The sequence below is a fragment of the Nicotiana attenuata genome, unplaced genomic scaffold (genome assembly GCF_001879085.1).
Source record: "Nicotiana attenuata strain UT unplaced genomic scaffold, NIATTr2, whole genome shotgun sequence".
Classification (NCBI taxonomy): Eukaryota; Viridiplantae; Streptophyta; class Magnoliopsida; order Solanales; family Solanaceae; genus Nicotiana; species Nicotiana attenuata.
Genome location: NW_017671717.1, coordinates 106020 through 170988, shown reverse-complemented (window position 1 = coordinate 170988; position 64969 = coordinate 106020). Strand labels below are relative to the sequence as shown.

General features: G+C 38.5%; 3 protein-coding genes and 1 pseudogene across 3 annotated transcripts; 1 reads left to right on the top strand and 3 right to left on the bottom strand.

Moving 5' to 3' along the window:
- Positions 1 to 14271: 14271 nt before the first annotated feature.
- Positions 14272 to 20487, top strand: LOC109209836 (annotated as a pseudogene).
- Positions 20488 to 20961: 474 nt separating this feature from the next.
- Positions 20962 to 23798, bottom strand: LOC109209835 (peroxidase 4-like). Its single transcript, XM_019373181.1, is given in 6 exon segments — positions 20962 to 21042; positions 21044 to 21351; positions 21666 to 21831; positions 22838 to 23020; positions 23100 to 23386; positions 23561 to 23798. Coding segments are annotated over 6 exon segments (1263 nt in total).
- Positions 23799 to 34317: 10519 nt separating this feature from the next.
- Positions 34318 to 36415, bottom strand: LOC109209838 (lignin-forming anionic peroxidase). The gene is made up of 4 exons (XM_019373183.1): positions 36103 to 36415; positions 35808 to 35999; positions 35179 to 35344; positions 34318 to 34866 (listed from the first exon to the last, which is right to left on the bottom strand). Exons 1-4 carry the CDS (start codon positions 36322 to 36324, stop codon positions 34478 to 34480), a joined length of 969 nt encoding a protein of 322 aa, XP_019228728.1. The 5' UTR covers positions 36325 to 36415; the 3' UTR covers positions 34318 to 34477.
- Positions 36416 to 57354: 20939 nt separating this feature from the next.
- LOC109209837 (lignin-forming anionic peroxidase-like) lies at positions 57355 to 58810 on the bottom strand. The gene is made up of 4 exons (XM_019373182.1): positions 58555 to 58810; positions 58264 to 58455; positions 57910 to 58075; positions 57355 to 57801 (listed from the first exon to the last, which is right to left on the bottom strand). The coding sequence occupies exons 1-4, from the start codon at positions 58780 to 58782 to the stop codon at positions 57413 to 57415; spliced, it is 975 nt and encodes a 324-aa protein (XP_019228727.1). The 5' UTR covers positions 58783 to 58810; the 3' UTR covers positions 57355 to 57412.
- Positions 58811 to 64969: the final 6159 nt, after the last annotated feature.

Genomic DNA, 64969 nt, shown 5'->3' with positions numbered 1-64969 from the left:
ATAAGGAGTAATCATTGAGACTGGAAATGTAGCCTTTGGAGAGCAAAGCCTCAGACAATTTCGAAAACCATTGTCTGGAAGCTTGCCTAAGGCCATATAGGGACTTCTTGAGTTTGCAAACCAAAGGAGAAGAAGAAGAAGAACCAGAGACATCAAAACCAGGAGGTACTTTCATGTAGACCTCCTCGTGAAGGTCACCATGTAGAAAAGCATTATTAACATCAAGCTGAAAAACAGTCCACTTATTCTTGGCAGCTATAGTTAATAAGCATTTGGTAGTGGTAAGCTTAACAACAGGTGAAAAAATCTCTGTAAAGTCAATACCCTCTTGTTGAGAGTCACCCCTTATAACTAGTCTTGCTTTATACCTTTCAATAGACCCTTCAGCTCTTTGCTTTATTTTATACACCCATTTACAGGGAATAGCCTTTTTGTGAGGAGGAAGAGGGACTATCTCCCATGTCTGATTGGCCTCAAGTGCGTGAAATTCCTTTAGCATAGCCTCTTGCCAAGCAGGATTGGAAACAACCTGCTGGTAAAACTGAGGTTCATGCATATGTGAATCAACAGAAAAGACCTTGGAAGGTGATGTAGAGGCAGGTGAAACTACAGTAGAACAGACATAGTCCTTGAGATAGACAGGCTGTAAAACCTATCTAGAAGATCTCCTTAAAGGGAGTACTGGAGGAGTAGTTGAAGGAGCAGAGGAGGAGGAAGAAGAAGGGGAAGAACCTGGAGAATCATGAAGGGAAGAGGAAATGGGAGAAGAGTGGTTAGGAGCTGAATTGAAAAAAGGGTTGGTAGGAGGGGAATAACCACTCCCAGGAGAGTGATAAAGAGGAATATCTGCAGGATCAGAATGTGACAAGGGAAACAGAACAAGAGATGAGTTAGAGTTGTAGGGAAACACATGTTCATGAAAAACAACATCTCTGGAGAAAAAAATGGAATGATTAGAAATGGTAAGAAGCTTATATCCCTTTTTCCCACAAGGATAACCCAAAAAAATAGAAGGTATAGCCCTAGACTGAAACTTATCTCTCCCTTGTTTGGGAGAGGTGGCAAAACATAAGCACCCAAATTACTTGAGATGTTCATAGGATGGATGAATGCCGTGTAATTTCTCATAAGGTGAAAGATTCTGAATGACAGTAGAAGGTTCTGTTAATGAGGTAAGTTGCAGTTAGAACACAATCACCCCAATATTTGAAAGGAAGGTTGGATTGGAAAAGAAGTGCTCTAGACACCTCAAGTAAGTGTTTATGTTTTCTTTCTACAACTCCATTCTGTTGAGGAGTGTGTGGAATGGTAGTTTGATGTAAAACCCCTTCACTATTAAAGAATTGAATTCCTTCAGAACTACCCCCAAGTTCAAGAGCATTGCCTGACCTAAAGGTTTGGATAGAAGATTTGAAGTGTACCTTGACCATGGCTGTAAAAGCCTTGATGATGGAAAGAGCATTAGCTTTATTAGAGAGGAGATGAGTCCAGGTGACCCTTGTGTAATCATCTACCATAGTTAAAAAATATTTGAAACCATTTTAAGTTTTAGTGTTATAAGGGCCCCAAATATCAATATGGACTAATTGAAATGGGACAGTAGAATGTATAACACTATCAGGGAAGGATAATCTTTGTTGTCTAGCCATTGGACAAATAGAACCCAAGAAAGATTGTTTAGGTGATATTTTGTCAGACAAGTATATAATAGATCTCATTTTGTGAAAAGTCATGTGCCCTAATCTTTGATGCCAAAACAAATCTACTTTATTAGAGGTAGATGTGTGATTACAAGATACAGCATCAACAACATGACTTACCACATTACTGATGTTAACATAAGGAACTGAAACAGGTAAACTAACAAATTAATGAGAAGCAGAAGTGGAAGTGCATGTAATAGGAAACAAATCAGCATCCGGATAAAGGTAATACAACCTCCCTGCAGCTTTACCAATTTCCAGTGGCCTCTTCAGAGAAGGGCCCTGTAAAAGACAAATTGCTTTGGTAAATGTGAGCACGTGATTTTTGCCCTAAGCAATAATTCCCAAAATTTCAAACAAAACAGTTTTTCTACTATTTATAATTTTTTGTGAATTTTGTGGCATCCTTTGGTAATTGTTGCATTTTTATTGCATTTTAATCCATATGAAAATACCAAAAATATGCATTGGCATTTAGGAATTTAATTTCACAATTTTAGTACTAATTAATTTTAGAATAAATGTAGAGAAAATTGCAAGAAATAGTTCTTTGCATTATTAATTATTGCATTTGTTTTAAATAGAGTTATAAGTAATTCTAGGAGTTAAATAGTGTAATTAGGTCTGTGCTTTGTTTTAGCATTTTATAAAATAAAAAAAAATAATAAATAAATACAAAAAAATACAAAAAAAGGAGAAAAAGAGAAAAATTCAAAATGGTCTTGAGTAAAGACCAAATTTGGGCCAAAATCAGGTAGCCCAAACAATTCCCACGCCCAGACCCAAACACCCTGCCCGGTCCAATTGCCTCACGTTCAAAACGACGTCGTTTAATCACGACCGTCTATTTCCCCAAATCCAATGGCCACGATTAACTCTCAAAATGGAATAAAACTGTCCGAATTATACACAAAAAATCAAAACATAACTCCTCTTCCTCGTACCAACCCGTCCCCTGTAACGCCGGTGCCGGCCACCCTCCTCCGCCCTAGCCCCACCATCCCTCCGTCGTCTGCCGCCGGCCGGAAATCGCCGCCGGCGGCGGCGAAGCTCCGATGACCACCAAAATTACACCCTGGAACTACTGTCTCCCCCTCTTTCCAAATCCCTAAATATCATCCTTCAATTCCTAGCCAAACCTCTCGAATATTGGATCGAATTTTCCGGCCATGACACAACCTTGTCCAAACCACCCCAAATTAACACTACTCAACCACCATCATCTCCTCTATCCAACCCCCATAGCCATTAGTCTCAAATCTGCCCGGAACGTTACGAATTTTAAATCTCAATCCCGGCAGAACCCTAGCTCAGAAAATCTTGGGGATTTTGGACCGTGATTTCCCTAATCATGTGTGTTCTTTTGAAAACACACGATTAGGGATGTTACGCGTCAAGAATCCCGGAGGATTCAAACAAATGACGGGTCAGAATTCACCCCATAGTCAGTCAAGTGCTCAAACTAAGTAAGTTTTCCTTGTTCTTCTTCGTTAGTCTTTACTGATATTTCCTCTTGATCCATCATTAGGGCTTGAGTTTATTTCTCCTCATTTTTTTCAGTTGAACCAGTGTTCAAATAGGTTAGCCTGTTTCTTATTTGTTATTCTTCATTGTCTTTTAATTAACAGTGAGAATTGGGTCGTTTGTCAATTTAGTTGTGACTGAGTTCTTTAGAATTAGGATTGATCATGTTTAGGATTTAGTTTAAGTTTTGAGTTGCTTAAATCCTCTCCAGGCTTCATGAATGTTTAAGTTTGTTCTATTAGTTGTGTGTGTCGAATCTGTTTGCTTACAGTTTTGATCAATACTATTTAAGCACTGTTTGACTTTGACTTGTTATTAGTAGTTGTTAATCCAAAAATCAGTAGTTATTTGACTTTAGGATTTGCAATTGGATTGGCGGCTGGTTAATTTGCAGAAATAGTTATTTGGACCAGGGTCAGTTAGAAAGTTTAGATAAATTAATATAGGCTAGTAATTTCAGGAGGTTCAAAGGGTAGTTTAGGCATGGGAAAAGGGTACTTTCATCAGATTTGGTAATTCTTAAAGGGGGGTAAGGATAGAATAGGGATTGTAACAAGTATAGAACCTTCTAGGATGGACTATAGTGTAGGTTCAAATAAACTTAAGGTAGTTGCTTGTGTAACAAGTCAGAAAATAAAGGGTAAACACTGAAATTAGAATAGGGACTAAGGGGTAAAGGGAAAAATTTGAAATTGGACCTAAGTTCACCTATAAATAGGCATTCATTTGCCTTGAGGAGGAAGTTTTTCCGGCCATCAAAAATCCCCCGGATTCTCCACAAGGTTCAGATCAGAAATCTGAAATCCAACCCTTCCTTGGATCTTAGTTCTCTCAAAATTTCCAGAAAAACAATAGAAAAAGTCAAAAAAAAGTTACTGATTCATTAATTTCTCCTTTGCTCACCTTCAGATTCCAGTCCTTAATTCAATTGTCTAGCTCATTAAGGATCGGAAATAACCTGAACTCATCTGATTCTGCTCAATGTTGATATTCACAAGCTGTTCGAGTCATGTGTGCATGAGGTCTGCTTAGTTCGAGTGTTGTTTGTGTACTGGTTGTGTCAGTCCTAGGTTCATCTCTGGTTATTTGATGCCATTTTGGTTTGATCTGTGAACTCTGTGGGCTTTCCAATTTATCCTGAACTGCTGAATCTATGCTGGTCTATTGTTGAGATTTTAAATTGGTTCTCTGAGTTGCTGCTGAAGCTGTTACTGCTGCTAATCTTTCCCTTTCCTATTTTCAATTCAAATCCCAGGTACACGTTTATGAACTCACCTTGATGTTAGCTGTGAAGTGAAGTGGAAATGGAAATACTGCCAAATCTAGGCTCATTTGAACGTTGTTTAGTTGGATAAATGTAATTGGTGTTAGTTAGTAGTTTTGAGTGTATGAATAATAGAATACATTTGGACTGTTAATCTGGACTGTTATGGACTTTGAGTTCTGAACTTGTTAAGGCATTTTAGAACAGTAGCATAGCAGGATTAGTTTAAATACAACTTTGAAATCAAATAACGCAAGCATGAAATCAGTAGCTCAGTATAATGCACGTTCAATTCTAGATGCTGATACGCCTTTAAAATCAGTACGCATAGCCCATAGATCAGTCGTTTCATTTAAAGAGTGTAGAGTAATTTCAATAATTTTGGTTTAGTTGAATCAGAATTCTTCTTTTTTTAATTTAAGTCCAGGCCCTATAGCCTATCCCCAGGACGTTTGGGCTTAGGCCTGGGCTGGCAGCTTGCAGGAGCCCAAATAACTGGCAGCTTGTTAGAAGAGCATGGGTACAATACTCCTTCGTTGGGCTTATCTCATAGCCCGATCGATGGCCTTGACACATAATTACCATTTAACTTACTTCAGTTCAATAACACACTTTAGGATTTTCTTGCGCTGTTGGAGACAAATAAAAAAATATAGTTGCTTTAAGACTGCCTTTCCCTGAATAAAATTACACGAGCCTCGCCAAAATATAAGTTGCGGGGTCTTCAATAATGCTTTGTATAAAATTTAGATTTCGGGATACGCCGCTTAGCAAATTTCACGGCCTTCCCCAAATATAATAAAGACGTAGCTGCTTTAGGCGCGTACTTTAATATTACTTCCCTAAATTCGGCTGCACATTTATTTGACCCAAATCCAAATCTCAACGAAGTCGAAATGTGTTAACGATCACGGGTGCACTGGTGCAACGTGGTTTCGAGACACATTTTCACGACGTTGCAATTCTTTAAAAATAATAATAATAAAAGCGTTTCAAGAGTTAAAAGGCACATAGATTAAAACATGTACTAAAATCAAACAAATGAGCCAAATATGACAGTTGAGCGACCGTGCTAGAACCACGGAACCCGGGAATGCCTAACACCTTCTCCCGGGTTAACAGAATTCCTTACTCGGAGTTCTGGTTCGCTGACTGTTAACAGAGTCATAATTTCCTCGGATCGGGATTCAACAGGTGACTTGGGACACCATTAATTTCCCAAGTGGCGACTCTGAATATTAATAATAAATCCCGTTCCGATTGTCACTTCAAGTTGGAAATAACTCCCTTTATTACATCCTTGCGGGTGTAGTAAGAAAAAAGGAGGTGTCACAAGCATGACGAGCTAACTCCGAGAACCTTATCTGATACTACGTCTAGTCATATCACCCTAACGCAACTGCTTGAACTGCCTGCGCAGCTCCTCCCTACGAGACTGTGGCACATACTTCTCCAAAAAGAGAGCGGAGAACTGCTGCCAGGTAAGGGGCGCTGCACCAATAGGCCTACGCCTCTCATAAGCCTCCCACCAAGTGAAGGCATCTCCAAAAAACTAAAAAGTAGTAAATTCTTCCCGTTGGTCTCCAGAATACCCGCAGTACGAAGAATCCTTTGACACTTGTCCAAGAAACCCTAGGCATCCTCGCCCTCTGCACCACTAAAAGTCGGAAGCTGAAGTCTACCAAATCTCTCCAATCGACGCTGCTCGTCCTCAGGCATAACTGGTACTACAAAACCCTGAGCTGGTGCAACCGGCAGGGCTGGTGGTTCCTCCGGTGTCTGCAATCCCTGAACAACCTGCTCGGGTGTGCGGGTGGCGGGGATCTGAGTGCCTCCCCCGGCCTGATAAGTGGCTGCTATAGTAGAAACTGCGACCACCTGAGCAAGACTAGTGCACACGGTCAAGATCTGAGCCAAGGTCTCCTGAAGACCCGGAATAACAATAGGCACAGCGGCTGCCTGAGCTGGTCCCGCTGGAGCATCCCCCACTGGAATCTGATCATGAACTGGGGCAGCTGGTGGATCTGCAGGTGCTGCCCCATCTGCTGTACGAGCTACACCCCCGCCCCTGCCACGGTCTCGACCTCGGCCTCTATTGGCCCCAACTGGTGCTCGTCCGTCCTGACTGGTAGCACGTGTTCTCACCATCTGTGAGAGAATAGAATAACAGAAGGTTCTGCAACAGATTCGAACGACAGGAATTTCAAGAATGCGAAGTCTTTCTAAAGGTTCTGCAGCCTCCCGAGGATAAGTACAGACGTCTCCATACCGATCCGCGAGACTCTGCTAAATCGGCTCATGACCCGTGAGACCTATGTAACCTAGGCTCTGATACCAACTTGTCATGACCCCAAACCACCCCGGTCGTAATGGCGCCAAACACAATACTAGGCAAGCCGATTCAACACAGATAACATAAAGGTCTTTTGTAAATTCATTTTCCAAATCAGTTATGAACACAAGTCTTTCATTTAATATAACAAAATATGCGGAAGAAAGAACAAAATACGCAAATACATCCACACTGCCCGATCCTGGTGTCACTAGTCGTGAGCCACTAAGATACTGTCCAGTACTGTCTACTCAATACAAGAAAAGACTGAAATAAATAACACTAAGGATAGGAAGGAGAAAGGCAGGGCTGCGAACGCCATGCAGCTACCTTGCTATCTCCGTAAATACTCAGAAGCTGCTGAAAGCTCTCACTCTGAAGCTCTGGCACCTGGATCTGCACACAAGGTGCAGGGAGTAACGTGAGTACGCCAACTTAGTAAGTAACCAAAGTAAATAAAGGCTGAGTGCAGTGACGAGCATTCAAATCATATACATAAACTAATATTGAATCTCAATAGAAATATCAAAGTCAAATCCCTATTTCAATTTCCAAACAGCTCGTAAAAACTCGAGTTTCAATGAAAGTTAATTAGACATTTGTTCAATATTTTTCAATAGAGGTTCAGCATAAAAGAAGAGTGAAAACAGTAAGTTCATAAACAAGCCCCTTTGGCAAAGTATCACTATATATATATATATATATATATATATATATATATATATATATATATATATATATATATATATATATATATAGCTTGTCGGGCAAGCCCCTTAGTCACTCGTGACTCAACTCTCGTCAATCGGCACTCCCGCTCAATAGATATCTCATAGTAATAACCGTTGCGTCGTGCAGCACGATCGGTAAATATACATAGTCGACTGCGCTCACTGGGGGTGTGCAGACTCCGGAAGGGCTCCTACAGCCCAAGCGCTATATCGCTGCGGCGTGCAGCCNGGCTCAACCCTAGTGTGGGTAATTGATGGGTCTTGTATTTTAGGGCTAATTTGACTATGGGTGTTTGTTATTTGGGCCAATTTCATGGTTAATTTCTAAATTAGTGGTTGCAAACACTAGTTTGTGTTGAGTTGACTTAAGCTCTTCTTGAGAAAGAGAGCCTAAGTCTCCGAAATTGGTCCAACAATGAATTGGGGCGTACTCAAGAGATTGATAGCCACAATTAAAAGGTTAAACCTCGAGAGAGTAATACCCGAATTGAACCCTAGTTGCTTGAGTAAAATTGCATACCCAATTGGTCTTGAGAAAGCCAATTTGGGCAAAATCACTTGAACCACCGAGAGGTGTAGAGTGGGCAAAGTCGTGCAACGGTTATAACATACTCCCCAAATATGTCAAATGAGCCTTAGATTCAAGTACCAGTCAATTGACCACCTAGGCGGTAGTCACCACCCTAGTGCCCTTTACACTATTTGAACAACCCATAGCATTTAACCCTTAGCTTAATTTACAATTTGTAGTTTGTTAAAAGTAGAATTATTAAGAAAACCCCAAAAATGAATAGAGGTGTAATTAAGAACACATACGCAATCTTAATCTAGATAGATACTCGATTCCAACTTCTAGCTCTTTGAGGATATCTATCTCGACCCAAAATCGGGTAAAAGCTATTGCGACCCTCTCTTGCTACTTTTTAGTAGTGCAGAGTTGGCAGCGATCAAGTACGCCAACTCAGTAAGTAACAATTATAAATAAAGGCTGAGTGCAGTGACGAGCAATTAAAATCATAAACATATCATAACATGGAAATTCCGGAGGAAATAACAATATCAAATTAATAGGTAAATTCAGAACATCCAGTAAAAACTCCAGTTTCAATGAAAGTTGTTAAAAACATTTGTTCAACATTTCCAATAGAGGCTCAGTATAAAAAAGAGTGAAAACAGTAATTTCATTAAAACAAGCCCCTCGGGCAAAATATAACTCAAATATATATCTAGCCCCTCGGGCAAGCCTCTCAGTCACTCATGACTTAATTACCACCAATCAACACTCACACCTAGCACTCACACTCATTAAGTATCTCATAATGACTGCTGCGACGTGCAGCCCGATCCATAAATATAGTCGACTGCGCTCACTGGGGGTGTACAGACTCCGAAAGGGCTCCTACAGCCCAAGCGCTATATCGCTGCGGCGTGCAGCCTGATCCAACATATCGCTGTGGCGTACGGCCCGATCCATAAACATATAAATATCGCTGCGGCATGCAACCCGATCCATAAATATATATATAATCCTCACCATCCGGCCCTCGGCCTCTCTCAGTCATCAACCTCATAGCCACTCGGGCATTTTAGTGAAAAATCAGGGAACTCAGTCCAAACAACTTTCAAATATTTCAAAACAGAGTAATCAAACTAGATCAAAAGTAAACAGGTAGAAATCATGACTGAGGATATGCTTTCAAATCAAAACAGTGTGAGGAAAGTAGTAGAATACCCCTGAGGGTTCAAACAATTCTGCACAAGGCCCCAAACATGGCATTCAGCCCAAATTAACAGACATTTCTAAAACACATAGATATCATATAGAGTTTATCAAAATAAGCAACTCTACAGTTACTACGGGATGAACTAACTCACAATCCCTACCGGTGCACGCCCACACACCCGTCACCTAGCATGTGCATCACCTCATTTATCAAAACAGTACGAAATTTCAGGGTTTCATACCCTCAGGTCTAGATTTACAATTGTTACTTACCTCAAACCGGATGAAATTCTACTCCGCGATGCCCTTGCCTCTCGACTCGGCCTTAACTCACCCCGAATCTATCCAAAATCAGAATTATAACATCAATATAGGTTAAAGGAACAAAGCCCACGCGAAAATAATCAAATTACATCAACAAATCCCGAAATTGGTCAAACCCGATCCCCGGGTCCAAGCCTCGAAATTTGATAAAAATCACATCACTAGAATCCTTATCCTCCCACGAGTCTATACATATCAAGAACATCAAAATCGGACCTCAAATGGCCCCTCAAATCCCCAATTTAAACTCTCCGATTTCAAGCCCTAGTTCTCTAATTTTAACCCTTAAATTCCACTAATTTCATGTCTAATTAGTAAGAAATCATCATAGAATCGAGTATTGAGTTCAAAAATCTTACCTCCAAGTGTTACCCCTCGAATCCCTCTTCAAAACATCTCAAAAACCTCCAAGCCCGTCTAAAAAATGGTGTAAATGGGCAAAATTTCGCGAAGGGAAGCTTATATACTTTCTGACCCAGGGATTCCGCACCCGCGGTCCTTTTCTCGCTTCTGCGGTCTACCCAACCGCATCTGCGATTTTCACTTATTTCCCTTAAACCGCACCTGCGCCTCCCTACCCGCACCTGCGGTCACGCAGGCGCATTCCAGCTTACGCACCTGCGGCTTCTGGCCTTCTCGCTCATGGCCACATCTGCCGCTACTACCTCACTCCTGCGAACGTCGCACCTGCGGTTCCCACTCCGCAGGTGCGGTTATGACAGGAACAGCAGCTGAAGCTGCTCAATAACAAAAACCAAACATTTCGACAACCTTCCGAAAATCATCCTGAGGCCTCCGGGGCCTCAACCAAAAATACGAATAAGTCACATATCACTATTCAAACTTATACCAACCTTCAGAACACTCAAAACAACATCGAAACATCAAAACACTCTCGGATTCAAGCCTAAGGATTCCAAAACTTCCGAATTCCGCAAACGATAAAAAAGCCTATCAAACCTCATCCGAATGACCTGAAATTTTGCACACACGTCACAAATGACACAGCGGGCCTACTCCAATTTTCGGAATTCCATTCCGACCCCGATATCAAGATTTCCACTACCAACCGGAAAACGCCAAAATCCCAATTTCGCCAATTCAAGCCTAAATCTACCACGGACCTCCAAATTACATTACGATCACGCTCCTAAGTCCCAAATCACCTAATGAACTATTCGAATCATGAAAACCAAATTCCGAGATTATTTACTCACAAGTCAACTTACGGTTGACTTTTCCAACTAAATGGCCAACTTAAGAGACTAAATGTCTCATATCACTCCAACACTACTCCAAACCCGAACCAACTAACACGATACGATAAAAATATAGATGAACAACTGATAAAGAAGCAGAAATGGGAAAAAAAGGGGTTGTAACTCATGAAATGACCGGCCGGGTCGTTACCATATAAGACTCTTTTGCTTCCAATTCTTGACTTCATGGGTTAGATTTGCAAATGTAGGTTCCATATATGCAAATGTGACCTTTGTGTATATTGATTCCACATATGCATCTATAGCTCTTTTGCTTCCATTCATGACTTCATGGGTTAGACTTGCAAATGTAGGTTTCATGTATGCAAATGTGACTTTGCGTATATAAATTCCACGTATACAAATATGCTCCTTTTCATCTCTAATTGTATCTTTCCATAAGCACATATGTATATTCCACATTTGTGAATATGAACAAGATGTGTGCAACTGTGGCTTTGCTTCATTCTCTTGTCTTTTAGCTTCTTTCCTTATTTTTCATAATTTCTTTTTCCTACAAGATTTGTTAGAAAATATGCAAGGATAGATATTATTATTCATAGTTTCTTTTAAAAACTTATTTTTTTACATACGAAATTACATGAATAATTTATATCCATCACTAGCCCACATATTTAAATTATAAAATTTGAGGCCCAAACCCAAATAAGGTCCCACATTCTAAAAATTAACCCTTTTTGTTTGTCAATGCATTTTTCATCTTTGTTTGCTTGCACGTTGCCGATGTTACTGTGATGTGATATAATGACATTCATCTTTGTTTGCTAGTGTCTCTTTCAGTTTTTATAAGAAAAAGTTATTACATTTTTGAAATAGAAGAAAACAGTACTCCTACTATATAATTTATTTTGCCTTATATTTGTTTATGTCTCATGGAAAGTGTGAGATTTAAAGTAGAAAACGTTTTATATTGTAGATACTAATGCTCTTCTAATTTGAACTTGCTTAGATTATATTTCAAGATGATTGTCTACGTCTCTACGAGATAATTATATTATAATCTCTGTCAAATAAATTTATATTTCCTACATCAACTTAATGATTTGGCTAATCATATTATTAGTATCGCATTTCGACTTTTAGTTGCACTAAAATATGAAATTAGTTATGTTTTTTAGTAGAAAAAGTCCAATTTAAAAGCTCAATACGGCAAGACCAAACCGACCGAATTTAACCAAAAATCGACCGAACTATATTAGCAACAACCGAAGAAACCGAACTAATTTTGGTTCGGTGCACCAGATAGAAAACCAAAAATCAAGCATATGGAACCGAATTTTCATGAAAACCGAACAGAACTGACTTACGCCCACCTCTATTCAGAAAGGAATCTTTACACAAATAGCCACTGTACAGGATTTGCCAATTTATCTAGTATTGATCTTTGACGGCATAAAGATGCAGCACATGGCAAATAATGGACAAATGAGTCTCGCTCAAATCTCGTAGAGTTAAGTTGGTTTGGGACTTGGGTGTTCACAATTATTATTGTTGTCAATTACTCTTTCTGTTCTATTTTCTTTGACACTATCTTATACTGTATAATATTCTTAAATTTTTTTTATAGCAACATAAATACTATGATATATTTAAAACTGTAATTTTCGTAAATTTTATAACTACATAAATAATACGGTATATTTAAGTTTTTAATTTTTTTAAAACTTTGTGTCAAGTCAAACTATGACCAAAATACAATAAAATAAAACGGGAGAGTATTAATTTGGAGATGCCAACTAGGTGGCGTTTACTTCAGAATTTTGAAAAAGAAAGTCAATTTTACGAGTGCAATATTGTAGTAGCTGGCTAGCTGCAGGGAAAGTTCTGGTATTAAACGAGTCAAAGAAAGATTACAATTTGTGGTTCTTCACATCTTTTTCCTCGCACGTTGAACATCAACTGTACTAATTTTAACTTTTATCAATCAAGATTACGGTGGAGTGATAAATGATCTCGGGCTTGAGCCTTGAGTATGGAATTGCTTTTATTAGAAAGTCCTTTAACTTATTTCACAATGTGCAATTTTTCTGTGCAAATCTCAATGCAAATATCAGATACCAAGTAGCAGGGGCAGATGTAGTGTTGTATGTACGTGTTCAATTGAATCCATAATTTTGGATGCGGTGCGTAAATTTGTATATAAAAATTCACTAAAATTGTAAAAAATAGTAGATATGAATCCATAATTTCAAAAATATAATACCTTCAATGTTAACAACTTTAAATGTTAAACCCATAAAATTTAAATTCTGTATCCGCCTTTGCCGAGCAGACTTTCAACTGTCTCCATACAATAAAAAGATTATAGATTTAAAATATTATATAATATTATTAAAATATTTTTTTTATAGCAACAGAAATACTTTGATATATTTAAGATTATAGATTTCGAAAATTCACAGCTACACAAACAATATGGTATATTTTTTTTAATTTTTTTTTTAAAACTTTGTGTCAAGTCAAACTATAACCAAAATAAAATAAAACAAAACGGGAGAGTATTAATTTGGAGGTGCCAACTAGGTGGCGTTTACTTAAAAATTTTGAAAAAGAAAGTCAATTTTACAAGTGCAATATTGTAGTAGCTGGCTAGCTGCAGGGAAAGTTCTGGTATTGAACGAGTCAAAGAAAGATAACAATTTGTGGTTCTTCACATCTTTTTCCTCGCACGTTGAACATCAACTGTATTAATTTTGACTTTTATCAACCAGGATTATGGTAAAGTGATAAATGATCTCGGGTTTGATCCTTGAGTATGGAGTCATTTTTATTAGAGAGCCCTTTACCTCGTAATGTGCAATTTTTCGGTACAAATCCGGATATAATCGAGTCTCAATGTAAATATCAGATACCGAGCAGGAAATCAATTTATTTTTTTATTTTTTATTTAAAAAAGAAGGCTTTCGGTTGTCTCTACACAATAAAAAGAAAATTCGCACTCCTCTTATAATTCTGCTTTCCCCTTCTCGTCCTAATTCAAGACAACGCATGCAAGAGGAACAAAGAGGCAAGTACTTCTGCATTTCTCATTCTATCTTTGCCCAATAAATTAATTTTTACATTCTTTGCTACTTTTTTTTTCTTCCATTCTTTGTTAGCTCAAGCTATAGAATTATATGTTTGAGGAAATTACTATTCGTAGCGATCTACTGTCTTAGTTTGTTCATCTTGCTATACTCTTACTTTTCTGTTTCAAAATTCGTTTATAATGGAATAACTACTATTACGTACACTGTAAACTCAAGATAATTGGAGTCGATTATATGACTCGTCACTATCAATTTATCACTCTAACATATTACTCTCTTGTGTTTCCATTTCTTAACCCATCTCTCTCTCACTTTTGTTGGAATTACGTACAGTTTCAAGAATATCGAATTAATTAGAAGAATGGCACATCATATTGAGATTACCCAAATGGATCATCAAATTCCACTTCTCGATCAAATTTCTGTAAATGAAGCTACAGAGAATGAGGTTCTCTCTCTCTCTCACACACACACACCGTAACAATACCGAACTTCCTCCCTATATTGATAAGAACTGGAATACTAATTACAACCTTGAGATATCAATTGCAACACTCAAACTAATGAATCACAATGAACACTATTGAAATACCAAGTAACTAAGGATAGAGATAAGAATGGGGATGAGAAGCAGAACTCAGACAAAGGGGATGAGGGAATCCAGATACTTCATAACATTTTGCATAATTCTCAAAACTGTCGATGAACCCCTTTTATCCATTTGTCACGTGCTTTCCTACTCAACCTGGATCCCAAGCAAATCTCTTGTTGGGCTGTCTAATTCCTTGGCCTTTTCGCAGTTTAGCCTCGGCCCAACAACTTGGCTAGCCTCGGTCCAAATAATTGGCCCATAAGCATTATTGGAATTGTCCATGTTCACAACAATACTCCCCTCCTCAATAAGAACCTTGTCCTCAAGGTTCGGGTCAAGAATTCTCGAGATCAAAGGCTTTGGTAAACTAGCTGTAGTTATATTGACTTCAATAGACGTGAAGTTCACTGGATGGCAGGCACCTGCAAATTCCTCTTGAGCAGAATTAAGAGCACAATACCAAGCTCTACTCATGCCTGGTACAACAATAGTGACTGCATAATACACTTCATTTTGACCAAGGTCATGATGAGATAAATCTTGTGTTCCCTTTGAATACTTCATAGGCCACACAAACATTGGAATGAATAGCAAAATAAATATTGTTCTACAGATGAATGCTACTAGAATCATTTCTGCTTGCACTTGCTGTATTAGAGTTAACTCTGGAGACATGAATAAATGTGTATCTATGAATAAATGTGTATCTAGTCCAATAACACGAGGATCTCCACCATCAACTGCTTGTGAGAAGAAACCAAGGAGTATGTAGCAGTATTTTAATAACACAAGCTTGGTATTGATCTGGGATCCTAGGGCCAAAGTTATCCAGTCTCCTAAAGTACGTTCTTGTAGCATAGTCGTAGTGGCGGCGATGATCTTTGAAGCTTTATGTGTAACGTTGGCTCTCCCATGCTGGCCAACATATGGGTCTTCAAGGTCAAAAGGCAAGAGACAATCAAGTGGCTTTTCCAATTTTGACCCATTCTGGTGTATCCAAGCAATTATAGTATGCGGGGCAAACTTTCTATTGCAGGAGCAACCACAAATCAGTTCCAAAAATCTAGCAGTGGATGCAGTTAAAACAACTCTAAGCATAAGAGTGGAGTTACCAAAGATATGTTCATTTGGAGCACTTACATAAGCAAAACACAAGCGTCTGATAGCTCCTCTTCTAATTGAGGGCTTCCCATCAGCAGGACTAAGTGCAAGCGCAAGCTTACTAGATCGGACAGACTCAAAAGCTCCAAGAAGCATCTCATGGGAAGCACAATAGACGGTAGTTGGTGGTACAGAAGACCCAAGCACAGTATCCCGCTTGTCATCGAGTATCCTTCTCCCGTTGTTCAACCAACTAACTTTGACATACACATACTTATCAATCATAATACTCATGAAGAAATCTAGAGAGAACCATGACATATATATAAAAACTCCCTCATGTTTTCTCGACTGATGGGTAACCGGCATAACAAACTTGTTAACCATATGAATAGACAGTCCATGATAATCAATACATTTCAGAAGTCTCAAGAGATCGTCCGCCAAATACTCAGAAAGCTTAAACACATATTGCCTACTCGGATATGAGAGTGTAGAGTGGTCCTCTAACGTTCTCTGAGGGGACTGCACCCTGATTAAAGCAGCAGAGCCAGGATCAAATGGGAAGTCTAATCCAAGTTCATCAGGTGAAAATTGATGCAACCAAAACTGCTCCTCCAAGCATTGGGCAAGCCCAAGTTGATGTCGAGGGCAAAGTATTCTAGGATGTCCAATAAGCAATTGATTCCAACAACCGTCGAAAACTATGTGAATATCAAACAGGACAAAGTCACGGGGAAAATAGGCTGTAGAATTAAACCATAATGAAGGCTTCTCTGACTTAAGATTCTTATGCATAACAACCATGAAATGGCAATTGAGGACTAAAATTGGAAGCTGTCCAAAATTATCAACAGCATCATTCTCTAACGAATATCCTCGAGCAATGGTTCTATCAAATAGCTCCCCTCCAGACCCAAGTGCCATCACCAAGTGCAGCGAATACATGTCCTCAAATGATGATGTTCCACTCTGATGTTCAAGGCCACGATCTACTCTTAAACCAATTTCATCATATGAATAGCTGACAGTAGAAATTTCTACAATCGCAACCAGCTGCAGTTCGAGCAACTCCAACTTTGTCCTTGCTTTTGAGCGTGAATATTTAGAAGGGAGGTATGTGATGCCAACCACATCACTAGCGAAGACAACAAAGGACTTTCTCAATCCCTTCTCACTGCCACCCTTCCAAGGATATCCATATAGAATTATAATTTCTTGGACCATTTTTCTGTTTAGTATTTCATTATGTAGTTTGACAATAAACCAAATCTCCCAATAGGTTGTCTATCGAGTGAATCGCTGTCCAATATGAACGGATAATAAGCATAATAAATTCAAGGCTATAGCCAATATTTGATCGGGTAAAGTAGTAGGGTGATGCGGTACTATGCAACCAAAACTTACAAGCCGAAAATGACATAGTGATGGCTGCTTAATTATTAACTCGAACTCTTCATTCCACGCTGGTTCTTCATACCCAACAAATAAAATTTCATCAGAAACATACCTCTCAATATCTGAAACCTCATTAGCCAGCATAAAATTCTTATCAAAAAAATTCCACAGACATGGACTCCTGTGAATGTGAAGCGGTATGACATTTTCTAATGGATGTGTGACTTCAGCAGCGCTCGTAATCTCTTTCGGCACTACATCCTCTCCGCTAGTCAAAGGCACCAGAAAATTAATTGTATTCGTTTCAGCGTCATTATGGCAAGCAATTGCCGCATCAGTTGGAGAGACATAGTTCTTAGCAACGGTTCGTCTGTGATGTCCATCAGGAACCTTGTCTTTCTCGGAATCGCCATCTTCTAAATCAAATTCATCAGCGAGTACCGTGGAGCAGCAATTATGAGACATTTCGTCGAACACCTGGCCTTCTTCTGAGAATTCCTCCTTCTTAGTCATCAATGCATTACCAGCTTGTAGCTCTGTAAGAATTTCAACCTCAATATGACTTCCATCAGCGACACCCTACATAGAATCGACATCGATATGCTTTTCTGGTAACTCACAAGGTTCAACATCCGCTTCATCATCTTGTAAGGTGCTAGTAGCCCTATCCGCCATTTGCTCGAGCACCTCGTATGCCAAATTAAGGTTGTTGCTGTCTAAGTGTTTATTCCAATACTGAGGCGAGGGTGAGGTGCTAATGTTGCACCACGATGGAATAGCCGCATCTCGTGCTAGAAAATTTTCCACTAGCTTTCGCTGCTGGTGAATGGCTAAGCACCCACCAGATGCTTCTCTAATCCGAGTATGAAAACGCAGCTTCAGTTTCTCCTTAAAATGATTCCAATTAAAAAATTGCTTATTGCGAAACAGCCAATCAAACCAAGCAAGAGCTTCTCCGTCAAGGTAGTGGTAAGGAAGAGGTAACCAGTCCTTCTTAGAGAAGCCAAGATAGGTGAAGTACAACTCAGCCCGAAAAATCCAACCCTCTGGATTTCCACCGCTAAATCGATCTAATACCACCATTGTTGAAGTACGAATGATGAAAGCACCAATGTAACAATACAAACTTCCTCACTATATCTATAAGAACTGGAATACTGATTACAACTTTGAGATATCAATTGCAACACTCAAACTAATGTATTACAATGAAAACTATTGAAATATCAAGTAACTAAGGATAGAGATAGGAATGGGGATGAGAAGCAGAACTCGGAAAAGGGGATGAGGGAATCCAGATACTTCATAACATTTTGCATAATTCTCAGAACTGTCGATGAACCCTTTTATCCATTTGTCACCTGCTTCCCTACTCAACCTCATCCCAAGCAAATCTCTTTGTTGGGCTGTCTAATTCCTTGGCCTTTTCGCAGTTTAGCCCTCGGCCAAACAACTTGGCTAGCCTCGGTCCAAATAATTGGCCCATAAGCATTATTGGAGTTGTCCATATTCACAACACAGTACACACACGCAAAAACAAGCTTCTTTGATTCGGTTTTCTAAGGTCATAAGATATTTTACTAAGGTCATTCAGTAATTACATAATTTGCATTAATTAAAACGAAAAAACTTGTAATAAGGCATGAGAGATGTACCGACTCCCAAATAAATATTTGTATCAGGTCAACTTACTTTCTTAAAATTTTAAGTCAATGGTCTCAGTGGCCAGGGGCGTAGCCAATGAAGAAGTTACGGTTCATCTGAACTCAGTAACTTCGGCTTAGGCCCTGTATATGTACGTGTTAAAAATCCAGCTAAATAAGTGTAGAAATAGAATTTTAACCCAGTAAATTAGACGCGATGTCGTAGAATTCTGAATTTGATAACCCACAAAGTTCAAATCCCGGATCCGCACATCCACTGAACAACAGTACCGTCTTACTATATTTAGAATAGTGGTCGATTCGTAACACGGTGATATTCTATCTATTCAATAAAGGAAAAATCAATATATCCTTATTTTGAAGCAAGGTGACATAAATTCTGGGGAAGAATATCATAAAAGACTATTAAGGAAAGAAGTTATATATGTTGTGTCCTTCACGTTTATGCTATCCTTTATAAGGTAAGTAATACTTAATTTTTCTTTTTATTCTTTTCCATTAATTACAGATTAAAGAAGGAAGGATTATTTAATCGACATAGAGGAAAGAAATGGTCAAGATCAATCAAGGTTGCAAACAATTAAATCTGTAAAGCAAATATATGATGAAAATTTTAAGGATTTCAACAATTCGTCTATCAAATCAACTACCATCAACATTGGCTTATAAGCCAATGTTGATCTCCATTGGCCCTTACCATAAACACAATACTGAACTTCGATCGATTGAAAAGTACAAATTGATGTACGTTTCTTCGAAGGAAAGAAGGGATTGATGTGGAAAGTTACATAAGAGAAATAGAAGAATTGAAGGATGAAGTGCGTAAGTGTTATGATAATATACATGACTTTTATAGTGACAATATTGGTGAATTTTTGCTGATGTTATTGCTTGATGGTTGTTTTGTGGTTGAGTATATTCGAGAGTGCTGTGAAATAATTCCAACAGGAGAAGACATAATTATCAGAGGATTTGTTGTTACTAGAAAATCAACTTCCTTTCTTTGTCCTCGCCAAACTTCATGACATGACAATGGACGTTGATCAAACATCATTCATAATAATGGTGAAGTGTACCTTTCTTCCTTCCTTACCAAAGATTACTCCTGCATACTGAAGGTGATGCCAAAAATATCAAACATATACTTCAATTAGTACACATGTCTTGCCACCCTTCATATATGAATAATTCTAGCATTGAAATCGAACATTGTGGGAAAAGCTTAATATGGATTGACATTATGCCAAATGCAACAGAGCTTTACGAAGCTGGAGTAAGTTTTACAAAGGTTGGAACTGTTTATACTTGTTTGAAGGAAGACAATTTTGAAGATTGCACAAGTTTATTTGACATTAAATTCGAGAATGGATTGATGAAAATTCCTTGTTTCGAAGTCGTTGATGATACTGAGACTATCTTGAGAAATCTCATAGCTTACGAGCAACAGTCGCCTAATGCACATTCTAGATATTTCAGTGATTATGCAATTTTCATGGATCATCTCATTGACTCAGAAAAAGATGTGAATTTGCTTCGCTTAAAAGGAGTTATTAGGAACAGGATAGGAGAGGACAAAGAAGTGGCTAACTTATTTAATAAAATTGGGAAAGGGGTCTCTATTTCATCGGATTTCTATTACAAAGAAGAATGCAGAAAAGTAGTTCAACATTGTGAAAAACCATGGAACAGAATGAAAGCAAATTTGAGGCGCAATTATTTTCATAGTCCTTGGGCTGGAGTTTCAACTGTGGCAGCAATCGTACTCCTCTTACTCACAGTTACACAGACAATTCTATCTTTTATAAGTGTTCTAATTAAGTAGCCTCTTTAAGACTGTGTATGTTGTTGTTGTTGTTGTTGTTGGTTGTAATGAACATTACATCATGTTTTCTAATTGGTTATCTTTTGTCACAAAACTTAGGCACCTGATTAATTCATTTACTCGTCAAATATTTCATTTTACATAGTAGTATTATTCTATTACATAGTAATAAATGGAAAATCAGTCTCAAATTTTGAGGCTGAATTTTCAAATCTTAGACTACTTCATTATTTAAGAGAAATAAGTATACAAAACGATAAGTATAGATGCTTAAGAAAGGTAAAGCTTTGCAAAAAAAGTCAATGAAGCATTACACCAAACGTAACACAATTTTTTTTATTATTTGCATACAAACAACGTCGTTAATCTTACATATCAAAGAAACAAATAGAATGAATGAGATTACACTTCAGTTCATCAAAACAAATATACTTTCACAATACAAAACCAAACATAGAGAGTGAATTTTAAGAACTAATTGACACTGCCACAAACTTTTCTTATGATCCCATTTTGACCAGTTAGGGGACTAATATCTCCCATTTTGATCATGGCAAGCAGCAAAGTCAGACGAGAAAGCTCGAGCACTGTTACTATATTCAGAAACAATATTGTCTGTCGATCCTCCATTGAAAAGAACTTGATGTGATTGAAGAAGACCTTTCTTTTGAATGAGATTTTTAAAGTAGTTGTTATCAAATTGATTTGGTGTAACAAAATCAAGAGGTGCTAGATTTCCATTCTCTCCTTCTTGAGGACATTGACGTCTTCTAGTACTTGCAAATCCAGCATCAATGTCTGTTCCATTGCCATAAATCCGATCACGAAATAGGAAACATTGTGCTTGGCCTATTGTGTGAGCCCCTGGGAATCAAAGCAAAAATTAACTAATATCCTTCAATATTCTTATAATAAAGTTCTATTTTTTTGTTCGGATTCTAAATGATAATAAAAGGACAGCCAAGTGTACTATGCTTCCGCTATGCGCGGGTCCGGGAAAGATCGGACTACAAGGGTCTATACAGGATACAGCCTTACACTGCATTTCTACAAGAGGTTGTTTCTATGGCTCGAATCCGTAACCTCCTAGTCACATGGCGGCAACTTTAGCAGTTACGCCAAGACTCCTGTTCCAATTCTAAATTATAATTATAAATGTTAGCATCCTGGTTAATTACCTGACAAAGCGACCATATCTCTTGTGCTAAGTCCCTTGCTTGCAAAGCTAGAAATAAGCCTATTAAGAGGATCAAAAGGACCGGGGAGATCTGTTTCAGCAAGTGTCTTACTTGCAATTGTTGAATCTCTTCTTCCAAGTTTCACTGTCCATGATGGACCTCCCACCTGATATATTTTGAAGAATTATTAACTCAAATAGCTACTCATCTAACCGCTTAAATTAAAAGTAAAATAGTTGACGGATATATAATATATGTATAATCCATATATTATATCAGCATAACCGTGTATAATCTATGTATGCTGGCTAGAAAATAGGAAAGTAAACAGTAAATCCAACCGACCATTATATCGGCACTCTTCGCATTCGAACACTGGGGGGGGGAATACGACAACAATGACTACCACATCGACCGGGAAACAAAAAACCGGAAACATATTTGCATCGGACCGAGGACTGTGCGACCAGCCCCGTAGAAACAAGTTGTACAAGTTAGCCACAAGTAATGGTAATTTCTTTTCAGCATAGCAAATGCTTATGTACTTTTGAAATAGAAGGAATAAAATGAAATGAAATTATTATGTTTTTATCTTGTTTCTTGTCTGAACGATGAATTAACTTTGTCATTTGAAAGTTAAACAAGTACCTCAAATGCTAGTGCTGTAATGAACAGGAGACGTCCTCTTCAAGAGCACCGTAAACATAAGAGTGTCCTCTCTTATAAAAACCCTCACGTTAAAACGTTGGTTTCAGAAGAATTTATGCCCGTAATCAAAATGCCTTTTGAGAAAAAATACACCCGAAGCCGAATACAAAAGGACGCGAAAAGTAAACTTTCGCAAATATTTATAGAAGCCCTCACGTAAAAGGGTTGATGTCTAGAACCAAAATGATTTTGGGAAGAATAGATCCAAGACTTCACATAATAAGACACAAACAGAAAAACTTGCGCAAAATTCTTAAGCAAAAGGAAGAAAATGCAAAGATTAAAGACTTGCATGGGTATTCAAATGAAAGGAAGACTCAAACAATACTTTAACAAAAGATGTCTTTATTTACAAAAACATGCCAAAACAGCACAGGTACAAGAATTGGAAAAAGAAAAAAAAAAAGCTAAACTGCAGTATCTCCGGAACTAGGAAGAAGAGATGCCTTCTTGCTAAGGGTTACCACTTCTTGCTCGCTTTGCTGCAAACGAGTCTCCAATACGACAGCCTCAGCTGCTCTGGTTTCCAATTCCGAGAGGCGAATAACGGCTTGGTCCCGTTCAACCAAAAGCTTAACCCACACGGAAGTAAGTTCCTCCTTCTTACGAATCAACCTCTGAAGGCCCTCGGAAGCAAGAAAGTTAGCCTACAAAGCAAGAAGGGTAAAATCCAGGATATGTTCATACCGAAAATAGAAGAAATAATAAAGGAAAAAAGGAACGTACCACTGCGGCATTGTGTATGGCATTATTCAACAAACACTCTCCCGAGAGTGCCTGAATCTTTTCCCAATCTTTCAGTGAAGCCAAAGGTTTCATATAATTAGCAAGCTCCACCGGTCGGGATAGCAAGTTGCATCCAGTAGAGACCGAAAGAGTAACATTCCTCCTCCTTTGTGGATCTTCAGAAGGGGCAACATAATTTTGCCCCAAATTCCCATGAACTGGGTACTGGGGAATAGGAACACCTTCTTCGTGGTCAGGTGCGACCGGTGGAGATGATGTAGCAGTTGCTGGTGGAAGAGTGGATGAAGATGGAAGTTATGTAGAAGTTGCTGGTGTTGGTGAAGATGGAGATGAAACTGATGGAGTTGAAAGGTGTGAAGTAGCTGCATCAAATGCAGTGCGCGTTGTTGGGTGCTAGCCAACCAAAGATGGCAGGGACCCGGTACTCAGCCCCGCAGTACCAGAAAAAACAATTGGGGCCCGAAAATGGGAGTTGGCAGTATCTACCAAATCAAACTCTCCCCAAAGCGCCGAGGCATCGTCCTCGATTCGTGTAACTGTCTTAATAGGTCGAGCATCCTGTTGAGATGATGATGATCGTCGTCTTCTATATAGAGAAGCTCCCTCATCACTAGATTTTTCATCATTATCAATCATCACGGTGTCTACGACCGGCCCGGAAGGAGGGCCGGTCACCATCGTTACCGAAGATATCTCGGGGGCATCAATCTTCGCCCTTTTATTCTTTTCCACGGCCGTGGGAGGATAGTCTTCTTTTTGGTTGTTTGTCCTCCGGCCGGGGACTCCGTAAAGAAACATTTATGCCCAAAGCAGGCCTGGAGACAGCTGTTCGAGTAAGCACCTCCTGAAGCAGCCTCGCTGTATCTGCAGGATCAGCCAGGACGTTCTCCTCGGGGACAGCAACAGAGCCTACGGGTAGACCTAATTTCATAGACAAGTTATAAAGGATCAATAAACTTATTCACATGAAAAATTGAAACATGGTGACTTTGAATTACCATAATTTTTGGCCTTCCACCCGTATTTAGGGGCGAGTTCTTTCTACAAGCGAGTTTCGAGCGTCGTAATATCCAAGATCTTCTGAACCTACCGCTCCAAACCTTCAACCACCGGGGGGATCCATCGAGTTGCTGAAACATGCGAAGGATGGAGGATCAATACGGCTATAGAAGAATATTTTGTAAAAGGAAATATTAAACAAAGAGCTTACGAGTGCGGTTCCATACGGCCGAAAAAGATGAAGCCATTGCCGGAATGATGTCGTTAGCGGCAACTGCAATGAACCGTTTCATCCACCCACGATCGTTGTCATCATCCATGCTTTAATTATATTTGCTAATTGTTTTGAATGGGCCTAAGTTGAGGATCTGAAGATTTTAAAAGTTTCAAGTTGAATTTTCTTTATTTTGGAACGAATTGAGGGATATTATGGTAACTTGAGAAACTTATATTTAACCGCATCGCAAGTACTTTCCGCGAGCAGGGTAACTTTTCCACTACTCTCATGGGAGCGGGCCGTTCGCCTCAGCAGGTTAATAGATGCATCTATGGTTCGTTCCATTCGACCCTCGACAGTGCACACAGTTATGTATATTTAGATCGCATCGTACGTCCTCGGCATAATTCGTGTGTGATAATAAAATTGAAAGTCCCTTTATATTTGATATTAATTCATTGGCTTGAGAAATTACTTGCTTTAAATGAGGGAAATGATTCGGTTCTTAATAATGGTGAAAGTATCATTCATTTATTTCTTACTTTGAATTTTATTTTCATTTCTATCTATCAAGTTTAATTAGAATTACATATTATTATATTGTTTCCCCTTAGTAAGTGTCGGAGTCGACCCCTCGTTACTACTTCTTCGAGGTTAGACTAGATATTTACTGGATACTTGTTGTTTATGTACTCACGCTACACTTCTGCACTTAAATGCGCATGATCTGAGGCAGATGCATCTGGATATCAATCTGGCGCACACTCTTGATTACCACTTCGAGACTTCACAGTGAGCTTCATTCCGAGCCGTTCTACGGCTGCTGGAGTTTTTCTTTTGCTTATATTTTTCTATCTATTTCACTTCAGATAGTAGACTAGTATTCTTTTGTATAATCTACTAGAATGATCATATACTTGTGATACCAGGTCTTAGCACACATTAGTAAACTTATGATTTTGGGCTCATTTCTATGATTATGATTGCACTTAGTTGCTTTCGTTTTATTATTTTACATCTGTCATTTCCTAAATATTTTATATTGAGGAAAGTTATTTACTTAGCAAACTTATTAAAAACGGGAAACCACTAGATTGTTCAGTGTTGGCTTGTCTAGCAACGGTGTCGGGAGCCACCACGGCCTATAATAGAATTGGATCGTGACAGTTATTAATTTGTTGACAGTTAGTGGTATTAAACAATAATTGACTAATAACACCTCTTTCTATTAGTGTAGTTAACCAATTAAAGTAATGGCTTCAAACAAGAATTATCTTAGTTGAGTGCACCAAGTAAGAAAAAGCCTCTTTCGATTAGCTTTTTCTGAATCAATAAACTTTTATTATATTTATACTAGTAGGGCCCTGACCTGATCTCGTCACTACTTGACCGAGGTTAGGCTTGGGACTTACTGGGTACCGCTGTGGTGTACTCATGCCCTTTCCTGCACATATTTTCCGTGTGCAGATATAGGTACTAGCTATCAGCCTCGAGTCTAGCTGTGCAGTTGCTGCTTCAAGAGACTTCAAGGTACATCTGTCGCGTACGCAGACCTTGAAATACCCTTCTATCCCCTATGTTCATTTTCTTCTTTTCCGTAGAAATAATGTATAGGACAGTTAGGACATCTTAGAAGCTTGTGACATTTCGACATTCCGAGTTTTGGAAAAAGTGATTATTGTATATGCCAAGCGGCATTGTTTTTGCTTATTAACTATATTCGTTTAGCTGTTATCTTTGTGTTTTTATTTTAGTTCTGCAATATTAGGCTTACCTAGTCGTAGAGACTAGGTACCGTCACGAGGGTTCACGGAGGGGGAAACTTGGGTCGTGACAGTGATATAATTATATCAAATAATAGAAATAATCAATATCAAATACCTTAGTGTATAATGAAGATAAAGAGAAAATCTCAACATAAGAAGATAATAAAATTAAGATAATTATTATAACATTTTTATAGCTTCATTTACTATCCCAACCAAAGAAAATTACTCCATTATGGAGAAAAGATAAAAATAGAAAACTACTATTCCTACAATAAGAGAAATAACTTTTAAAACTAAAACAAAGCTAATTAAAGTTGGTGTTCTCTGCACAAGAATGGTTCTCTTTTCAATTGAAGTTACGCTCTTTTTATAGGGACAAGCACAAGCAAATATTCCCAAGGATGTCATCCTTGGCCTGGGACGTGATCTGGGACGTCATCCTTGGTCTGAGTTGCTCGATTTTCTCCAGCTGTTTCTTCCCACGGATGTCATCCTTGGCTCTCTTTCTTTGCCTTTGTGTTCTTCTTTCTGTTCTTTTTCTTTCCCTGCAGTATTTATTATATTTACACAAATATTGAACAAAAAGTAATATATTTAGAAATAAATATTTATTTATTTAATATTATATATACTTAAAACATACGCAATTTATACTTATCAAATGACCCGAACACGCGTCATCCCACGATTCAGCATTGCTTTTGCTGATTATCGAGGCAATCATGACCATGAATTTAGTTGCCAAAACTTTTACTTATACACATCATCCTTCTCCCTTGTACTTCATAATTTTCCAACCTTCCCTCATCTGACTTGCATCTTTGTTCTCCATCTTTTCTTTAACTCTCTTCAAACAAAAAACCTTCCCCTTCTTCCATACAATGGCTTCTTCCTCAAAGCGCACCAGTTCTTCAAAGAACAAGAACAAGGCCGGGGACTCTGCTCCTCCAACGGTGGGCTTCATCATCCCTAGAAGTCTTATTACCACAAAATACTTTGAAGAGAAATTTCCTATTGCTAACTCTCGTACATGGGCCGTCAGCAGGTACCCTTCTTCCATCCGTCCTTCTAGCATTCCTGTTGTGAAGGAAGATTGCTGCCATGATTTGGATATTATTGCTTCTGATCTATCGGAGCGAGTGACCCTATCCAAGGAGGGTTTTACATATTTTTACACGTGTCTCTTTACTTTGGGTGTGTTCTCTTTGAGCGGGGAGCTTGACTCCGTGATTGCGAAGTTTTGCCTCTGCTACCAAGTGTGTTTGGCACAAGTAACTCCTTCTGTGTGGAGGACGGCTGCTTGCCATCGGCGTTTGTACCAGGAGACTGGAGAAGAGCTAACCTTAGCTCATATGATGAATCTCTATTCCCCCAAGATCTTCTGCGGGGGAACGATAAACCTCTGCAAGTGTGGCCAACATACTCTGTTGTCTATAACGGTGCAACAAAGCATGGTGTAAACCTAAAGCTACCCGGACATAAGAATGAATAATAGCTACGTACGCATTTTCGTCACCTCGTGCGTACGTATCCCCCCACATAGTTCACCTATGGGGTAAATTCCCTCTTACAAGGTTAGAAAAGAGACTTACCTCATCTCAAGGCCTACTCTCTGGTCCCAAGTTGTGCTCAAAACCTCAATTCGTTGCCGAACAATCCAAAACTAATCAAATGGTATATAAATTGATCAATATACGTTCAAAAGTTCATATTCCAACAATTGTAGTGATTACTCAACCCTAAATGCAAGATTCCTAAAATTCACCCCCGGGCCCACATGCTAGGATTTCGGAAATTTTTAAAGAAAGTTGTTACCCATAACCTCATGAACTCAAATATATGATTTTCACTAAATTCCATAACCAATTTTGTGGTTAAATCTCATTTTTATCAAAAACCTAGGTTTTCCATCTAACCCATAAATTCCACAAATTTACATGTTAAAATCTATCCATAATCTATATATTAAAATCACATTACGTAGAAATTACCTACCCTCAATAGCTAGGTTGAAATCCCACTTTTTGAAGTTTTAAAATCGCCCAAGTGTTCATAAATGAACCCAAAAATGGCCAAGTCCCGATTTTTAAAACTCTCTGCCCAGCTTCCCCCTTTTTCGCGAACGCGGAAAAGGCCTCGTGTTCGTGAAGGCAACGGCCTAGGCTTGGGAAATTTTACCCTTCGTGAATGCGACAGGAGCCTCGCGAACGCAGAGGCTCGCTTGGCCTACCCTACGCGAACGCGAGGGCGTCTTCGCGAACGCGAAGAATGATCAGCGGCCACCCAGCTCAGCCTCCTCTACACGAACGCGGACCAGGTCACGCGAACGCGAAGGATGGAGGACCCAGACCTCCACGAACGCGGTCCATATCACGCTAATGCGAAGGGAAAAAGCCCCCAGCCCACAGTACCTCAAATCCTTCATCGCAAATTCGGAGGTATGACCGCGTTTGCGAAGAAGGAAACTAGAAGCAGAAAATCTGGTGTGTTTCAACACAACTCTGGACGGTCCGAGATGCACCCGAGCTCCTCGGGACCCCATCCAACAAGTCTATAAATATAATACGGACTTTCTCAAACTCTCGAAATGCGTAAAACAACAATAAAACCAAGAATTACACCCCAAAACCAAATTGAATCAAAATATAAACTTCAAGTTTCCAAATTGCTCCGAACGCGCCGAATCATACTTAGACAACTCAGAATGATGCCAAATTTTGCGTGCAAGTCTTAAATGACATTACAAAGCTATTCCCTGTCTTAGAATTCCATTCGTATCTCGATATCACCAAAACCTACTCCAAACTAAATTTAAAGAACTTAGAAACCTTCAAAGAACCAATTTTCACTATTAGGTGCCAAAACGCTCCCGGGTCATCCAAAACCCGATCCAAACATACGGCCAAGTCCGCAATCATCATACAAACCTATTGGAACCACCAAATCCTAATTTCGAGGTCGTTTGCTCAAAATATTGACCGAAGTCAAACTTGGCCTTTTTAGCCAACCTTAAGGAACCAAGTGTTCCGATTTCAACCCGAACCCGTCCAAATCCCGAACTAACCATCCCCGTAAGTCATAAAACAGTAAAAGCACGTACGTGATGTGTTATTTAGGGGAACGGGGTTCTATAAAGAAAAACAACCGATCGGATCGTTACATTCTCCACCTCTTAAATAAATGTTCGTCCTCGAACGGGTTTAGAATCATACCTAGAGTGCTGAATAAGTATGGATATCTGCTCTGCATGTCCTCCTCGGACTCCCAGGTCTCCTCCTCAACTGGTTGGCCTATCCACTGAACCTTTACGGAGAAAATCCTCTTGGATCTCAACTGGCGAACCTGTTTAGCAACAATAGAAACTGGCTCCTCCTCATACCCAGGCTCTCATCTAACTGGATAGTTCTGAAGTCTAACACGTGTGACAAGCCGGCATGATACCTATGGAGCGTAGACACATGAAAAACCAGATGAACTCCCAATAGGCTGGGAGGTAAAGCAAGCTCATAAGCAACCTCCCCAACTCGTCTCAACCCCTCAAATGGGCCTATAAACCTTGGGCTAAACTTGCCCTTCTTCCCGAATCTCATGATCTCCTTCATCGGCGAGACTTTCAAGAGAACCTTCTCGGGACATACTATCCTAAATACCGGAGTGCAACCCCGCAACAAACCATTGCACTGTCTCTGCGTTAGTAGGAAGTATCATAAGTGCATGGAGAGACAACTCAGAGAATCTCGCCTCATAATCGTTCAGTGACATCTGACCCTGCTGGAGCTGCTCAAACTAGCACCGCAACTCTTCCCTCCGGGAGGGTGGGATATACCTATCCAAGAAAAACTGTGTAAACTGGTCCCAAGTCATGGGAGGAGAACCTGCTGGTTTACCAAGAAGATAAGACTTCCACCATCTACAGGCCCTGCCCTCCAGCTGAAAGGTAGTGAAATCCACCCCGTGGGACTCCAATATACTTATGTTGTGTAGTCTGTCTCTACACCTATCAATGAAGTCTTGAGGATCCTCATGTTGCTCACCTCCGAAGACAGGCGCTGTTTTGGAACTGATGTTGCTAGTGTCTGGTTTCCTTCTTCGCGAACGCGAAAGAAGTACCGCATTCGCGAAGATGAATTTTGGGGCTGCTGAGATTTGGTCTTCGCAAACGCGATGGGAGAGATGCGAACGTGGTGAATAAATTGAGGGACCTATGCGAACGCGAGTGGGCAGTCGCGAACGCGTAGAAGGAAGTGAGGAATGGACCTGAGGTCGTTTGGCCTACGCGAAAGGGGGCTGGGTATGCGAACGCGAAGCGGTGAGGGTGGAAGTCTTCGCTAACGCGTCGTGAGGAATGCAAACACGATGAAGGTTTTCTGGGCCTGGGCATGCTGAGCTTCGCAAACGCGAGGGGATTGCCGCGTTCGCGAAAAAGGGCAGTGCTGGGCAGTGTCATTTTAAAGACGGGATTTGGCCATTTTCCTTCATATTTCATTTTGGTTGGGCAATTTTTGGAGCTTTGAAAGAGTAGATTTCATCATCTATTATGAGGTAAGTGATTCCCACCTATTGCAAGTTAAATGCTTGGATTATATATGGAATTTAACATGGAAATTCATGGAATTTTTTTAGAAATTGGGACTTTTGATAGAAAACCTAGAAATTGGTATTTTTGGATTTTGACCATGAATTTTAGCATGGAATTGGGAATAAATTATATATTTGAGTTCGTGGGATTATGGGTAAAGTTTATATTCAAAATTTTTTGGAATTTGGGCACGTGGGCCCCAGGGTGATTTTTATCGACTTTTCGAACTTTGTTGGAAATTGTTATAAATTGGATTATAATGAGTATTAGAGTATATATCTATGGATTTGCACATTTATTGACTAGTTTTGGAGCGTTGGGCATCGGTTTGAGTTGTTTGAAAGGCTTGGGAGCCGGCTATAGAACTTCGGAGCGAGGTAAGTCTCTTTTCTAACCTTGTAAGAGGGAATTAACCCCATAGGTGAATTGAATTAATATGTGCTTCTATTTGTGGGGGATACATACGCAAGAGGTGCCGAGAATCCATACGTAGCTACTAATTATGCCTATGTTCGGGTAGTTTTAGGTTTACACCATGACTTGTTGATACCGTTATTTGATTATATTTATTATTTGCCTTGAAAAGAATTGAGATCGAGTATGCTTATTAAATGCCTTGAAAAGAGTTGAAATTGAGGATTTCGAGACTTGAAAGTTCTCATTTGAATTTTGTATTTTTGAAAAGAATTAAGGAATATTATAATAATTTGATAAATCTATCTTCAACCGCGTCGCAAATATATTCCGCGAGCGGGATAAATTTCCACTACTCTCATGGGAGCGGGCTGATCGCCTCGGCAGGTTAAATAGATGCATCTATGGTTCGTGTCGTTCGACCCTCGGCAGTGCACTGTTTATATTTATATGTTGGTTCGTGCCGTTCGACCCTCGGCAGTGCAAAATTTACATTTATATATTGGATCGGATCGTACAACCTCGGCATGACTTGCGCGTGATAACTCTTTGGAACTAATAATAATTGACATTGCTTTATTGGCTTGAGATATAAATTGTTAAATGTGAAAAATGAATTTGGGAATTTCAATTAGTAAAAGAATTGTTGAATATTTCCGGTTATTGAATTTTCAGCTATGTTATGTATTCCATGCTTAAATATAATATCGGCATTTTATTGTTAGCCCATAGTAAGTGTCGGAGTCGACCCTTCGTCACTACTTCTTCGAGGTTAGACTAGATACTAACTGGGTACGCGTTGATTTACGTACTCATACTACACTTGCTGTATATTTTTGTGCAGGTACATAAATGTGTAGTGGCCTTGTAAGAGCAGAGACATGTTTAAATGCGGAGACTTAGGTGAGCTGCATCCCATATTATGACCCGCAACTAGCAGAGTTTCCTTCAGAGTATTTATTTTTTCCCTGTCCAATTTGTATTCCTGACAGATGCTGTATTTTATTTTACTTCCTAGTTGATGCTCATGCACTTGTGACACCGGATTTTGGGGTGATTATGGGTTGTTCAGTATTGAAATTGTTAAAACATTTTTATTTACTCTGTAAATTCTATTTTCGTATTATTTAATTAATGACAAATTCTGATTTCAAACACTAAAATGAGTAATTAAGTAAATCAATTATTGTTGGCTTGCCTGACAGCGGTGTTAGGCGCCATCACGACCTTTAATGGATTTTGGATCGTGACAACATGGTATCCGAGCCACCCCGCGTGCGACCTTGAACAATGGTGGGGCAAATCTCAGCGAGGACGCTGAGTCCCTAAGGAGGTGTATGTGACACCCTAGGCAAATCCCACATCGACAAAACACGGGAGAGATGCTGGGTATATAAGTAGACATGCCTTAGACTCTAGTGACGCATTTTAAACCCGTGAGGGCCTAGGCCCAAAGCGGACAATATCACTAGCGGGTTGGGCTGTTACAAATTGGTTAACTAAACTAATCGAAGAGGTGTTATTAGTCAATTATTTTTTAATGCCACTAACTGTCAATTACTTAATAACATTAAGCGCGAGCGATGCTATTTATATATCATTGTTATGTGGAGTGATATCTTAGAAATAAATGGTCATTCTTTAAACAAGGTCTTTATTTCACAGTTAATCGATTGACTACACTAATCGAAAGAGGTGTTATTAATTAGTTACTTTTATGTGATTTGGTTGAATTAGAAATAAGCAATCATTTAATTAAACAGAGAAATAAGTAATAGAATTTTGATCTTATTATAACGATTTTATCCTGCTGACTCAAAGTATTCAAACCTTATTTATATTTAAAAAAACAAAAATAGTAATTGCTTTTATTTTACATTTTTAAGAACAACTCCTTTCATCAATTGGATTCTCTCAAATAGTTGCAAAGACAATACAAATCTGTAGCCTAGGTGGTTCCAATCTCTGTGGGACGATATCTTAAACTTTACTATAATTTGATAGAGTATGAGCAGAAAAATCATATACGCCCAGAGCTCGTCAAATGCGGAGAGACGTGCGTTTAATCAACCGTTAGAAGCCTTCAGAAGGTATTATAGTAATTCCCGTCAAAAGAGTATTTTTACCAACTTCCTGATAACACAAAGTTATGTTACCGGAAAGCAGGGGGACTATCTGTATACATATGCTATGACACATGGCCGTCCAGAAAAGGGACACGTGAAACCCAATTGGGGGGGGGGGGGGGGGGATGGCCGAAGACCGAAGGCAACTGTTCTTCTTGTCACCGAAAAGAATAACGCTAAAAAAGATGTGATAAATGCCATGTGCCCGGTAGCATTTAATAAAGAATATTCCATGGCAGTAAGAGTGGTTACCCGTTACAGAGAATTTGGCATTTATGCTCATCGTTACATCTTCATCAATGACCCTCATAATTAACATTAAAGAAGGGCACGATCCTAGGATCTCCTTCCCTAGACATAACTATATATAAATAGTAAACTCAGTTATCATTGTAAAGCACAAGAATTTTCGAGCAAGCTTACACTACATTCTGCACAAAGCTTAATACAATCTTATTTTCTTGCTTTTTGATTTCATTGTTGTTGTGCCCGGAAACCCTGTTCCAGGAATTGTTGCTTCTGCTGTTTCATCTACATCTTACGGCTAAGTATCGCATAAATCTTCGATTATTTTATTATTTCAGGATGAAATTAATTCACTTGTCTAGAAATCACGTATAAATTCAACTGTTATTGGTAAACAATAGTAGTTCCCCCCAGAGATATCATACTAGTTAGCGCATAGGTGAATAGATTACTACAGTGCCTATTTTTCTTTTGGAATGTATGGATAACTTATGAGCAGTCTCATGATATAATTTCAGTTAACACCAGATCATATTTTTCTTAATTATATTTGTAATGAACTTAGGCACCTGCTCGAGTAGAATCACCAGAACATTTTGCTCGTGTTATTGGCTAGCAGCCCTGAACCTATTTCATCCTTCATTCATTTACTCATTAAATATTGCATTTTACATAGTAGTATTATTCTATTACATAGTAATAAATGGACAATCAGTCTCAAATTTTGAGACTGAATTTTCAAATCTTAGAATACTCCATTATTTAAGAGAAATAAGTATACAAATCGATAAGTATAGATGCTTAAGAAAGGTAAAGCTTAAAATACAATAAAAAAGTCAATGAAGCATTACACCAAACGTAACATGAAACTTTTTTATTTGCGCAAGAACAACGTCAATTTTACATATCAAAGAAACAAATAGAATGGAATGAGATTACACTTCAGTTCATCAAAACAAATACACTTCAATAGTACAAAACTAAACATATAGACTGAAATATAAGAACTAGTTGACACTGCCACAAACTTTTCTTATGATCCCATTTTGACCAGTTAGGGGACTAATATCTCCCATTTTGATCATAGCAGCAGCAAAGTCAGACGAGAAAGCTCGAGGGCTATTACTGTATTCAGAAACAATATTATCTGTCGATCCTCCATTGAAAAGAACTTGATCTGATTGAAGAAGACCTTTCTTTTGAATGAGGTTCTTGAAATAATTGTTATCTAATTGATTTGGTGTAACCAAATCAAGAGGTGCTAGATTTCCATTCTCTCCCTCTTGAGGACATTGACGTCTTCTAGTACTTGCAAATCCAGCATCAATGTCTGTTCCATTGCCATAAATCCGATCACGAAATAGGAAACATTGTGCTTGGCCTATTGTGTGAGCCCCTGTAAATCAAAGCAAAAATTAATTAATATCCTTCAATTTTCCTAGCTATAAGGTACTATTTTTTGTTCGGATTTTAAATGATAAACATTAATATTAATATCGAAGGGGAGCCTTGGCGTAACTGGTAAAGTTGTTGCCATGTGACCAGGAGGTCACGGATTCGAGTAGAAACAACCTCTTGCAGAAATGCAGGGTAAGGTTGCGTACAATAAAGCCTTGTGTTCACGGTCCTTCTTGAACCCCGCGTATAGCGAGAGCTTAGTGTACCGAGCTGCCTTTTTTTTATAAATATTAATATCCTGGTTAATTACCTGACAAAGCGACCATATCTCTTGTGTTAAGTCCCTTGCTTGCAAAGCTAGAAATAAGCCTATTAAGAGGATCAAAAGGACCAGGGAGATCTGTTTCAGCAAGTGTCTTACTTGCAATTGTTGAATCTCTTCTTCCAAGTTTCACTGTCCATGATGGACCTCCCACCTGATATATTTTGAAGAATTATTTACTTAAATAGCTGCTCATCTAACCGCTTAAATTAAAAGTAAAATAGCTGACGGATATATAATATATGTATAATCCATATATTATATCAGCATAACCGTGTATAATCTATGTATACTGGCTAGAAAATAGGAAAAGTAAACAGTAAATCCGACCGACCATTATTTTTAGCATAATCTTGCATTAGGATTACCAATTCATTGGTTATAGTATAATACTATATATATGGTATTAATTTAACTTATACATTGTTGATAAAAACTGCCACACAAAATATATGTGCCTCATTTTATACCACAAGTTTAAAAGTCTTCTCTTTTTTCTGCCCAGTCAAATAGCTTCACATAAATTGAAACGGAAGAAGTATCTTGTTATGTTCATTGTAGTCTAATATATATATATATATAGAGAGAGACACTAAGAAACAAATATATGAACTTACAGCAGCTGATGCATCGCGAGCTGCAACAGTTAGGATGTCAGCACATGAAACCACCTCTGGACAAATCTTTTCCACCTCTCTCTTTGCATCTTCTATTATTCCATAACCTCTTGCTGACCCAAGATTTGGCAACGCAGTCTTCTCACTTTCGATTGAAGGAGTCTCATCAAGTAAGATCGAAGCATCACAACCCTAAATTGACGACCAATATATATAACACCATTTCAACCATTAATTAATTGACTTTAAAATACATGAAAAATAAAAATACATTACCAATAATCTTCCAACTAACCTGAACAAAGCAGTCATGAAAGTGAAGGCGAATGAGTGAAGCAGCCATGCGACGTTCACTTGAAATTGCTTGCCTGATGCTGGTACGAATCGTGTTGAGTGCATTAGGGCAAGTATTGTCATAGAACGTCGCGGAAAGTTGTGCATGGCATTGCATGCATGAAAGCATAAGAAGAGCGAATATAGCAGCCCTAGCTGCCAAAGATTGAGTTGGAGTATTCATTTAGTGAATGTATACTACTAAGAAATTTAGAATGATCTTGGCTTAGATGAATTGGCTAAGTAGTAATGAAGATGATGGAAAAGGGAATGCCTAAGGGACTTAATTTATAGGCAAGGAAATACATAGATGGTAAGAGTGGAAAAGCTAGTTTTGGTCACTAATAGCTGCTATGCCGCGTTACTGCTAGTTTTTCTTACTAATATATTTGAAATAGTAAATATCAATCGATACTCTTGACTTGTTCTTTAATATTGGCTCTGGCTATGTGTGTGTTTGAAAATCTCTAGAAATAGATACGGACTCAGGATTTGAAGTTTAGATATACAACAATAACTAAGTTTACGGTTAAATATTTATAAAAATTTAATGGATATATATATATATATATAAGGTTTGAGCAAAAATAATATTGAACCTGTAACGTACAAGGTAAATCCGCCCCTCTTTTGAAATCTAGAATTCTAGTTGTCGCAGAGGCGGATGCACATGTTTAGTTGAGGGGTCACCCGCACCCGAAAACTTCGACAAAAACTCCATATATACTTATAATCAAGGTGAATGCAAGTTGGCGTGGGCTACGTTGAAGTGAAAAATACAAGGAATGTTGATCTTGCAAGCGGGTACGTAATAAGTATTCCAACATCTTAAAATGGCCACTTAGCTTGATGTTAGTCAAATCTTGTTTAGTTGCATTTAAGCTTTCCTTTTTAGTCTGTCCCAAAAGAAATATACCTATCTATATTGTTTTTCCCTCCGTGAGATGAGCCCAGCGTATTGGACCAACGATAAGAGAATTGAGCTGGTCTAAAAAGCGTTTGGGCGCTCTATAGTCTATATAGGATGTAGACTCCATAGATATTCGTTAAATTAGATAATTTATAGCACATTAATTTGTAAACTTTGTTTTACACCATAAATTTCTAAAGTATTCCTTTCCTTAGTAAACTTCGTGCTTAGTCAAATATCGTCGACATCACATAAATTGTTGGGACGAAACTTTTTAGTCAAATGCAAAAGATTCCGTCTTTTAGTATGATCAATGTAATACCTACATACGTTGATAAAAGAAAATTAAAAATTTTGGATCTGTCTTACAGAACTCAAATTAAACGGAGTTTATTTACTTTTAAGTTTATAAACTAAAATTTTAAAAAATAAACGAATTGATATTCAGATCAAGAAAGAAAATTACATGCAGCTTCCGTACAATTAACTAATTTTTATTTTACGAGTACCTTTCGTTACAATGATCTTATATGTAGTTATAATTATTAATCGAGTTTTAGGATGTAACGGAAAGTCAAAGGATAAAATTTTGAAATATCAAAGGTCAACTGTCAACGGCATCAAAATACTACTTTATGAATAGTATTCAATTGCCAGCTAGCAAAGTACAAGTCTTTTCTCAATGTGATCGTCATCTTGGGCTTATTAATCATCTTTTCTTCGAGTTTATGTACTTTTTTTTTTTCCATTTAATGTCCGATACTCGTTTTGGGATCTTGAATGAAATTTAAATCATATCGTGTAAGACCATTAAAGGAACAAATGTTAATCGATGCAAATTAGACTTTGAAGTTTATAAGTTCATACACCAATCTCAAGTTAAAATACAATAATAACTGGATTCATACTTAAATAATTAATAAACATTGTACGTTCGTCATGCTAGTTAAGAGTTAGAAAGATCCTACCCGTGTGACCATAGTCTTTGATGGTAAGTAGGACTGTTCAAAACTGAATCGAAACCGTTAACTGAACCGAATCAATAGCTAATTGGCTTATTGGTATCGGATTATCGGGATAATGGATGGTGAACGAATTGAGATTTTATAATTAATGGCTTAACGATTTGGGGGCGGATTAATCAATTTTCTTATCGGGTAAACCGTTAAACCATTAAAAATTTTTATATTTACACTTTTACCTCTATGTATATAAAGTACTATCAAAACCCTAAATAGCTAAATCCCTAATTTTTATTTTCTAATTCTTGGTTGTCTGCAAAGAAGTCGTCACTCTCTTGAACTGAGAACTGAGAAGTCAAAAACTCGAAATCTTTATGATTAATACGTGTATGTCTTTATGAGTAGTCATGATGGTATTAAAAATTCGGTTAATACGTGTATGACAATATGAGTAGTCTTGAAGGCTCTTCAATTCAAAACTACCGTTTGGTTAGATCTTAGATGGTATTAAAAATTTGTTATTGATTTGAAACTGTTTGGTATTGATTGAATGATTGTTCAAAAATATTTTATTTGGTTTGGCCGATAAGCCGCCCGATAATTGTTAATCCGATACCAATCCGCTCTTTGTCTTATTGAATGGCTAGCGGATTACTACATTTATAATTCGATAAACCGTTAAGCCAAACCGTTAAACGTAATTATCCGTCCAATCCGCCCGATAAACACCCCTATTGGTAAGTGCATGAACGTGCATTGGTGCATGTGCGCTTCAAGGATATCTCTGCATTAGCTCCAAATTTATTTCTTATTATTTTCATGGATCAAAGATTTTAATACTAATTAAAAGCGAATTATTATTACACTTCATAGCAAAAGGGTCCGAAGTTAATACAAAGTTATACAACAACAATAATATATTCAGTATAATCTCATAAGCTGAAGAGGCTAATTAATATGTATGCCGACCTTACTCCTTCTTTAAGTAAGTAAAGTGATTCTTTTCGATAGATCATCGGCTCAAGAAAAACAAAATCATAATAGCTTAAAAAAAATATGATAGCGAAGAAAACATGGAGAAAGAAGTGATAATAACAACAAGATATAAGAAACCAAAATAGAAGAAACCGAAGGAACTAATAGAATCTAAGCTCCCGTTTGGCCATAGATTTTGCCTTCATTTTTTTAAAACTTTTTTGAAAATATTGTTTGTTTATGAAATATGATCATGTTTGGGAAAAAAAATTCAAAAATTTCCAAATTCCCAAAAACTGGTTTAGGGTAGTTTTGGATGAATTTTTTTCTTCCACTCACAAAACTCCAACACAACTTCAAAACTCTTTTTTCAAGTTTCAATCAAATTTACGCTAGCAAAAAATAAGGAGATACAAGAATAAGACTACTGGTACTGATAAGGAAATACAAATGTATACTATCTTCTAGTATTATAGCTAGGCGCTAATGCGTCCACAATTTCTATTTTGAAATAGTCAAAAGATACTGGAATTGGATATGCTTCATTAAATTAGAAGTTTATGAAGGATCTTTCTACAGAAATAATCATCTTAGACCAAGTGAAAATCAAATGATTATATTCCATTATTTTTCTATCTTTCGTAGATTAATATATTTATTTTTCGCTCTTGATATCGCAATTTGGGGGGTGTGGGAACTTTCGAATGGTCAAAGTATATTTTATTTCAAAGATTTCACATTATTCAAACTCTCAATAGTGATCTTGCCAGTGGGTTCACTAATAGGAGTATTAAATTAGATGCTTTCTGGAATTTTCTAATAAGCTGTTTTTACAAAGATTTCTTCCTTTTTTTTAATGCCTTTGCCTTGACATAGATTCTGGTCAGGTTTCTGTAATAGACTAATAGTTCCACAAATAGTATGTAGTTGTAACGATCCGGCCAGTCGTTTTGAGAGTATTAGCCCCGATTCCCTATTTACTGCTTCCCCCGTATCATTTTATGCTTATGTGACTTGCCTGGAGGATTTGTTTTGGTTTCGGACTGAATTGGGACACTTAGTCCCTAAAATGGAAGCTTAAGTTCAAGGAATTTGACCGTAGTTGGAATTGTGTGAAGACGACTCCAGAATGGAGTTTTGTCGGTTCTGTTAGCTCCGTTGGGTGATTTTGGACTTAGGAGCGTGTCCGGATTATGATTTGGAGGTCCGTAGTTGAATAAGGCTTGAATGGCGAAAGTTGGATTTTTGGGAAGTTTGACCGGGAGTGGACTTTTTGATATCAGGGTCGGATTCTGATTCCGGAAGTTGGAGTAGGTCTGTAATGTCAATTATGACTTGTGTGCAAAATTTGAGGTCAATCGAACGTGATTTGATAGGTTTTGGCATCGGTTGTGGAAGTTTGAAGTTTTGAAGTTCATTAAGCTTGAATTGGGGTGCGATTCGTGTTTGTGATGTTGTTTGATGTGATTTGAAGGCTCGAGTAAGTTCGTATCGTGTTTTAGGACTTGTCGGTATGTTTGGTTGAGGTCCCGGGAGCCTCGTGTTGATTTTGGGTGGTTAAAAGATCATTTGGAGTTGTGTTGGATTTGTTGAAGCATTGATGTACCTGGTGTAATCGCACCTGCGCACTTTGAGCCGCAGGTGCGGCACCATAGAAGCGGCCATCGCGCCGCAGAAGTGAATTTGGATCTGCCCAGTTGGGAACGCAGATGCGATTAGAGTCCCGCGGAAGCGGACTCGCAGGGGCGGAAGATGGAGCGCAAAAGAGGGCGCGCAGGTGCGACCCTTTGCTCGCAGAAGCGGACTCTGTGGACTTAAGTGAAGTCCACACCTGCAATTATTTTTCCGCAAGTGCGGAGCCGCGAATGCAGTGAATCCCTCGTAGAAGCGAAATCGATGGGCAGAAAGAGGAAATTTCGAGGGTTTGATCCCATTTTCATTTTGGGACTTTGAGAGCTCGACTTGAGGCAAAAATTTGAGGGGTTTTCAAACATATGGATAATGATTCTTGACTTGTTTTTGGTTATATTCCACTAATCTATTATTAATTTCATCTTTTAATTTAAGATTTGGGTTGAGAAATTTGGGAAAAAAGTTGGAAAGTTCTTAAACCAAATTTTGGGTTTTGAGTGAGATTTTGGTATCCGATTTGAATAATTTTGGTATGGGTGAACTCGTGATTGAATGGTGCTCGTATTTTATGACTTTTACCCGATTCTGAGACGTGGGCCGGGGTCGACTTTTTGGGGCGATTTTCTAATTTCTTGTTAAAGTCTAGATTTCATTAATTAGATTAGTTTCTTATAGTTATATTTATGATATGTATTTGCTTTTGGCTATATTTGGGCCATTCGGAGTCGGAAAGTCGAGGAAAAGGCATTCTTGTTGATTGATTGAGCTTGGCTTGAGGTAAGTGGCTTACCTAACCTTGTGGGAGGGGGGGGGAGGGGGGAGAGGGGAATCCCCTTAGGATTTGGTACTGTTGTAACAATTTGTGATATGTGAGTGCCGTGTACACGAGGTGACGAGTGCGTACACGGGCTAATTGTTGAAAACCCGATTTTTACTGAATAGTAACCTGTATATCTTGGCTGAGTTATCCCAGAATTTATAGTTATCATGTTTAGCCTAATATCGCATGTCTACGTGTCTTAAATGCCTATTTGAAATCTGTGCAGCATGCTTAGTTGAATTCCTGCTTCTTCCCTAATTTTGTATTTAGTCTTAAACTGTAGGATTCTTGCTGTTAATTGTTGTTTTCCATCGGTTTCGAACTGTGTGTTTACTTTTGGGACTACGAGGCGGTCTCTCAGAAGATATCTTGTTGCATATTTACTTTTAGGACTACGAGGCGGTACCTTGGGAGATCCCATGTTGCATATTTACTTTTGGGACTACGAGGTGGTACCTTGGGAGATCCTCGTTGCATATTTACTTTTGGGACTACGAGGCGGTACCTCGGGAGATCCCCTATTGAGTATTTACTTTTGGGCATACGAGGCGGTACCTCGGGAGTGCTCCTGTTGTTTATCTCTATGTGCTGTGCCGTTACCTTTCCGTAATTTTTTCTTGCTAAATTTCCAGTCTCTTATTAAATTGTTACATCTTCTACCTTAAATTATTATTTTCCAATAGGGCCCTGACCTGACCTCGTCACTACTCTACCGAGGTTAGGCTTGGCACTTACTGGGTACCGTTATGGTGTACTCATGCTACTCTTCTGCATATGTTTTGTGTGCAGACCCAGGTACCTCCTACCGGCCCCGCTATTAGTGGAGAGTACTTGCTGCTGCTACGGAGACTTCAAGGTATATCTACCAGCGTCCGCAGATCTCGGAGTCCCCCTCTATCCTTTTATGTCGTTTCTCCTTTATTTTCCTAGTTACTGATGTATAGAGATAGTTAGAACAATTTCTTAGAGCTTGTGACTTGTGACTACCGGATCTTTGGGAGATGTTTATACTCGGAGTTGTTGGTTTACTTGAACATACCGAGCGACAATTTTTCCAGCTTATATATATATATCCGTCGTTGTTAAGGTTTAGCCGTTATTTCTGTTTTTGTTTAGTTATTCTGCAACTGTTAGGATTACCTAGTCTTAGAGACTAGGTGCCGTCACGATATCTTACGAACGAAGATTTGGGTCGTGACAAGTTGGTAGCAGCGCTCTAGGTTCTTAGGTGTTATGAGTAACAAGAAGGTTTAGTAGAATCTCGCGAATCGGTACGGAGACATCTGTACTTATCTTCAGGAGGCTATGAAACTGTTAGGAAAATTTCATTTCTTTGATTCCTTGTCGTGCGAAATTGTTGACTTTGGAATTCTTAACTTTTATCTTTTATTCTCTCACACTTGGTGAGGACACGTATAGCCGGATCAGATGACCAGACACCTGTGCCCCTTGCTGGAGCCACGAGAGGCCGGGGCCGAGGTAGAGGCCGAGGACGTCCACGTGGTGCAGCTAGAGCACCCGCACGAGCTAATACAGAGGAGCCACTAGTAGCTCCAGTTGGAGCGCAAGCACCTGAGACGCCTGTTAGTGCACCAGCTCTTCAGGAGACCCTTGTACAGTTTCTGAGCATACTTGGCACTTTGGCTCAGGCAGGGTTGATCCCACTTGCTCCTGCCACATCTCATGCCGGGGGAGGAGCACAGACTCCCGCTGCCCGTACCCCAGAGCAGCGGGTTCAGGTCGACCAGGTTCCAGAGGTCACACCAGTGCAGCCGGTAGCCCCAATTCGGCCCGAGGGTAGGGCAGCAGTTTCTGAGGAGGAGCAGCTCAGGCTCGAGAGGTACAAGAAGTACCACCCCCCTACTTTCAATGGCCTGTCGTCAGAGGATGCCCAGGGTTTTCTTGAGGAGTGCCACTGCATCCTCCGTACTTTGGAGAGTCTAGTGGTCTAGTATGCCAATTGTGCAGGTCACTATATGGTTTGAAACAGTCCCCTCGAGCTTGGTTTGGCAACTTCAGCACAGTTATTCAGGAGTTCGGCATGACTCGTATTGAAGCTGACCACTCTGTGTTTTATCGGCATTCTGCTCCTAATCTATGTATTTATATGGTGGTTTATGTTGATGATATTGTTATTACTGGAAATGATTAGGATGATATTACTAATCTGAAGCAGCATCTCTTTCAGCACATTCAGACTAAGGATCTGAGCAGATTGAAGTATTTTCTAGGTATTGTGGTCGCTCAGTCTAGCTCAGGTATTGTTATTTCACAGCGGAATATGCCTTAGACATTCTTGAGGAGACCGGAATGATGGGCTGCAGACCTATTGACACTCCTATGGATCCGAATGCTAAGCTTCTGCCTGGACAGGGAGAGCCTCTTAAAGATCCTACGAGATATAGAAGGTTGGTTGGAAAATTGAATTACCTCACAGTGACAAGACCTGACATTTCTTTTCCGGTGAGTGTTGTAAGTCAGTTTATGGATTCTCCCTATGGTAGTCACTGGGATGCAGTTGTACGCATTCTTCGATATATAAAGTCAGCTTCAAGCAAAGGATTACTACTCGAGGATCGAGGCCACGAGCAGACTATTGGGTACACAGATGCTGATTGGGCAGGATCACCTTCTGACAGACGTTTTACGTCTGGATATTGTGTTCTAGTAGGAGGTAATTTGGTCTCTTTGAAGAGCAAGAAACAGAAAGTAGTTACTCGATCTAGCGCCGAAGCCGAATATCGTGCCATGGCTATGGCAACGTGTGAGCTAGTTTGGGTCAAGAAGTTGCTTAAGGAGTTGAAGTTCAGAGAAATCAGCAAGATGGAACTAGTGTGTGTGATAATCAAGCCGCTCTTCATATTGCGTCAAATCCGGTGTTCCATGAGAGGACTAAACACATTGAGATCGACTGTCACTTTGTCAGAGGAAAGATACTCTCAGGAGATATTGGTACAAAGTTTGTGAAGTCGAATGATCAACTAGCAGATATTTTCACTAAGTCTCTTACTGGTTCTCGTATTAGTTACATATGTAACAAGCTCGGTACATATGATTTATATGCACCGGCTTGAGGGATAGCGTTAAGTAGTTAGTCATGTATAGTGTCCCACATCGGGAAGTAGATACCTATTATTATGTAATCACTGTATATAAATAGGGCTTGTACAACACTTTACATAATTAATAATATTTTTCTTTCATGATTTCTCACACCCGCAAATGCGAGCTTTTCTTCGCAAATGTGAAGTCTCACAATTCCCGCTATCATTGCAATTGCGATGACTTGTTCGCAATTGCGAACAGTGGCCTCCTCGCAATTGCAACCAAATGATCGCAACTGCAAACTCAGTGCTGACCCACCCTTCTTCGCAAATGTTAAGGATTTGTCGCAAATGCGAACCTGACAGAGGTCGCAAATGCGAAGCCTGACCTCGCAATTGCGAGGTCTCAGGCCTCCATAAGAATTGAAGCACACCAGCAATGTTTCTAAGTCCAAAATCACTTCGTAGCCTATCCGAAACTCACCCGAGCCCTCGAGGCTCCAAACCAAACATTCACACAAGTCCAAAAACATCATACGAACTTGCTCGCGTGATCAGATTGCCAAAATAACTCCTAGACCTACGAATTGAACACCAAATCAAATGAAATTTTCAAGAAAACTTTGAAACTTCTATATTAACAACCGGACGTCCGAATCACATCAAACCAACTCCGTTTCTCACCAAATTTGACAGACAAGTAATAAATATAGTAATGGACCTATACCGGGTACTGAAACCAAAATACGTACCCGATATCAATAAAGTCAAATATTGGTCAAACTTTCAAAGTCATTAAGCTTTTAAACTTTCAAATTTTAACAAAATGCGATAACTAGAGCTAGGGACCTCAGAATTTGATTCTGGGCATACGCCCATGTCCCAAATCACGATACGGACCCGCCAAGACCGTCGAAATATGGATTTTAAATGTTGAGTCTGTTTACCCCAAACATTGACCGAAGTCAACTCAAATGAATTTTAAGGCAAAAATTTCATATTTTATCAGTTTTTAACATGTAAGCCTTCCGGAAAAACACCCGGACTGCTCACGCAAGTCGAGGAAGGCTAAAATGAGGTTTTTAGAGGCTTTGAAACACAGAATTAGGTTCTAAAACATAAGATGACCTATCGGGTCATCACAGCACATTTTGAGCGGCAGTTTTTCTAGCTTATCCATATATATACTATCACGACCCTTAACTCTTTCGTTGTTAAGTGTTAGCCGTTATTTCTGTTTTTGTTCAGTATTCCGCAACTGTTAGGCTTACCTAGTCTTAGAGACTAGGTGCTGTTGTCGATGCCCCCTTTTTCTAAGGCGAAATCGGGTTTACGACACTTGGGAGGACAACTCGTTCCCTTTTGGGAATTGGGTTGTTGGAATTGAAGAGTCGCCACCTAATGGTAAAAGTGCATTAGGACACTAAAAGGGTTTGAGTTTGAAGAACCAGAGTTTGGGTAAGGGCTAGAAATTATCTCGAGGGGAAGGTGTTAGGCACCCCTAAAGATCCACTAGTGTGGTTCCCGACCATGTTATAATTGTGACTTCACATAATCAAGTAAGCAATAAAGGGCTCAAATAGAAGGGGTTTGCATATAATATTGCAAATAAGTTGAAACTTGAGGAAAAGTAAAGGGGCGGAAATTTATGAAAGATTTAAACAATTTCTAAAGAAAGTAGATAAAAAAAAAAGAAAAGTAAAGGGGAGGGGGTCCTAGGATTATGATTAATATGGATCACGTCAATGCAATATCCAGTAATCACTCCTCAGAAGAGGGGCCACATGATATATTAGCGCATCGGTCATCATCTCCATATCTACCCTTCCCATCCCGTTAAGGTATTAAAGCGCGGAATGCTATCGTTACTTATTTCATGCTATTACCCGTCCCGTCTTATAAGTCCTAGAGGGTATTTAGGACCACTATTCCTACAAGGTAAGGACTAGGCTGAACCCTTAGGTTTAAAGGATAACATGCTAAGCGACATACATAACAAATAGGACCGCACATAAGGGAACATACAAAGACAAATAAAGGCTCACAGATCCCTCCACAAGTGAACACGTAATTAGCACGTCTCAAACACATTTAAGGTCTCAAAGATGGGAGTTTTAAAAAAAAGAATAGATAACAGCAGTTGAGTTAGTAAAAGAACCGTTAAAGCATGGTTTTTGAAAATAAAGTAGTGACAGTATCTTAACGAGATGCAGGACAAGTATTCGAAACAACACGATTCTGGGCAGAGAATGGTAACCCAGTAGTTTGAAAACATAATAGAACAAGAATCAGAAAATCAGTGAGAGTAAATAGATGCACAATTTCAAGATTTGTTTCCAGATAGAGCGGGAGTTTTAATAAAAAACAGAGTGAACTTCAGGGGGTCAAAGCAAGAATGGGAGCGGCAGAGTTCAAAATTAAAAGAGGCTGATTAGTCCTAAACCGGTAAAAACATGGTTAATCAATTCTTATTAGGCCTATAGTTTGCCTAGGCGTTGTACATATTGCCTAATTATCTTAAAGGGTGAACATGCATATTTGATTTCAAATTTTAAAAGGGGTAAACATACAGTTAACCGTACTTGTGTTATTAGATTAAGCATGCTAATGAGGCGTTTAACAATTGCAACTCAGACAAGTATAAAACCCTAAACAACAGGATGTCTAATGCACGTAGGAGTTCCTAAAACATGATTTCTAAATGCTAATGATTATGAGAATGCAGCAATAGCCTTATAACAGTTATTTGCTTGTTATTAACTGATCATGGTTACGTAATGAGTATAATAACAGGCTGAAAGTAAAGAACCTAGAGCAGGATCTCTAATGTATGAGATGCATGTCCTATACAGGTTATCTATTGCGCAGATAAGTAAATAAAATCCTATAAGCATGTTTTCTACCCATTACTTAAACTAAGCATGCATAACCCCCATGTTACTATAACCCCAATCATTCGTTTACAAGTTATTACAAACCAATGATAGCCGAATTACAGTGATAAAAGTAAAATAAGAAGTTATTCTATAGGGAGCCTTCAATCAGGCCCAATCTTCCAACCTCACTCCTTTCGAGTTTCACAGCCTTGACATGGTCAGGGTGCGGCAAAGCTCCCTAGGGCCCCCATTGGGTCCCTGGCCAATACCAGCATCCAAAACACTTACCAAAATGTTGGGACAGGTGCAGTGTGGAATTACCATCCTTGTGTGTCAAAGTTCAGTGAGTATTCAGGGGTACTCAAGGCAATGCTTACACGAAGGGGGTAGAACCTAATCTCTAAGAGTAGTGCGAAGTGCAGGAAGGAGAGGAAAGTTGGTAGTTTAAAGGGTTTACAAAAAGTTGGAGAGTTGCACACAAGGATAATGGGCAAAGGGGACAAATAGATCACATAAATATGACCAAAGGATACAGAGACTTATGCAGACTTACTAAGCATGAGTACACAAAATCAAAAGAGTTTAAAGAGACCTTGAAATAGTCGAATTTAGACACAAAAATAAATAGTAACAGCATATAGTCATAACAGGTAAGATCAGGAACAAACAGTAGTCATGAGCATGCAAGTATCAACAGGCAAACCAGGAATCAATCACATGTTGCACAGCAGAAGCACAAGTATAAAACAATTAGGAATAGAACACACTGAAGTAGTAATGACCACATTGGTTTGGAACATGGAATTTAATCAGAACATACCAGTAATAAGAGAACACAGCAGAATGCAAGAGCCAAGTATAAGCACAATATTAGCCTTAGCTTTTCAGCTGGCTAATGACAGTCAGGAGCAGGGAGCAACAACAGCACAAGAGAGAAAAGGAGAGAAATAGCACAAGAGAGAGCAATGTGATTGCTGTGTGTGTTTGTGATATGCAATGTTCGTGTGTGTTTGAACTCAAGTGTTTTATGCCTTGTGTTCGTGTGTGTTTGAACTCAAGTATTTTATGCCTTGTGTTCGTGTGTTTGAAAGAAGAGAAGGTGGGGTATTTATAGTACTGAAGACGAGCAAACAAACAAGGTAGCAATCCATAATTAAGGAACTGGGTATCAATCATAATCAAATCGGCATATAGACTCCCCTTTAATTAAGGAATCAAGGTCAAACAGTAATAAGCAGTTATTTAAAAGGAAAGAAATCACAAAGAATGGTATGATCACATAAGGAAACAGAATAGCATAAAGTATGCAATAGAGACTAGGTACATGATACTCTAATTAGGGAAATAGGTCAGGCAAATCAATCAGCATATTTGTGCACCCATAAATACCACTTTAATTCTGGAAAATAGTTTTCAGAATAATGAACGAGGTTGAAAACCTAGGAAATCAGTATTAATCGGGGAAAGTATCCCACAAATTAAGGAAGCAATTCGAAATCAGTACCAAACCATAAGGAAAATATGCAGAATCACAATATAAGGCAAGTATCACAGTCTTAAAGGGAGCTTGTAAGAATCAGTATAAAATCACCATGTAAACAGTCAAAGAAACCTTAAGCAAAGAACATAGAATGGCAGGGGGAATGAAACACTAGCAACAAAATTAAAGGAAAGAGCACGGAACTCATAGAAGAATCCAGAAGAACACACAAACAAGCAAACACGACAATAATACAAATATAAACCCTAAAGTTAGGGTTTCATCAGACTTAAGAAAAAATGTTTAGAAATAGTACTGAGAATCATGACTTAGTACTCAAAATCAGAAGATAAAGTATTTTCGAAAAGGGGTTAAGAAACCCTAGTTTCAAAAGGGAACAAAAACGTTTAAAACTTGAACAATCGTAAAGATCGAGTAGAGAGTAGTGCACAACATAAAGGTATGAATTGAAAATCGTTAAAAAATACACAGATTCAAGAGGTTTGGGTCGGGATTAAGAAACCAGTGAGAAGTAAGAGAAACCTGACTGTGAAACTCAAGGATAATGGTGTTTATAGCACCATCGAACCAAAAAACCGTTGGAGAAAGGCCGGAAACAAACTCGTGCAAAGCTTCAGTGACCGTCTTGCATGGTGGAGACTCATGGGGTCTCAGGGACGGAGGGAACCGGTGAGATAAGGCTTCAAGGAGGCTGGTGGTCGAAAGAGGTGAGGCTGGAGGTGGCCGGAGAGAGGGTGAAGGCCATCGGAGAAGAAGAACCAGAAGGTTCTAGAGAGAAGGAGGATAGGAAGAGACGGATAGAGAGAGAGAGACCGGTCTCGAAAAGTGAGGGGTCAGGGGGGGTAGGTGAGAGTTTAATAAGGAAAAGGGATCTGGGCCGTTGATCTTATTTGATCAACGGCTCAGATTAGTTCGGAGTTGGGCCGGGTTAGTTTAGGGATTGGGCTGGGGCGAATTTGGTTGGGTTTTGGGTCAATTGGGTTTAATTAAATCTGATGGGGTGGGGTTAAATTGGGGCTAAAATTGAAACAATAATGGGCTATGTGTTAAATAGCCAATTTCCCCCTTTTATTTTATATAAAATCGTTAAAATGATTTTAAAAATAAATTTAAAGCACTGAACTAATTAATAATATATAAATATTAATCTAAAAATATTAGAAATGATTTTATAATTGTAAAATGCTATTAATCGTAAAATAGGTTATAATTGCAATTATATGCAATTAGCTTTCAAAAATACCAAATAAATTTGTAAAAATATGCAAAAATCACCTTAATTATACTTTGGTGTAAATATGAGAATGGAAATAAATTATTCACAAAATGATAATTTTGAGAGCAATTACTGGATTTTGTACTGCTAAAATAGACAATAAATTAATTTTAAAAATCTTAAAAATTAGGAAAAAATACCAAAACTCTTGGGAATGCTTATATATGCATACACATGCTATTTTGAAAGTATTTTAGTATAAAAATACATAGGAAAAAATTGGGTATCAACAGCCGTCACGACATCTTACGGAGGGAGATTTGGATTGTGACAGTAGTACTTGTTTTTAGACCATAAATAGACAGGTCGCTTATTTTACTGGCGTCCCCGTGCTAAGAAATTTAACGCATTTATCTAAGGGGAAAAGGCTAAATATATCCCTCTAGTTTGATATATTATTCATATTTATCCTCTAATCTAACGGAAAGCCCCAAAATCCCAAATTCCTTCTATTTACTATAATTTTTTCTCACAAATTACTTATCCCTACATGTGCTCTACCAGAGAAGAAAATATCCTCGACAAGTTGATTTCTTGTTCCACTTGATTATTTAGAGCAGGAAGACTTTCCAAACTCGCCACCTCCAGGCATGAGAACACTAGTAAATAGAAGGGGAATAATTATGCAGTAATTCCATAGTCCCATTTTTATAATATGGACTTTTTTTCTTCTCTGGTGGATCACACGAAGGAGATGACTGATTTGTGAGGAAGAATTACAGTAAGTAGAAGGGAATTGGGGCTTTCCGTTAGGTTAGAGGGTAAATTTAAAAATTTTGCTAACGGTGAGGGTAGATTTGACCCGATAGTATTGCGGAGGGTAAATGTGAATAATATAACAAAGTAGAGGGATATATTTGGCCCTTTTCCCTTTATCTAACGAAGTCAGCGCCCAGTTTACAACAAGTTGCTGAAAAGAATTAAAAACACGGCTATATTATTGTCAAGTTTTTTTCATGATCTCTTTCAAATACAGTCAAATTTCTCTATAACAACTAATATATATAATAATACTTTATTATAAAAATTAAGTTTTTGAATTAATTTTTTATATTATATTTATCTCTATTATAACTTTTTAACTATAACAACAACATCTATCTTTATAACAATATATTCTTTGTAAAATTAGCCCTATATAAATAGACTCTAAAACCACCAATAATTGGTCTAGAGATTTTGACCAAATATTTTGAAACTTTAATGGGCCACTTATGACGAAAAATTTAACGATAGTACATACTTTTATAATTAAAATTTTATTTCACTGAAAAATCTGCACACATATTTTTATTCTATTGGACAAAAGTTTCCATCCTTAACTTGTTTGGGATTGATGCATAATTGTTGCTAGACCAAAGCTTTCCATCTTGTGTAAGGTATTTAGATTTGAAGAATACGTACTAATGTTTAATTAAGTTTCCATTGGATAATTTTTGTCTATACAATCAAATAATATTTAAACATCAAATATTTGTCTAGGTGCATAACAACCAATCACTATAAATACAAAAAAATATGAGAACAAATGAGCTATTATAGAGAAGTTTGACTTTATAGTTTTTATTATATTGTTAAATTAACGGAAGAAAAAATATTGTGGGGGGTAAAGTGTGGGGAGGGACAAGAGGGTGTTGCTCAAATGGTCAGCATCCCCCACCTATAATCTTAGAGTTCTGAGTTCGAGTCATCAGAGGAGCGATAGCCTTATATATCCTCCATCGTTTTCTTAGTTTTTATAGACCTTTTGCTTCGTTTTCAAAATCTTTGAAGAAATGGCCTGTATGAAGCAAAGCAATTATGGGTCCTCTTCTTAGTACTATAACTGCATTCAGTTTTTATATATTTATTTATTTTAATCATGAAAATGATGCTTAATTAATGTTACCTGAAATCTAAACTAGAAAATGATCCTTAAATTATGCATAAATTATTTTCCTTTGGGTCTTAGAAGGTACTTATATCAATATATTATATATTATGCAGCCTCGATTTTTACTTCCTATTTGTCCTGCCTAGTTTTATAAAAATATCGAGTAAAATAAAACTACCAAAATAAAAAAAGAGGTATTTTAACGTTCAGATGCCATGAAATTTGATTATTCCTCAATCATTAGTTGTTTAATATTATGACAAAGTAATATTTTTCTCTTTCATTTATTCCAGGAGATAGGGAGGTCATTTGTGGTTTAAAATTGAGGCTATATTCTAACTTAATCAATGAAGCTAAGTTACATGTGAAACATGGTTTAGAACTCTGAACTTCCTTAAAACATAACAAACAATTTTATTGAATACATAGTCGTATATAGATATAGAAATGTATATGTGTATTGTATAATGAGTGTTGGTCAAGTGGTTAGCGGGACAGCTGTCAACCACTAACCAAACCAACGATATAAACGACCCCCTACTGTAACATTTCAATAGAACAATTATATTTTCTTCTTCTTCTTCTTCTTCTTTTTCTTCTTCTTCTTCCTCTCTCTCAGCTTTTTCTCTCTATCTCTCACTTGCATGTGATTTACAGTAGAAGCTAGGATGAGTTTCTTCATGGTATCAGAGCACCGATCTTAGGATCTACAGCTCAGATCTAATTGCCAACAGAAATCAGTAACAAGACAGTCCAGATCTAAGTTCCTTTGAGCATCCACGGCCGGAAATGATGTTGCTTCGCTTGATCACAGTCATCCGCTATTTTTACAAGCTGGAGATGCTCCTGGACTCGTGTTGATACCGCTCAAGCTCACAGGGTCAGAAAATTATGCCCTTTGGAGCAGAGCGATGAAATAAGCACTACGAGGAAAGAGCAAGCTTGGTTTTGTAGACGGCACTTGTGTGGAAAACAGTTACAAAGGTGAATTAGCATAGCAATGGAAAAAATGCAATGTTATTGTATTGTCATGGATTGGGAGCACTGTGTCGAGTGAATTGATGCCAAGTATTGTATACGCGTCAAATTCAAAGAAAGTTTGGAGCGATTTCCAGGAGAGATTTGATAGATCTAATCTCACCAGGATTTATCACCTATGGAGTGCAATTGCGACTCTTAGGCAAGGTATGGATTCTGTCACTAGCTATTACACGAAAATGAAAGATTTATGGGATGAACTTGATGTACTAGCTCCTATTTCTTCTTGCGATTGTGAGGAATCTAGACCTTCTGTTGATTATCTGAGAAATATAAGGCCATTGCAATTTCTTATGGGACTAAATGAAAGTTGTAGCAATATAGCAGTAATGTGTTGGCAAAAAGGCCAGTTGTGACTGTTAATAAGGCTTATGCTATAGTTAGTCAAGAGGAGAGTCAGAGAACCTTAGGTGTCACAGATACCCACAGGGAGAATTGTTTTAAAATAATTGGATATCCACCTGATTTTAAAAGCAAAAGGAAGAATCAAATAACTGGAGGGAAAGCATATGCCAATAATGCAAGTGCAAACACAGATGTTGTTAAGGAAAATAAGGCATTGCCAACAATGCAAGCACCAGGGCAATTCTTCACAGAGGAGCAGTACAATCAGTTGGTGAATCTGTTGTCAAAATCTAATGCAGGGGAGTGTTCTGCAAACATGACAGGTATGATTTCTCTACTGTCTAGTGCAGATAAGTGTGATTGGGTAATAGATTAAGGAGCAACCCATCATGTTACTTACTGTAAGGATGTGCTAAGGGACATTAAAAATGCTGATAGCCAAGGAATACAAGGAGTACAGGTACCTACAGGAAACAAATCAAAAATCACTCACACAGGAAATACAACTATATTAGAAAATAAGACAATGAAGAATGTGTTGTATGTGCCAGATTTCCAATTCAATCTGTTGTCAGTGTCTAAGCTCACCAAAGAATTGTGGTGTTGTGTCATTTTTTTCCCGATTTCTGTATATTTCAGGATTACAGTGGCAGGGTGATGGGGATTGGTAAAGAGCACAATGGGTTATATCTGCTAAAGGAGAACATAACACTAGCATCTACAGGATTCTTTGTGCAGCAAAGAGTTAGGAGTGAACTTTGGCACCTGAGACTAGGGCATGCTTTAATAAAGACAATGGAGAACATACCAGCTCTTAGGAATAAAGTTGATTCTCAGACTCAACAAAATTGTGTAGTTTTCCCTTTGGCTAAACAATGTAGATTGAAGTTTCCTATTAGCAGTAGTAAATCCACTAGTTGTTTTCAATTAGTCCATCTAGATGTTTGGGGGCCTCACAAGGTTCCTACATATGACAGAAAGCATTATTTTGTCACTATTGTGGATGACTATAGTAGGTACACTTGGGTATGCTTGATTCAGTCCAAATGTGAAGTAGCTCTTGTAATAAGAAACTTTGTTGCAATGATAAGAAATCAATTTGATACTGGGATCAAGGTGCTCAGGACAGACAATGGTACTGAATTTTTTAACTCTCAATGTGATGAACTATTGGCTTCTCTTGGAATCATACACCAGAGTAGCTGTCCTTATACTCCACAGCAAAATGGAACTGTGGAAAGAAAACACAGACACATTCTGCAAGTTGCAAGGGCCCTGAAGTTTCAGAGTGTAGTACCTATTAGATTCTGGGGTGATTGCATTAAAACTGGTGTGTATTTGATTAACAAGTTGCCCACTGAGATCTTGGAGAAGAAATGTCCTTATGATATGTTGCACAACAAACCTGCCAAGCTGGATCACTTAAGAGTTTTTGGTTGTTTATGTTTTGCAAGCAACCTACCTATAGGGGATAAATTTACAGCTAGGGCAAGGAAATGTATTCTTGTAGGATACTCAGAGACTCAAAAAGGGTACAGGTTGTATGACCTAGACTCTAGAAAAGTGATAGTGAGTAGAGATGTCACATTCAGAGAACATCTTTTTCCTTTTAAAGAAGTCACAGATGCAAATGAAGATTTGTTCCCTTGTGAGCTAGTAGGGGCTAATTCTGAGGAGACAACTACATCTGTTGACCATAGCAACAGTATTGATATTGCTAATCCTGCAGAAGCTCTTGCTCCTGCTGAGATTCATGCTCCTGCAGAAACTCATGTTACTGAACAAGCTGCACCAGACTCACCAGTAGAACCTTCTACATCACCAATCTTGCAGGTACCAGATGCAGAAGAACCTTCTTCATTACCAGCAGAATCAGCAGTTTTCTCAGAGGAAACACTGTCTGAAGAGCCAATACATCAAGACCATCCTTTGCCTACAATGTCTACTAGAAAGTCTAGTAGACCTTCTAAACCTTCTATTTGGCTCAAAGATTATGTGACTGCAGTCAAATCAACCAAGGATACACCTTTATCCCATATCAAATTTCATCACCTATGATCATCTTTCTGAGAATTACAAATCCTTTCTAGGATCCTTCTCAGAACCTATTGAGCCTAGATCATTCAAGGAAGCTTGTCTTGATAAGGCTTGGGTGGAAGCAATGGAAGCAGAAATTAAAGCACTTGAACATAATACAACCTGGGAAGTGGTAGATCTTCCTCCAGGGAAGAAAGCTATAGGCTCAAAATGGGTGTTCAAAATAAAATATAAGGCAAATGAGGAGGTGGAAAGGTTCAAAGCAAGGTTGGTGGCAAAGGGATACACACAACAAGAGGGATTGGATTATCATGAGACTTTTTCTCCTGTTGCAAAAATGGTCACTGTCAGGACCATCATTAGCATGGCAGCTTCAAAGGGGTGGAACCTATTCCAAATGGATGTTAACAATGCCTTTCTACAGGGTGATCTTTATGAAGAGGTCTACATGTGCTTGCCTCAAGGGTTCCACAAGCAGGGGAAGCATAAGGTGTGCAGGTTGCTGAAATCTTTGTATGGGTTGAAGCAGGCATCGAGGCAGTGGAATATTAAACTAACTGAGGCACTTTTAGCAGCTGATTACACACAAAGTCCCTATGATCATTCATTATTCACCAAAAGAGTAGGTCCAGATATTGTCATTATCCTAGTCTGTGTAGATGACTTGCTCATCACTGGAAGCAATTCTGTTCTTGTAGAAGCAGCTAAACAGACACTACATAGTTCATTCAAGGTAAAAGATCTAGGCGAGCTTAGGTATTTCCTTGGAATTGAAGTTCTAAGATCTAACAAAGGGGTGCTTCTTACTCAAAGGAAATATGCACTGCAGTTAATATCAGATGTTGGACTGGCAGCTGCCAAACCCATTAACACACCTATTGAGCTCAATCAAAAGTTAACAACCATTGATATGACATACATGTTGGACACACTGGTGATGCAGAGTTACAGGATGCAGGTAGCTACCAAAGACTCATTGGAAAGCTTCTCTACCTAACAGTTACCAGGCCAGATTTGTGTTTTGTAGTCCAAGTACTGAGTCAATTTATGCAGCATCCCAAACAGTCTCATTGGGATGCAGCTCTGCGAGTGGTTAGATATGTTAAAGGTACTCCAGGGCTTGGTATTCTTCTGCATAACTCTCCCATATGGAATCTTTCTGTATATTCTGACTCTGACTGGGTAGGGTATCCAAATACCAGGAGATCAGTAACTGGTTATATTGTCAAACTTGGGGATTCATTGCTCTCATGGAAGTCAAAGAAATAACCTACAGTTAGCAGGAGCTCAGCAGAGGCAGAATATCGTAGTCTTGCAGCAGCAGCTGTAGAAATCACCTGGGTTCTAGGATTGCTCAAGGAGTTACAAGCTGATGTAGATGTTCCAGTCAACCTATACTGTGATAGCAAGGCAGCTTTATAAATAGTTGCCAATCCAATATTCCACGAGCGAACCAAACACATCGAGATTGATTGTCATTTTGTTCGCGAAAAAATCAAGGCAGGGTTAATTAGTCCTCAATACATCCCTACAACTTTACAGCTAGCTGATTTGATGACAAAAGGTCTTGGTTCTGCACAACATCAATTCCTTTTATCCAAGCTTGGAGTGTTTGATCCTTTTCACCCTCCAGCTTGAGGGGGAGTATTGAATACATAGCCGTATATAGATATAGAAATGTATATTTATATTGTATAATGAGTGTTAGTCAAGTGGTTAGTGGGACAGCTGTCAACCACTAACCAAACCAACGATATAAACGACCCCCTACTGTAACATTTCAATAGAACAGTTATATTTTTCTTCTTCTTCTTCCTCTCTCTCAACTTCTTCTCTCTATCTCTCACTTGCATGTGATTTACAGTAGAAGCTAGGATGGATTTCTTCAAATTTATTTCATTCTTGAAACGTTACATAGAGAATTAAAGAATCAAATGAATACAAATACACTTGGAAACAATAATGTATTAGGCTTTTGAATGATCAATTTAGGGAGCCGCATACAGTTCTTATGATCCCATTTTGACCAGTTAGGGGACTAATATCTCCCATTCTAATCATAGCAGCAGCAAAATCAGAGGCAAATGCGCGAGGACTGTTACTATATTCAGAAACAATATCATTAGTAGATCCACCACTAAGAAGGACTTGATCTGATTGAAGAAGACCTTTTCTTTGCCTCAAGTTCTTGAAATAATTGTTATCCAATTGATTAGGTGTAACCAAATCAAGTGGAGCTAGGTTTCCATTTTGGTCTTCTTTAGGACATTGACGTCTTCTTGTGCTAGCAAATCCAGCATCAATATCTGTTCCGTTGCCATAAATCCTATCGCGAAAAAGGAAACATTGTGCTTGGCCTATTGAATGTGCTCCTACAATTACAAAGTTTAAATCATTAGAACTTCTTCTTCATTATCTGTACAAGTATATGATAAATATTTTATATATGTTCAATATATAATAACTTGATTAGTTTTTACCTGATAAAGCAACCATATCTCTTGTGCTAAGTCCTTTACATGCAAAGCTAGAAATAAGCCTATTAAGAGGATCAAATGGACCAGGAAGATCAGTGTCAGCAAGAGTATGACTTGCAGTTGTTGGATCTCTTCTTCCGAGTTTCACCGCCCATGATGGACCTCCAACCTAATTGTAATTTATTAACATAATGTATTGGTTAGTTTGATATACAGTCAGACTTCTTTATAACAACCATTCATTATAAATCTCAAGTTTTCTCTATAACACCCAAAAAATATCAGAACAAACATGGATATTATAGAGAGGTTTGATTATAATGTGAAGAAAATGAAAATCAAACTACGAATACTTACGAGAGTTGATGCATCTCTAGCGGCAACGGCAAGTATATCTGCACATGATACAATTCCTGGACATGTTTCTTCAAGCTCTCTTTTGGCATCTTCTATAATACCATAGCCTCTAACTGACCCAAGATTTGGCAAGGCAGTCTTCTCACTAACAATAGTAGGAGTTTCATCAAGTAAGATAGAAGCATCACAACCCTATAGTTAAAACCACAAGTTAGTAAATATGTAATCACGTTAATAATTTTAACTTGAAGTAAATAGAGAAACATACTAATTAATGTGTATTTAACCAACCTGAACAAAGCAATCATGGAAATGAAGGCGAATGAGGGATGCAGCCATGCGACGTTCACGTGACACTGCTTGTCTAACACTTGTACGGATGGTGTTGAGAGCATTAGGGCAAGTGCGATCATAGAATGTGGAAGAAAGTTGTGCATGGCATTGCATGCTGGAGAATATAAGGAGAAGAGAAAACATAGCAGCAATGGCTGCAAAAGAGTTGTTTGAAATACTCATCATTTTGAAAATATTGCAATATATGGTGATATGATGTCAAGAAACTAAGAATAGAAACTTATAAATTAGCTTTGTGATTGGAAGTAGTGAAGGTGATAGAAGAGGGAATGTGGCAATGAAATATTTAAGGCAAATGAAACACGTAATTTTGAGGCTAGTGGGTCACTATTGGCTGCCAATATTATTATCCGCGTTATTTATAGCTTTTGTCTCCGTAGTTTGACTTGGTCTTTGGTTACATAAAATACTATGAAGCATTTTACTTTTAGTTTTTAGATGATTAATTCAATTAAGCTCCATAGTAATATATCATAGTTGTTTGCTCAAAAGTTATCACATATCTTATGAGTATAAAACAATATAAATAAATCACGGGAAAATCATAGCAAACCGTAATAATCCGTTGGACCATATGAACGAAACGAAAATAAGTACTCAGGATTAGGGGGAGAAACATTAAAAACCTTTATTGATAATATTGGTTTGGTCTGCCTCTCCATGAAGAGGTTCAGAGCCTTACAATGATGTTTTCACTTCCCATGAGATGGGTATCTTTTTCTCTTCTCTCTCTCTCTTCTCAATAGTGGTGAAGAAGCAGCCCCCTTTCTAGGGCTTCCACTCTTAGTATTTATAGATGTGAGCTTCGTGAGCTGGCAATAAATGGTCGTGGCCACGCGGAGGTTCTGTCCCCATGGGGGAATGAATGGGCAGTGCCCTCGTAGATTAAATCAGACGAGAGTCGAATCCTGTTATGAATAAGTGGCCATACCACTTATTAATTATGGATTAGCTCAAGACGAGATTAACTCCGTTAATTACCGTGAGATCGGATTTTGACCCATACAATAGTTATAGAGACCTTTTGTTTATTTGTACAAGTAACAATAATAGTAACAATGAATTCCATAATAATATATCATAGTTAACTTCTAAAAGTAATAATATTCTAAATAATAAGGAGTACATTATGTTCAAAGGGTATGATAATTAACATAGCTAATTGGTGATATTTTCACACTATTGTTAGATTGTTTTGTTTAATTTCGAGTTATTAATTTAGAGGCCACGAGGCTTAATTAGCTGAATTTTCAAATATTGGAGTTGATTTTATGGATAGAAATGCTGAAGCTGAAAATAAATAGTTCTTGTAACTTTAATTTATAGTAGCTGATCAATTATTTGTTGATTGTTCAATTACAATGCATTTAGAAATAGGATTGCTTACATGCATTTTACGTGTCATTATTTTTTTAGGGGAGGGGGTGTTATTTACTTACTTGAATGTACTAACAAATAATTAGCAAACTTTAGTCTGACGCTAATTAGCGGAGTTAGATTAAGTTATCAGTGTAACTAATAACATATACATTACTTAAATCCGTAATAAAAGATACATCTAAAAGACAAGGAAGTGTAGAAAAATTGTCAAAGGTCAATGGGGCACCAATCAAAATTCCTTTTTATCTTACCAAAAAAAAAATCCTTTTTAAGTGCAAGAGAATAAATTTAGACTATATTAGAATATTATTCACGACTAACTTGTCCAAGTTGAAGTATTGGTTAGGTGAAACGGATCCGTACACTGTGACAGCATAGCACCTTGACTTTTTTCTAATTTCTACCGATCTGATTTAAACCTTTCTTATTACCAAGTATCTTTTAAAAAATATAAATCACTCTGTTTGAAACTGATCGTTTTAACCTAAGAAAAGTATTTGAATTGTGTTTTACAATTTTTTTTAAAATGTTTTACTTTAAATACTTTCGGAACAACTATTTATTCCAATAACATTCCAAGTACACTTATTTTCAATGTTTTTTTACTTAAAAAAAAGTTCTTCAAAATATATATAAACACGTGAAAACAAGCCCTCTTCTATCCTCTTGGAAGTTATGCTGCGTATTTACTCATTCCTAAGTTTTTTCACGCTAGGAAGCTTCCTTAATTAATTAAATATTGTGATGACCCAAGGGGTCATCTTTTGATTTAGAACCCGAATCTGTGTTTCCGAAAAGTCTTTATGTAAAATTTGAGAAAAATATTGAATTTTGCCTTTAAAATTGATTAAAGTTGACTTCGGTCAACATTTTTGGTAAACGGACCCGGACACGTAATTTGACGGTCCCGTAGGGAATGTAGTAAAACATGGGACTTGGGCGTATGCCCGGAATCGAATTCCGAGGTCCCTAGCCCGAGAAATGAATTTTTGAAGAAAATTATTTGCTGAAAAATATAAGGAATTTTAGAAATGGAATAGTGTGTGATCTTGTTGGTATCGGGCCCGTATTTTGGTTCCAGAGCACGGTACAGGTTCAATATGGTATTTAAGTCGTGTATGTGAAATTTGGTGAGAATCGGAAGTGGTTTGACGTGATTCGGACGTCCGGTTGTGAAAATAGAAATTTCAAGTGTTCTTAAGGAAATCATGAGTTTTGGTGTTAAATTCGTTGTTTAAGATGTTATTTTGGCGATTTGATCGCATGAGCAAGTTCGTATGATGTTTTTAGTCTTGTGTGCATGTTTGGTTTGGAGCCCCTAGGGCTTGGGTGAGTTTTGGATAGGCTACGGAGTGATTACTGAACTTAGAGAATTGATGGTATGCTTCAGCTGAGTTGCAGGCCTCAGACCTCGCAACTGCGAGGTCAGGGTTCGCAATTGCGACCGCTGTCAATGTCGCATTTGCGAAGCTTCCATCGCAAATGCGAAGGAAGCTGGGCCAGCTCATGTTCGCAATTGCAAACAATTCTTTGCAATTGCGAAGTAGTCAGGGAAGGGGGACCTACGCATTTGCGACCAAATGGTTCGCATTTGCGACAGTGGCATAGATGCGGCAGGTTCGCATTTGCGACGCCTATCTCGCATTTGCGAGCTTCGTAATTGCGAAGCTTCTGTCGCAGATGCGACATCTGCAGCTGATCAAAACATGACTTAGACGGGATTTCAACTCATTTTCTCAAATTTTCAAACCCTAAGCTCCCATAGGCGATTTTCCAAAGAGGAGTTCTTCCCCAAATCATAGATAAACGATTTCTAACTCATTTCCTTCAATCTATTTCATCTTTTCACAAGATTTCATCACAAAATCTAGGGATTTTCATGGGAAATTGGGTGTTTTTGGGTAGAATTTAGGAATTTCGAAATTTGGGAATTTAGACCTCAATTTGAGGTCGGACTCCAAAACTAATTGTATATCCGGGCTCGAGGTGAATGGGTAATCGGGTTTTGGTCCGTACCTCGAGTTTTGACCAAGCGGGCCCGGGGGCGTTTTTTGACTTTTTGGGGAAAAGGTTGGGAAATCTATAGTTATGCATTGGAATTGGTTTCTTTAGCGTTTATTGATGTTATTAAGTTAATTATCGCTAGATATGAGCGAATTAGTGGTGGGATCGAGAGGTAAAGCGGTGATTGATCTTTGAAATACCCGTTGGCTTGAGGTAAGTGTTTGGTCTAACCTTGGCTTGAGGGATTAGGGATCCCCGACTTGCTTGCTATGTGAAATACCATGTGCGTGGCGTATAGGTGTGGTGACGAGCACTTATGCGTCGCCAAATTTCCTGTTTAACCTGTTTTCTTTCCCCGTTTCCCAAATATTGCTTTCTTGCCTTAATTGCTACTTCCTTATCATTGCTTCCATGTTTAATTGCTTCCTGTTAACTGTTTTTTTCTTTATTGAGGTATTATTTATATCGCAGTTTCATTTTATTACCTTGTTTGATTATGTTGGTTATTGGTGCTTCATGGTACACTTAGGTTGGTCCCGCTGTGTTGCTTTTAACTGGTGAAGTTTTATAGTTGTAGTGATATTCCATCGTGTTGGTTTGTGGAATAAGTGTTGTGGAGGACTTGAGATGATTTGTGAAACACTTGTCTTTATCTTGTGATTTGTGTTGTTATATATATATTGTTATCGGGTTGCACGCCGTAACAGGAGGAATAAGGGTCAATGTGATTGTCTGGTAGGATCGGGTTGTACGCCGCAACAAGGAGTAATAAGGGTGGACAGGTAGGATCGGGTTGCGGGCCGCAACAGGAGAAATAAGTGTAATTTATTAAGGAGTAATAAGGGTGGACTGCTGGGATCGGGATGCGCGCCGCATCAGTTGCTGTTTACGCATTCATTTCTGTTGAGGTTCATTTCTGTGATGTTGAAACTCACTTAAGGATTGGTTATAGCTGAGTATTGGTAGAACGACCGGTTTCCGTACTTATTTAATGCAAGTTACTGCTTTATTTCATTATGTATTTCCTTTATGTTTTAGTATAAACAGTTGCAGGTTGTATATGTTGTTATGCCCCGCCGTAGCCTCGTCACTACGTCGTCGAGGCTAGGCTCGGCACTTACCAGTACATGGGATCGGTTGTACTGATACTGCACTCTGCACTTGTCACGACCCGGATTTTTCCCACCATCAGGCGTCGTGATGGCGCCTACTAACGGAGCTAGGCAAGCCATACATTAAACATTCGCTATTCAACCTCAACAAAATAATATACTAACAACAGTTAAAGAAATTCGTAAGACTTTAAGTTTAACAAAAGATATAAAAATGCGGAAGTTTGAAACACCTCTCTACCCAAAATCTGGTGTCACTAGCTCACGGACTGCTATAGAATACTACAACAAGTCTGAATGAAGGAAATACACATGTCTGTTTCGATACAATGAAAACAAACTGAAGTAAGGAAAGGGACTTCGGCCTGCGAACGCCAGCTAGGCTACCTCGAGAGTCCCTGGACTGAAGATAGCTCCCGGATAAGAATCCTACTGCTGCTGTCCGAAAGCTGCTCCTAGATCTGTGCACAAAGAAATGCACAGAGTGTAGCATCAGCACAACCGACCCCATGTGCTGGTAAGTGCCTGGCCTAACCCCGGCGAAGTAGTGACGAGGCTAGACAGGACTACCAAACCAACCTGTACAATCTTTATATACAAATATACGACAAAAGGAAAGAAAATACCGAAACTAAACAGTTAAAGGGGAGGGAAACATGCTATGGGGAAAAACACAATTGGATATAAAGCTCATCAGCGTAATTAAGAAACATGGCACAACAATAATTATCAAAGAATAAGATATTCAATAGTTGCACGGCATCACCCTTCGTGCTTTTACTCTCAATCTCACCCAAAGCAATCAAATAAAATGCACGGCATCACCCTTCGTGCTTTCCCTCACATAGCTCTCATCTCACGGCACGGAATGACCCTTCGTGCAAATATAATCAAATCAGAGCACGGAATGTACCTTCGTGCATAAATAGTCAAAACATAGCACGGAATGACCCTTCGTGCAAATATAATCAAGAATAGCACGGAATGACCCTTCGTGCAATTTCACTCTTCCTCACCCAAATAACAGTCACAACCAAACGGGCAAGGGGAATAAACAAGTAATATGAACTGTCCCGGCAAGGGAATAACACAAATAACAACCAAGTCCCGGCAAGGAAACAATAACAATATCTTCCACAACCCAGCAAGGGCAATACTCACTGTAATCAAACCATCCCGGCAAGGGATTAATCACAACTCGTTTCAATACGTTCATCTCTTACTCAATGGTATTTAACACTCGAGCCAATGCTCCAAAATATTAATATTTCACAACTTATCTTCCGACTCTTCACATTTGCAGAAAAACATTTTTTGTAGCTTAGAAGAGTTCCAAATTATCTCATAAACAAGTACAAACAAAGACCCACGGTCATGCTAGACTCCGGTGTATAGACACTCGTCACCACGCCTATACACCGTACTCGATCAATTAACAAATAGCATTTATGATACTCTAATCCTATTCCCTAGAGCCAAAGTTAGATCAAACACTTACCTCGGTCCGAAAATAGCAATCAAGCCTCTAGCACCGCCTTTCCTCTAGAATTCGACTCCGAAACAATGATATCTAATCATAATTAATTCAATAATATCAAATGAGGCTCAACAACATAATCCCAAATTGGGGTTGAATCGCCCAAAATTCCCAAAACCCAAGTTCTACCCAAAACCCCCATTTTCTACCTTGAATTTCATGATTTAGGGCTAGGGATTTGATAGATGATGATAGGAAATGAAGAAGATGAGTTAAATGATACTTTCCCAAGGAACTTTGATGAAGGTTAGCTCTAAAATTCGCCTAAGTGTTGTGGAGAAGACAAAGTTTGAGACAAATAGGGAAAAAGTACCCGTAA

Excerpts from the sequence above, each read along its gene's own strand:
- LOC109209838 (XM_019373183.1), bottom strand. The coding sequence starts at position 36,324 with ATGAATACTCCAACTCAATCTTTGGCAGCTAGGGCTGCTATATTCGCT. Across the intron at positions 36,000-36,102 it reads TTCATGACTGCTTTGTTCAG|GGTTGTGATGCTTCGATCTT; the intron begins GTTAGTTGGAAG and ends TCGTCAATTTAG. Across the intron at positions 35,345-35,807 it reads CTCGCGATGCATCAGCTGCT|GTGGGAGGTCCATCATGGAC; the intron begins GTAAGTTCATAT and ends AAAATATATCAG.
- LOC109209837 (XM_019373182.1), bottom strand. The coding sequence starts at position 58,782 with ATGATGAGTATTTCAAACAACTCTTTTGCAGCCATTGCTGCTATGTTT. Across the intron at positions 58,456-58,554 it reads TCCATGATTGCTTTGTTCAG|GGTTGTGATGCTTCTATCTT; the intron begins GTTGGTTAAATA and ends TTTTAACTATAG. Across the intron at positions 58,076-58,263 it reads CTAGAGATGCATCAACTCTC|GTTGGAGGTCCATCATGGGC; the intron begins GTAAGTATTCGT and ends AATTACAATTAG.